This window comes from Suillus bovinus (genome assembly GCF_016758785.1).
Source record: "Suillus bovinus strain UH-Sbo-P2 chromosome Unknown EDB93scaffold_143, whole genome shotgun sequence".
In the NCBI taxonomy this organism is placed as follows: Eukaryota; Fungi; Basidiomycota; class Agaricomycetes; order Boletales; family Suillaceae; genus Suillus; species Suillus bovinus.
This window is the reverse complement of record NW_024542199.1, coordinates 1-63,845: the sequence shown is the minus strand read 5'-3', so window position 1 is coordinate 63,845 and position 63,845 is coordinate 1. Positions and strand designations below refer to the sequence as shown.

Here is a 63,845-nt window from a genome sequence, read left to right as displayed (position 1 = left end):
ACTTTTCCTATTTCGTGGTAGATAACGTGTGAGTTCTTGGGAGGCTCGCTAAACTAATCTTTTTATAAAGATCAACCTAGCCAGAGCTTTACTTTTCTTTATTGAAACTCAAATCTCTTGTCTAGGAATAAGCTTCTAGACACGTAATTCAGTTTCTGGAATGTATTTGCCTAGGAAATCTCCTTCTAGGCTCTGGACTTGGATACTGGAACTAGTGAGACGTGGTCTCAAATATACGAAATATGACCAAGATTGCTTTGTCTATGGACACCTGACTGTGAGACAATGGTCTTCAAATATACGATATATATTCAAGATCGCTTGAACAAAGGGGACTATAACTTGACCAAGATCACTTGGTCTATGGGACAACTAGTGAGACGTGGTCTCAACAATATGATAGATGACTAAGATCGCTTAGTCAAAGGGCACAGAGCAATGAGACAAAGGGGTCTCAAAGACAATATATGTGACCAAGAACGCTTGGTCTATGGCACTAATAAGTTTCTAAGGTAAGAAACTTATAATCTCAAGGGAATTCTTTTCCCTGCACTTGTCTCACTTCAAAGAGGACTAACTTTGCAAGTGAAATATCTGATAGGCAGATTGCTACAAATGGGAGATCATATTTTTTTGGGGGAGAATGGGCTCTCCTTATATACATTTTGTGTGGGAAAGTAACCTAGGTTCACAAACAATAAAAAATAAGGAGGACCAATCAAAATATTGGGTCAAACCCAATAAAAGAATAAAATACAAGTGAAAGATGGAGCTATGACATCATTGTGGAGCAGAACATTCTGGAATGTGGAGTAATGACATCATAATGACATCAAGAGTGACATCATTGTGCAGCAGAATATTCTAGAAGGAAATGACATCATGAATGATGTCATTGTAGAGTAGAATAATCTAGAGCTTGATGACATAATATCTTTCAACAGAATACCTGCAGGAGTATCTGTGGAGTCTTATGACATCATAATGACATCATACCCTATGGGTACAATTTTATGAAGTGTCAGGTGAGTCAAAGCATCCTAATGAAAAAGTAAAGTAAAGAAACACTAGAGAAAAGTAGGTAGCAAAAATAAGACAGTTGGCAGGAATTGAAACACAGTCAAAATAATGCAGTTGGCAGGAATTGAAACACGGTCTTTTTGGATAGGTTTTTTATTGGCTTTGTACTTTTCTCTATGGTTTTCTCTAGCCAAAGTGAATAAGCCAAAGGCAAGGCTATACCTTAACCTTCATTTCCCTTCTCACATCAACTAGGTCTAAATGTGATTCCATCTCACATTAGACTTTTTCCGTCAAAACGTATTCAGATCATGAAACTTGGGGAAAACTAGAAATATGGACCATGGTTTGAAACCAAGGTATGGGTTGACTAGTCTGAGGACTAAGCTAGCAGACTTTATCTTTTGAGGGTCACCTAGTATTCATGTCCATGCATGATTCCCACATCATGCAGAACAGCGCACTTTTGGTTGTATCTGGGTAGGTGCTCTTTTCGTATTCTGAAGAAAATGTGATCATCTACTCATTTGTCTAGGGGGCCTATCCCATGGTGCCTGAGTATCTTGGCGCCTGCATCTGCTACATGCCCATAGGCGCCTGCCAAAGGCGTGGCACTGAACACTGTGCAAGTGTCTACACAGAATTCAGTTTCCAAAATGTGTACTGCGGCAGTTGGCCATTGAGTGAAGTGGTATGGTTCGGTAAGCTTCAGTGATGTCATGTGTTGCGACTTCGGAGCCTGGTGGAAGTCTCACTATGAGCAGGTATATAACTGAGAATTTTCCCCATGTGGTGGGGAAATCATTGGCATTGATATATGAATTGATAGATGGGTTGGGGAAGTGGGGTTCTACGGAGAGGGAGAAAGAGAAATTCTGAATTAATCTGAACTTTCCTGGCTTGCCAGGCTTTGGTATAATAGAAAGGGGGGAGGTTTGAAATGGTCCAATAAGATTTGAAAGAGTGTCAGCATTAAAGGGCCCTATATATTGTGAATTTTGGAGTTCTTTAAGTATGCATGCATCGAATTGATCTTTGTACGTGATAATGGAATCTTTGTTAGAAGGGGATTGGGTATGTGTAATGAATGGAAAATTTAAGTGAAAACCGGAATGTATACCTTCAGGTACTTTGTTGAAACATGGTAGTAGGTTTGCTTCAGTGAGTTCTTTGGCCCATGCATCTGCTTTGTAGGGGGTGGCAGGATTAAGCCTTCTGAGCTCTAGGGCAATACTGGGCTCTATGAGTGACAGTGCCGCAGCCTGAACAGATGTGGCATGAGTCATGCTTTGTGCTGTTGCATCCTTCTCTTTGCCAAGCTGTACATAACTGCTTGCCTTCTTTAGTCCATAATGCCTTGTTGATGCGCTCAGTGATAGTGTCATGCTTTTTGTCCCAAGTGTGGGGGGTGGTGCACTCAGTGACTCGGTGTGAGCTGTACCTGAGGCAGACTGCACAGCATGAGTTGGGGGTATTGGGGTCTTGTAAGACTCTCAACTTCTTGATAGGTCTCAAGTTTGGAGCTGGAGAGGGTGAGCACTTTTGGGTGCTGGCCAAACGGCTGTGATGCTTTGAGTCTTTGTTTGGGGCTGTTGTGAGTGAAGCCCCAGACTGTGCAGCAAAGGTGTGATGCATGAGTTTGTTGGGTTATTTGGGAGAGTATGTGATAGCCCAGTTGGGGAGGGACAATTCAGGGGGGGGGGGGGGGCATATGATGGCCAAGAAGAGATTGGTTTGGAACTGTGATTGGCCCAGGAGAAGTAGCCATAGGTGTGGCATTTTCAGAATGTGATGTCTGGGTAGTTTGGATGTTATGCCAAACAATTTGTAGGGTAGGGGGTTGCGATGATTGCAAGATGTAAGAGTTAGGTAGAAGGGGAAATTCTATAAGCTTAAGTTCCTGAGATGTGTTGGGTGTGTACCTGGATTGATAACTGCTGGTATCTGAATTAATTGATGATTGTCTTATGGGCTTCGTTCAAGAGATCTTGATTGATACTAGCCAAACTCCAGCTAGCTGAACGACCGCTGGGTGCCATCACCTCCTTTGCTGTGCTTGGTAAAGCAGGATGGCTCTTTTTTTGTGGATGTCAAAATCATGACACCATTGATGGTTTTGTAGAGCCGACCAGAAGGTGATGTGCATGTTCATCCTGTCTTCTGGCCAGTCATTTTCTTTCATCAGGGTGATCATATGTGGGGCTGCCTCATTAAACTGCTCCCAGGTGAGGTTCTCGTCCTTTACTATCTGGACTTTAGGGTCTCTGGCTGCTCCTGCTGGAATCCATTTGTGGAGGCCATCAGCCATGGGGAGCATGACAAGGGCATCTTCGTCGGCTGTGAAAGCTATGTGAGAGGCCTCTTCCAATCTGCTATTAGTGAAGTAGAATAGTTTGCAGTACTCGCCAGATTTCATCTTGCGAGTGGCATATTGACAAGGGAGAATGATGGGGTCAGATGGAACATCGATGTCACGGATTGGAGCATACTTAGATTTATTCTTTTTGTGCTCTTCCATTACAGTGGCTTCTTGCTCATCTAGGCGAGTTCTTTCTTTTTGAGCTTCTGCTTCTTCTGCTTGTCTGTGTTCAGCTTCTGCAGCTCAAGCGTCTTCTTTTAGTCTGGTTGCCCAGCAATGTTTGTCTGCATCATTCTGAATGCGCCAGAGGTTGGCTAAGAGCTCAGCTGCTACATGGTTGTCAATTGTGTCATTGACAAGTTGGGCACAAGCTTCCTCAAATTATTCTGATTCAAAGTCTGGAAGGATTGCAAAGTTCAGATCTTCTGCCAGGAGGGGCATTGTGATGCACATTGGAAAGCAAGATAGAAAGAGATAGTGTAAAGAATAATAGGTATTGATAAATGACTGGAACATCGACTACTGATGTGGGTGAGGCAAAGGAGTGTTACGCCACATTGCTTACTCAAGCGTAGACTCAATTCTGCGCCACCTCGTGCCTTGGATCACTCAGAACACCAACTGCGGTTTGCCAGAACACCAGAACGGCAGTTGGCAAGATAGTCTTGAGCATGTTTAAACATCCGTGGTGCCCCATACGAACATACCAACGACTTTAGATCTCGGTGAATGTTGCCTGACCTGATCGCTAGCAGTAATCTTTTAGTCCTGAAAACACACTTGAGATAGATGACTGTGATGCCTCCATGGCCAAGATCCACCAGCAAGTCAAAAGAGGGTACCAGTGTTTGCACGCCGCTATAATATGTATATATTATTGTCGCTGAGCATCGTACACTATTAGGCAAAGGCAGCGCCCAAGAACTCCTCGATCTCTTTCTTGTGCTGAGCCTATTCGCGTGGGTTAGAGCGCTTATAAACAATCAAAGACCGAACTACTCACTTTGCTACCCGTAGCGACAGAGCCCGTCGGCTGCCTTCCTGCGTAGTACGGATATTTACCTTTATGGTACTGCGTCTCATTGGCGGCAGTCAGAATACGAGGTCCAACATAAGTCCACGCCCCATTATTCAATGGTTCCTCCTACATACAAGTTAGATGGAATACTGGCAGTTGACACAAAGGTCTACCTGACACCAAAGTATATCTGCATTGGGATACTTGTCAAGATGAGGAGTGATCTGCAAATGTCAGTAAAAACACTGTAGACGATCAAACGAAACTGACTCACGAGGTCGTAGGGGAAGGGCGAGATCTGCTCAATTCGGCTGATGACCACATCTTTGATGCCCTTGGCATCACGCTCCTGGATGAGGGTTTGGTATACTTGACCTAATCCTATGTTGAGTTCACTCGACAACTAAACAAACAGTACAGCATACCGGTGCAGAGGATGTGACGTCTCACTTCCTCAGCAGGCACTAAGTGTTCGGGATGGAAATCAGGAATGTAGCGTTCGAAATGAGTGTCGCCGATCATCTCCGAAAGATCCGAACGAGCATTTGTATGGCGCAAAAGTGATTTCGAAAAGAAGATAATGAGTGGTTTGCGGAAGTCGCGGTGGATTTGACGACGAAGAACATGGAACTACAAGAAACTCAGTGAGATACTCACGAAGCCGAAGGGCAGAACTTACATAATTAGCGGGGGTACTAAGGCGGCCTATCAAATCAGTTTCGTCATGAGGGTTAGAAAGATACGTACGTCGGATACACAACTTGCATATTGCAATCTTGGTGTTGTCTCTCAACTTTCTCCGGTGTAGGGAAAACGTTGGGGTGGTCATCGCAAAGTTGGAGGAAGCGCTCAATCCTTCCACTTGAATGTTCGGGACCTTGACCATCGTATCCGTGTGGCAAGCTCATAACAAGGCCGGAGCGCTGTAACCATTTCCGTTCGCCAGAGGCGATGAATTGATCAATGATGCACTGGGCGTTATTGGCGAAGTCGCCAAACTGCGCCTCCCACATAGTGAGAGAGCTTGGTGAAACTAACGAATAGCCTAATTCGAATCCAAGAGTGCCGTATTCGGATAACGACGAGTTGCATACAACAAAGCGAGCTTGATTTGAACCGAGATCATTCAGAGGGATATATTGCTGTTCATTTTTCTGATCGTGAATGACAGCGTGCCGTTGAGAGAATGTACCTCTCTCCACATCCTGACCGGAGACGCGCACGTGTATCTTTTCGAGTGCGAGAGAGCCAAATGCGAGAGCCTCAGCTGTAGACCAATCGATGTTTTGACCTTCTTCGACTGTCTTGCCACGCGCGCCCAGGATACGAGCAAGGTTGCGATGCGGGGTGAAACCAGGAGGATATGACGAAATGGCCTTTCCAATACGCTTGAGAGTTTCTTCATCAGAACCTGTCGCACGGGTTGGCAGCGTCTCTTCTGCCAATTGTCGAGGCGAGGGGAAACCCTGCCAAGATGCGGATAGCCATTCCTTACTGGTTGGAACGTAGTCCTTTGCCGCAGCGGCTGCCTTCTCCAGCATCCCCCAGACCCACTTCTTATGCTCCTCGATATCCTTCTCAGTAAAGGTACCACGGCCGACCAAGAACTTCGTGTATTGGGTAAGTGGTGTTGGTTGCTTTTCAATCGCCTGGTACATCCGGGGTTGAGTAAAATGGGGCTGATCCGTCTCATTATGGCCGTAACGACGGTAGCAAACAATGTCGATGACAACATCACGTTTATACTTTGCACGATAATCAGCCGCAAGTTGACAGACAAAGTTGACAGCTTCAACGTTGTCACCATTCACGTGGAAGATTGGGGCATCTATGGACTTGGCTATGTCGGAAGGGTAAGGAGTGGAACGCGCGAAACGAGGGTCGGTAGTGAAACCGATCTGGTTGTTCACAATGAGATGGATAGTCCCACCAGTACCATAGTTGGGTAAGTTGTGGAAGCCCATGGTTTCATAGACGATTCCTTGTCCAGCGAATGCGGCATCACCGTGCAGCAGTACACCCATTGCAGTGTTGTGAGTGGACTCATCACCCTCAACGTTCTGTATGGCATATGTCTTGCCCAGGACAACAGGATCCTCGGCTTCTAGATGCGAAGGGTTGGCAACAAGTGACAAAGAGACCTTCTTGCCAGATGGTGTTGGGCGAACATAGTTTGCACCCAAATGATATTTGACGTCGCCCGCTGGGTTATCGACATCAGTACCCATAAACTCGTTCAGAATGGCTTCAATGGGTTTGCGAATGACGTTGCCAAGAACATTAAGACGACCACGATGAGGCATGCCAATCGTGACATGCTTGACACCATGATCGACGGATCGGTCGATGAGCGCCTTCATGCCGGGAATCAACGCCTCACAGCCTTCCAGACCGAAACGTTTTTCGTTCGGGTACTTGCTTGCAATAAATTTCTCGAACGACTCTGACCAGATAAGACGATCAAGAATCATGCGTTTCTCCTCCACTGTATAGTTCCAAGGCTTTGGAATTTCGACACGCTCTCTGATCCAATCGCATTGCTCTTTGTCTGGGATGTGAACATACTGAATGCCCACAGCGCCACCTACAGAGAAAATGAGGATTTTGATCAGGTAAATATAAAAAGATGACTCACAGTATATCCGCTTGAGAAGTGCAATGATCTCCCTCAAACTCATTGATTTCCGGTCCTCTGTCGCAAAATGAGGGAGAATACCTGGTCCAAGAGCGATCTGCTTGTCCAAGTCACGCTCAGTGAATCCATACCGGCTTAGTTCAAGTTCGGGAGGGTTAACATCTGCGAGATCAGCATCTAGAATGCCGAGGGGGTCCAGTTCGGCGACATGGTGGCCACGAACTTGATAAGCCCGCACAAGTAGTTGAACCTACAAGGGATCAGCTATCTAGTACCACAAAAGAGAGCAGAAGCCACACCTTCAGATGGTCATCAAGCTCAGAGCCTCCGCCGGCATATAGGGCAGGGGCACCATCCGCAGGGGGTGTGATTAGGCCTGGAGGTGGCTGGAATGCTTTGGCGCTGGGGAGACCGTGCTCCATACCAGAGAAGTAAGCGTTCCAAGAAGAGTGGACAGACTTTGGATCTTGTTTCCAATGTCTGTACATTTCCTCCGCGTAGTAAGCATTTGTGCCGTTTGCGAAGGGGTCATTCGGAGAAGGTGGTGTTGCGGGAGTGGCTAAAGTCCGCTGCCCAATTGTTGGAGTGAAGCGAGCACCCCCAGTAGCGCTGAAGACACTTGGAAAACGCCGTATTGTAGTACGCGGAATCATTTTAAAGACGACAATGTCGACAGCAGTAGCAAGGGAGACGGGGAAAGACGTAAGCTTTGGTACTACCGCTACCATACCCTACCCGGAAATTGCCGATCATCACCAGAACCCGGCTCCCGACTCTGTCCGGCTTGACGTTTGACTCCCAGCTCAGGCGTGCTCAATTCTTACGATGTCAAGTTCAAGGTGTGTCAAGTCCCACCGTGCCTTGAGCCAAACAACATAGCCGACCGGCGAGACCCCATTTGGGTTGCCGAAACCACCAAAGCAAAGACGCCGTCACACCAATGGACTAAGTTTGAACATAGAAACTTCACTGTGGTCCACTGACCAGTGATGAGCTATCCAGCACGGGACATAGTATACAACCCTATTAATTCTTCGCAGGGCATATATATAATGCCTTACAAGACATCAATGGTGCTCGGCAGAGGACTTATAATAATGCTGCAGGTCATGTTCCACAACAATACAACATGCCATACATTGGTCACAACCACCAGCACATGGCCGCTGCACATGATGACTTGCGAATATTTGAAGCACTGTGCTTGTTCTTGTGAAAGATGCAGCAGTGTGATGACAGTGGTCACCATTGTCGTTATCAGGAAAAATGAAGTGCTCGAGTTCAAGACGATCGCGCTGCGAGATACCTAACATAGACGATGAGGCAGTTAAGAGGTCACGAAAATCTCGTTGTCGCTGCATAACTGTGTTGCACGATGGTTGTTGATAAGGCGGAGTAAGCTTGGCTTCGGCAACCCAAATGGGGTCTCGCCGGTCGGCTATGTTGTTTGGCTCAAGGCACGGTGGGACTTGACACACCTTGAACTTGACATCGTAAGAATTGAGCACGCCTCTCCTCGCAGTCTAGTGTCGGCAGCTTAGGACCGGGACCTGTCAATCACGTGATAATCACGTGTAAACGCGTTATGGTTGACATCCTTTTCTGTACCATTGGCAACAATTCTTTGCAATCAAAGTCCTCAAGTCCTCTTTAAATTGACCCACATCTTTGAAGCACATGTCTGGCACACACAAGATTAAGATCGCCGCGCGCCTGCGACCTCGCATAGAGCACGAGATTGACGACCAAGGAATACAGATAACCCACGACGAAGACGGAGAAGGACCGTCGTGGATTTGTGTGCCCAACCCACGGGATGTGACGCAAGTCTTTCGCTTTCCGTGCGTGCAGTGTTTTCAATTATAGCATGTTTTAGGTGTTATATACAGTGACTTACCATTTAACTAGATTTACCAGTTGTTACGACCAAGATTCTACACAAGAGGAGATCTTTGAGCAGGATGTGAGACCGCTCATTGACGTTGTATACAGTGGTGTCGTATGTCCTCGAATTTTTTATTCGAAATTCTTATTATATCAATGGTCATAGACCGTAACAATCTTTGCATACGGCGTAACGTCCTCTGGCAAGACACACACAATGCAAGGAACAAAAGCATGCCCTGGTGTGATTCCAAGAGTTGTCGAGGTGCGTATACTACACTGCATTTTCCACGTTAAATGATTGCCAATGCCACTGTGACAGGCCATGTTCGAACAGAAAGCAGCGTTACTAAGGTCTAACGTCGAACTCGCAGTATCGTATATGGAGATATATAAAGATGAATGTTATGACTTGTTAGTTGATCGGGAGACGGTATGCTTCAATTTTATTGATCATTCTCCCATGGTAAAGTTGCTGACCGATGTCCTGGGATGTGCAGGCTCCAAAACTTCCAGTACGAGAGAATGATGTAGGCCAAGTCTTTGTTGCAAACTTGAGTTCCGTACCAATAGCCTCAGTCGAGGAATTCACTGCAACTTATTCGTATGTGCTTTATTCTGGTCACTTGCGTCATCGCGGGTAGCACCCAAGCACGCATCTGCTTACATTTGAGTGCAGCCAAGCGTCAAAGCAACGTTCAGTGGGAGCAACGAATCTTAACCGTTCTTCGTCTCGTTCACATGCTATGTTAACACTGGAGGTAACTATGACTGATTCTTCTGCAGAGAGATGTAAGAACCAATCGTGACCTCACAACTTCCCTACGCAATTGATATACTATATCTTTCTAGCATTGACAGGAAAGATTAACCTTGTCGATCTGGCTGGTTCAGAAAACAACAAGTTAACTGGAAATGACCCCACACGGATGGCTGAGAGCGCGGCCATCAATAAGAGCCTGAGTGTCCTCGGGCAGGTTGTACATGCATTGAACCAGGGGGCTGTGCGTCTTTTGGTCAGTTTAGGGGCTTATAAGCTGACGACATGCGCAGTCTCGAATACCATATCGCAATTCCAAGCTCACGCGAATCCTCCAAGACGCCCTCGGCGGGAATTCTGTGGGATTGCTCATTTGTAATCTTGCTCCTGGAACGAAATTTAGGCAGGATACACTGAACACGTTGAAGTGAGTTGGCGTTCGTATGATTAGACCTTTGCCTCGCTCATAACTGCCTTCAGCTTCGCAGTGCGGACAAAGAACGTCGAGAACAGACCGGTGGTCAACGAGCGCGGTGGGTTGCTGGCCAAATCTCGCGTAATTTATGAGAACTTAACGCTATGTAGATATGCGACCCCAGCCCAAACCCCACTTTGCAGCAGTCCTACCACCACCTCCGAAACTTGCACCCGCCGTACTCCAGCCTTTGGAAGCTGTCGCAGGTCCATCACGTGGCCCACGTCACAGCATTGCCCGTGTCGCACCCAGACTAAGCCTCGCTGGTGCAGGTCAAGGCAGATCTCGTGTACCACGCGCTAGTGGTATTGGCATATTTGGTGTTCAGAAGGGACATCGTCCTTCGGGAGTGCCTGCAATTATTAGCGAGACAGCAGAGACAAGCGTTAGCTCAGGGATGATGCAGTTGACAGATAAGGAAATTGATGAGCGGGTGCGCAAATGCTCCTATTATAAATTATCCTATACGTTGCTAAATACCAATCGATAGATCGCAAGAGCCGTCGAAGTTGAAGTTGCACGCCGTCTCAAGGAACGCGAAGACCTTGAACGACAGGAGAAGGAAAATATTGCATTTCAGTTGAATCTTCAAAGAGAGAGGGAACAAGAAAAGTTGAAAGAAGAAGATCGAAAACTTCCGACTGGTGTGCTTACCCCGCTTATGGACCGGCATCGGGATCTGGATAATGAACTTCGTGCGAGGCTCGAAGAGTTGGAAGAAAAGTAGTACGTCTACTCTACCAGCGAGGTTATACCACAGCACTGGCACTGACTGACTTACAGCGAACGCGGGACTAAAGAACTTCAGCTAGCAGATGTGCTTTCACCTGCTTCGCGAAAGAAAACCGGACGTGCGTACGTGATGCTAGCCCGCGCTCATTCCGAAAAGTATGTGCCCGCATCCCGACATGCACTATGCGTCTGCCTAATGACGTTAACAGGGGCGATCTCCAAGTAGCGCTCGACCTATACCGCAAAGCTGAGTCATATGTCCCAGATAACGTCAAGTTGAAAGAGAGGTGGATACTTTTCGTTATTCATGTTTTCCTTTGTATGGCATCCGGGTCAAAACGATAATTCTGACGTATTTCTTTGCTTGCCTTTTCTTGTCTCTGCATGGCGGAATGCATACAACAGAGTCATCGAGATCGAGTGGGCAGTCAAGAATGGCACCACATTTGTCCCTTCTCCGAAGAAGCCCAGAAAGGCAAAGAAGACGAAGGCTGGAAAGCGCACTGCGGCGGGCAAGAAGGTCATGAGTGGAGACGAGGATGAAGAGGATATGCTGATGAACGGGATCCATCAGATGCTGGAAGGCGAGCCGAGTGCATCTGCAAACCCACTGAAGAGGTTCAAAGTCGAGGAGGATATTGTGCAGGCTATGGCTATGTCTGAGACCCCACAGAAGAGGGTGAAGTGTGAGATGAAAGCCGAGGGAGATGTGTGAGCTGTTGTTAGTTGTATAGTGTTGCAATGTCATATATGACCGTTCTGTTATAATTTATCTTCCCACCTGACCATTGGGTGACTACCCATAGTCCAGCTTCGACGGGCGAGAGTTAGCGACACGATCTAATGAGTTGGGCTGGGCCGAGCGTCAGCTCGGAAAGGGACGCAAGCAGATGGAGCCGCTGGGAGGGCGGGACACCTGATTACGAATTCGATCATGTCGTATGACTCTTCGAGATATGATAGAAAAGCAAACAGTAAAATTGTGACAATGTGCCTATGATTAAACTAACTGGTAGTTGTAAAACTACGGTGTTATCAAACGAAATAAAGGGAGTGGTGGGCGGGTATAAAGAATATTTATTCGAGCGAGTGAGGAGATTAATGAACAACGAACTCTAAGTCGTAGCAGTAAGGAGAAAAAAACGAGTGAAGGAACCGAGCAGCGCTACCGCTCAGCTGGCTGGACGTTGCATCAGAGAACCGGTGAACAGATGAGAAAGATATCCAAAGTAATATATAGTAGAGCATCGCAACAATCTTCGTATATCTGCTGACTACTTTCACATGGGAATATTTGGTTTTATCGAGGAAAGACGAATGTATAAACACACTAGTGTTGCGGAAGTCCGATTGGTCCGGTTCAGCAACAAATTTTGCGAACGCTGAACCGGACGCCATGAACGCATTCATGGCGTCCGGTTCACGTCCGGTTCAGCGTTCGAACATCGAACACATTGTAAATATACTCGATTGTACTATAGCTAGTAGTAAGGAGTACTGGTACACTACTGTGAAGCAGACTCGGAGGGGGTGATGCCGTCGATATCTGTCTCATGATCCATGTCAGTAGCTGCATCCGTAGTTACCCCGTTATCCTGGTCTCCTTCACAGTCACTTTCCTCCTCAGAGCCCTCACTCGTGACCACTGACCTGCTAGCCTTGCATTTGTGCAAGACAGCGTTGTTGGGGTCAACAAGCTTGGGTGCAGGGCATGGGATACAAGTCGAGCGACATGCCTGAGCAGGAAGCACAGGCAGTGGAGTATCGTCGTCGGGATCGTTGTACCATCGGATTTGACTGGCATCGAGGAGAGTTCCATCTGCACCCAGACCACACTGGTCAGCCATGTTGTGAGGGGGAAAGCTTGAAGAGAGTTGAGCTTACCTTGAATTTGATCCATTTTAACTTCCATCAAGTTCATGAGTGCCGAACAATTCATGTAGCTACCCTAGAAAAAAAACGATCCATTAACAAATACATTAGCACTAAACCAAATTAACCAAAGTCTCCATACCTTATCAGGTTCTTCCTTTGTAATGTTTGGGTTAGTGGTAGGCAAACAAACCTTCACGGACCTTGCCAGTGTGGCATGGTCCTTGTGAATCGGATTCCAAGTGAAAAAGTTGCGAGTAATCATGTCATGTTCAGTGTATTGCATGTGTGGGTGATGTCATCTCGTATGTGTGAGTAGCCTAAAATGGAAGCAGTTCAAAAAGGTTCGGACACGTTCGGATGCGTTCAATGCGTTCAAGGAATGCTGAACGCTGGACTGGACCATCGGTCCAGTTCAGCCTATACTCTGAACGTTGAACTGGACCGTGGACCAGTCCACGAAAGGTCCGGTTCGAACCGCGGTTCAGAACCGAACCTCCGCATCACTAAAACACACCAGCCTAACAACATTATTTGTTTCAGAACCTTTTAGGTTTGGATGGATGTAAGATAAAAAGAGCAGGTACAGGTTCATGAATTTCAGTACAGACCGGTACTGAGAGGGTCAAGGGGGGAGGTTGCAATGTGCTGAAGTGAAATAAACTTTAGCGACATCCCCAGGAAGGCTGGCAGGAACACAGACAGATATCATTCACCCTTCACTGAATATTTTTCACTTGCTTAGGGTGATGATGATGTGGATGTAGCCTGCTCGAGGGCAAGATATATGAGTCTGTGTTGCACCCAGACGGTAACTGCAGAATCGTATGTGTTGTACAATTCTTAGTTGACCCTCACTCAAAGAGGTATATTTTACACAGCACGAAAAGCATACAATTTTGATTAAGTTCAAAGAGTTCACGGTCACGACAATATTTATCAATGATTTGAAACTGGGTGTAGCACTGTAAGCATATGTAGTGTCAGTGCTAAATTGTAATCTTACGCAATTATTGTCATCCTCACAATTCGAACCATTCTACCCTTTCTAGCCCGAAATATATGAAGATCTTGTAGACTCCTCAAACACCTCACAGGTACCTCAAAGCAAGCGACCGCCAATATATAACTTGCTTCAAATCTTCTTACAGCCTTCTGTCATGTTCCACAACTTGATGATTGTATCTACTTGCAAAACACGCCAAAGAGGTCGGAGCATTGTGCAGATATGGTACCTCTATGACTCAGTACCTGGACTTGCAAGTTCACAACAGTGAGTCATGCTTTGCATCTGTGTTTATCTTACCTTTCAACAAACACCTCATGTATTTCGCCTGGTACCAGTTATATTGCTTCACTTGTGACAGACATCATGCCTCTATGACGCTGAAGATGAGGAATCTAAACTGTGGGGAAAGTTGGTGCTAAGCTAAGCAAACACAGATAGACCCGGGCACGAGTATAATCATTGACCCAAGGGCAGCTAACTGAGTAAAGGGAAACCTTCCTTTGTAAAAAGAGGGACACCAAACAACTAATAAAGTACTAAGGCTAAGTAACGCGCAAAGCGCAAGGCAGGAACGATGCGATATGCGAAAGGCGGATGCGCGAGTGCAAAAGGTGAAAGGCGAGGTGTGTGATGCAAAGATAACGTGCGCGAGCGACGGCGAAGTAGGAATGAGTGAGATAGGCAAAGGAAATATGAGGTGAGACGAGTGTTAACACCCCCAACTAAGGTTGGCTGATGCTAATGCGAAGGTGGAAAACCGATGCGCACGACTTTAGATAGTAACTTGCAAACAACAAGTAAAATTCCTTGTATCTAAAACACAGAGAAAGTGGGCGGAAAATCGACCAAGTACATAAGTAATAGAGGGGTGTAAGTAAAGTAGCTAAGCAGCACTAGGCGCGCAGGTCCGATGTGATGAGCTGAACAGGCTAAAAATAGTATGTGGTGTATGTAACAGGGTCTCGGTTATGCGCGAAGCGCAGAGCTGAGTATTAGCGATGGAAACTTAAATGAAAAGGGAATATGATGGGAAAATGCACCAATGAACATCTAAGGACATGGGATGGACAGACGGACAGGTGCGCGGACAATGCAAAGGTGGATGTGCGAAGTGCACGAGCCCGCACACGAAACCTGCAAAATAAAATATAAGTGTGCTAATGCGCAAAACGTATCCTATGGATTAGAGCTGGAGTTTGTAAGGAAAGTGGGAGAATTTGGAGGGAAGTGCCTGTGGAGATGTGAGGCTCTACAACGCAGTACCTGAGCTCGCAAGTTCACAACAGTGAGTCATGCTTTGCATTTGTGTTTCTCTTGTCTGTTGCAAAGTTTTTAGGTCTTATGTGGTCTTGTCCCCAAAATGACCAACAGTAACACTTCCCACACCGGTGCTTCATTGCTATGATAGAGACAAGGTCATTATCATGAATGAAGAACATCGGTGTGTCGAAATATGCTGTGGTGATGTCACTTCACACAATCATTGCTGTCTTCACAACCTAAATCCTTCTGGCCTTCCATCCCAAAATTTCTGTACTGTGGCTTCATTGTGTTACGACTTGGATGGTATCTGTTGGCGATGCTCAAACAGAGTGTGTGTCGTCAACGGTCGAGGACGTCCTTGGGCTAGCCCAAGGTTAGGGGTCTTACTTGGCGAGGCTTCGGCAAGTAAGATTTGACGCCTATGTCCAAATCGGGTAGCTTATGTCAAGCGGGTGCTAGACAATAAGCTATATCGGCCAAGGCTTACGACACCCGAAGGTTAATCGTAAGATCATCGTTAATTAGAAGGACAGAAGTCCGACTAGTTAACAGGGGCTTTGCTCATTGACGAAGTCGACGAGTAAAGATTGAGACTAAAGACTTATCCGCGAGGAGCAGATAAGAGGATAGAATATAGACTGCTGGCGAGGCAGAAGGGATCACTCTGGTGAGAGTAGGAGGTCAAGAACCAAGTAGATTCAAGTTAAGGAATATGGTACATGGTAGCGAGTTTATATAGAGGACAGGAAGCATATTAGTGGGTGATAACTCGTACTGCCAGAAGAAGGAACTGATACAGGGTAAGACCATAAAAGGAAGGCACATTCGAGGTGATACACGAGTGATCTTGAACGTGCAGATAAGAAAGTGAGTCAAAGATCGAAATAAGAAGTGAAACGCGCAGGGGCATGACCGTGCAACTGCAGAGCTAAATATAAGTGACATGTGCGACTGCGCAACAGGTCATAGATCTAGAAAGGGAACTGGGCATAGGGGACGCTGTCCTGCATGATGTGGGAATCATGCATGGACATGAATACTAGGTGACCCTCAAAAGATAAAGTCTGTTAGCTTAGTCCTCAGACTAGTCAACCCATACCTTGGTTTCAAACCATGGTCCATATTTCCAGTTTTCCCCAAGTTTCATGATCTGAATACGTTTTGACGGAAAAAGTCTAATGTGAGATGGGAATCACATTTAGACCTAGTTGATGTGAGAAGGGAAATGAAGGTTAAGGTATAGCCTTGCCTTTGGCTTATTCACTTTGGCTAGAGAAAACCATAGAGAAAAGTACAAAGCCAATAAAAAACCTATCCAAAAAGACCGTGTTTCAATTCCTGCCAACTGCATTATTTTGACTGTGTTTCAATTCCTGCCAACTGTCTTATTTTTGCTACCTACTTTTCTCTAGTGTTTCTTTACTTTACTTTTTCATTAGGATGCTTTGACTCACCTGACACTTCATAAAATTGTACCCATAGGGTATGATGTCATTATGATGTCATAAGACTCCACAGATACTCCTGCAGGTATTCTGTTGAAAGATATTATGTCATCAAGCTCTAGATTATTCTACTCTACAATGACATCATTCATGATGTCATTTCCTTCTAGAATATTCTGCTGCACAATGATGTCACTCTTGATGTCATTATGATGTCATTACTCCACATTCCAGAATGTTCTGCTCCACAATGATGTCATAGCTCCATCTTTCACTTGTATTTTATTCTTTTATTGGGTTTGACCCAATATTTTGATTGGTCCTCCTTATTTTTTATTGTTTGTGAACCTAGGTTACTTTCCCACACAAAATGTATATAAGGAGAGCCCATTCTCCCCCCCAAAAAAAATATGATCTCCCATTTGTAGCAATCTGCCTATCAGATATTTCACTTGCAAAGTTAGTCTCTTTGAAGTGAGACAAGTGCAGGGAAAAGAATTCCCTTGAGATTATAAGTTTCTTACCTTAGAAACTTATTAGTGCCATAGACCAAGCGTTCTTGGTCATATATATTGTCTTTGAGACCCCTTTGTCTCATTGCTCTGTGCCCTTTGACTAAGCGATCTTAGTCATCTATCATATTGTTGAGACCACGTCTCACTAGTTGTCCCATAGACCAAGTGATCTTGGTCAAGTTATAGTCCCCTTTGTTCAAGCGATCTTGAACATATATCGTATATTTAAGACCATTGTCTCACAGTCAGGTGTCCATAGACCAAGCAATCTTGGTCATATTTCGTATATTTGAGACCACGTCTCACTAGTTCCAGTATCCAAGTCCAGAGCCTAGAAGGAGATTTCCTAGGCAAATACATTCCAGAAACTGAATTACGTGTCTAGAAGCTTATTCCTAGACAAGAGATTTGAGTTTCAATAAAGAAAAGTAAAGCTCTGGCTAGGTTGATCTTTATAAAAAGATTAGTTTAGCGAGCCTCCCAAGAACTCACACGTTATCTACCACGAAATAGGAAAAGTTGTAGACCGTGTTAATCGAGGACTGGCAAGCAGTCTTATCCAAAGTGTAATTGTGGTGTCATTACATTTACACGACTTTATATAAGACCCTCGGTTATTAAGACAACGCGGCATGCGTCGTATCGTAGGTTACCATCCAGATGGTAAGGGGACTGTCCACAGGATCAGTCAGGAGGTGGAACGGAGCATGGGTATGCTTTGTCAGCAAAAATATCCGGCCAGATGTACTGGCTCTGCTGCAGCGACAGGTAGAGGGCGAAGGGAAATGCAAGGATGACCAGTATGACAAGAGTAAGGTCGGGGTAAGGGTGTGATGCGAGGGCTGATACGAGGAGGATCAGGAGAAAAATAGTAGGGGCCCAAGCATCAAGATGTTCTTGTAACACATTGCCACGATATAGACCAGGCCGGTATCATGAAGAGAGATGATAAATCTGTACCAGTCTCGGAAGACAACCAAGTGGCTGCCGCTTTCCATGATGAATCAATCGTTGAAATAAGAGATTTGTTGGAAGGTAACAATGATTCATTGAAAAAATTCCTTTTCATCACATCTTGGCAACAATTCACCAACTCTCGAGTAGCGTTGTATCCCAGGATGAACTTCATGCCTGAACTCTGGTTGGACAAGCTTTGGCTTGCTGTGGGGGTCATAGATGTGCTATCATTCTTGGTGGGCAGGGGTCATTTCACGGTGATACTATACTTGGCGTGGCGATGAGATGGGCAAGCTGCCACCTTGCTGGATTTCTGTTGGACTTGGGCATGTTTCTGGTGGCAGTGAACGAGTGAGTTGATATCGTCAAAAGGACAATCGGGCGCAAGGCTAGGGAGAGTCGGTCACCGTGACATAGGTATATTGAAGAAAGAAGTGGGGTTCACTGTTAGCACCTCCCCGGGCTGTGAACTCTGTACCGGAAAGTGTTGTTGCAGCATGATAGCATGAGTGCTACTTCCTGTGTGATGTGCAGGTTGATTGGAGGGGGGGGGGGGGTTGGAGACTGTGGCCAAGAGCCGAAAATGGCCAATGGAATGGCATGATAGGGTTTAGGATGTGTGAGTTTGGTCAGAGGCAGGTGGCCCTGAGGTGGGCAGTAATGAGCGGCTAACTGATGCTGATCAGTGTCATGATGGCTGTGATCACCCAGGCCATCATCATAATGAGCTGGCCCAGAAGTTGCTGCGTGATAGCCATGACTCAGATCCGAATGACCTTCAAACATGGTCATTGCTGCATGATGAGACTGATGGATACTACTAGTACTGGTTATGATATGATCATGTTGATCGTCATGATCACTGGGGTAGGGTATGCTGTAATTAACTTGAAAAGATTTAGTACATGAGCCTGGAGTAGTCTAGTATTGCTCAGCATTGCTGCTAGGTAGGGGTTCGAGTTCTTGATTGCCCCAACCTGTGATCATCATGGTAGAGTGCAAGGACTTATGGTGACTCGATGGGAAGAACCAAAAAGAAATTTACCTGCATTAAATATATAAGAAGTTGCCTAACACCTGCATTGTTAGCTGGAAGGCCGAACACATGAGGATTGAATAGATTAGAATTTCTGCCATGATGTAAAAGTGTTAAGGCTGTACTCTTGTATTAACAGATCTGATAGGGCTTTGGCCTCAGCTTGTATGCTGTGCCCCTTTCCCAAGTACTGCCCCTTATTTCAGAAAGGCAAGTATAATGCATCCGAAGGGTCGGACAAGTATCGTATCAATATCTGAAGGTCTTCTGGATATCAGAAACACGTGTAAGGCTAATCCGGATAGTTCTGGACTAGAAAACAACAAAGTATAGACTATCTGAAGATAGAGTCGGAGATGTAGACTATAGGATACAATCCTTAAGTCTCGGAGTATGGCAAGAGCTTAACTAGACTCAAGTCCGGAGGACAGGAAGAGGACAAACTAAGATGATATTTGAACTCAGGTACTGCAGGGCATATACAGGAGTTTATATACTAGAGGAACATCTGAGGCTATGCACAAAGTATAAGCAAAGTTTATCACAAGTCAAAATGCAAGTCGGAAATGAAACACAGGTTAATGGATCATAAAGCATAGCCAGAAGTAAGTATAACTGAGATACCGGTGTAGATATTTGCATAATTATAGGCCTGCAACACATAATACTTCAGTCCGTACCACCCAGGTTCGCAGCACCAACTTGCAGCATTATTCCCTGATCTTTCCCAAGCTATTTCATATCAGGTGATGCTTTCACGTGTCGTGCGACTTTCCTGCGCCTCGCAAAGCCCTCACATCGCTCGCTTTCCCATGCTTTCATTGCCCTATCATCCAGGAGCATCCATCCACTATCCAGCAAGTCTCACTGGTATGTATTTCTGCATTTTTATCAAAATGGCACCATATTAGAGCATGGACCCTAATTTACATACCTTATTACATACATTATCTCCTACTCAGCTCACTTAGCGAGATACTTATATAGGACCGCATTTTTCACCCTTTACTACACCACTCCTTACCTTAGTGGAGTTCCCCATCATGTCCATAGCTAGAGTTAGAATCTATTAGCAGTCCTTTCAGTTGTCACTCATTGAGCCCTCATTTATTGCTAGTCTTATTTCGCATTTTCGCACTTTTGCATTTTGTGTTCCCATGCTCTTGTGCTTCGTGCTTATGTTGCTCGCCTCACACAGCCACTGTGCAACTGTGGATTTGTCTTCCTTGCTTCCCCTTGGATTGAACGTGCTTGTCCCTGCAAGCATAGCAGACTACACATCACACTAGATCATTATATCAGCTTCTTGTGTCCCTCCCTTTGATTTATCATTTGACCACCAGCTGAGTTGATTCACCTTCACCGGGAACAAGGAATACTGAATAAAGGAATAGGCTGTATTAACATTACATGAACAGGAAATGAATAAAGAAGCTTATCGTATATTGGATCGGAAGCAGATCTGTACATTGGATCAGATCAGATCTAGGCTCCGAGATCTGGGTGAGAAGCATGGATATATGGGATATGACAAAAAGTACTATATGATGTATACATCGAGTATACAGAATTCTACCTAAATGGTACAATAATGTCATGTGAACATTTACCTAAATGATTTTCATTGGCTAAGTATGCTATTGAGGCCTTGCTGTGCTGTTACATAAATATCGATAAGGCAAACATTTTATTACCACACCTGAGTGACAGAAGTCCCGTGATCCCTATTCTTTCTGGTGTCTACTGTTACAAGAACATCTAGACGCTTGGGCCCCTACCATTTTTCTCCTTATCCTCCTCATCTCAGCCCTTGCATCACACCCTTACCCTGACCTTGCTCTCGTTATCCTCGTCATCCTTACATTTCCCTTTGCTCTCTACCTGTCACTTCAGCAGAGCCAGTACATCTGGCCGGACCCTTTCTCTGATGAAGCATATCCATGCTCTGTTTCACCCAATGACTGATCCTGTGGACAGTCCCCTTAGCTCTTACCGTCTGGACGGTAACCTATGATACAATGCATGCTGCATCCCCTCTGCCCATTTCCTTTCTTGATCTATGACTCAGTGCACAGTCACACATTGTACTTATGTTTAGCTCTGCAGTTGCACGATTGTGCCCCTGCCTGTTTCACTTCCTGTTTCTGTTCTGTGACTCATTTCTTATCTGCATGTTCTGGTTCACCTATGACTCACCTCAAATGTGCCTTCCTTTTCTAGTATCACCCTTTGACCAGTTCCTCTTCCAGTAGTATGAGTTATCATCCACTAATACGCCTCTTCTCCTCTATATAAACTCGCTACCATGTATCTAGTTCCTTAACTTGAGTCTACTTGGTTCTTAACCTCCTATTCTCACCAGAGTGATCCTTTCAGCCTAGCCAGCTGTCCATATTCTACTTTCTTATCTGCTCATCGTGTATAAGTCTTTAGTCTCAATCTTTACTCATCGACTTTGTCGTTGAGCAAAGCCCCTGTTATTAGTCAGACTTCTGTCCTTCTATTAATGCAGATCTTACAATTAACCTTCGGGTGTCGTAAGCCTTGGCAGATATGCTTATCGTCAAACCTCACTTGACATAAGCTACCCGATTTGGAAATGAGCGTTAAACCTTACTTGCCAAAGCTTCGCCAAGTAAGACTCCTAACCTTGGGCTAGCCCAAGGATGTCCTTGACCATTGACAACACATGCTCTGTTTGAGCATCGCCAACAGATACTATCCAAGTCCGTAACATCTACAATGTTACATTATTACATAACTTGTTTGATCGTAACTACCACAGTGATGGTATGAGTCCCTGCCCGACTCATATTTCCCAATCCCGACACACTTCAAGTTCCTGCACACAAGAGTATAGTGCATCAAGACATTTGACTTGGATGCAGAACTGTTCATCTGATGTAGAGGCAGTGATTGCCTACCTTGATGGTATGTACATGGCTAATGACATAGCTGGAATCCAGATCCTCAAAGAGGCATTCAGCCTGGGGGATGTTGTACATGTAGATGATTTCGCCAGTGCAAGTGAGTCACCCTTTGTTACAAGAACATCTAGACGCTTGGGCCCCTACTATTTTTCTCCTAATCCTCCTCGTATCAGCCCTCGCATCATACCCTTACCCCGAACTTACCCTTGTCATCCTTGTCATCCTCGCATTCCCTTTCGCCCTCTACCTGTCGCTTCAGCAAAGCCAGTACATTTGGCCGGATCCTTTCGCTGACGAAGCATACCCATGCTCCGTTTCACCACCTGACTGATCCTGCGGACAGTCCCCTTGCCCTTACCGTCTGGACGGTAACCTATGACATGATGCACGACGCATCCCCTTTGCCCTATTCCCTTTCTTGATCTCTGACTCGGTGCGCAGTCGCACATGCGACTTATACTTAGATCCGCAGCTGCACGATCGTGCCCCTGCGCGTTTCACTTCTTATTTCGATCTTTGACTCACTTTCTTATCTAGCACGTTCTACCTAGACCGAACGTGCCTTCCTGTTATGGTCTTACCCTTTACCGATTGCCTCTCCCGGTAGTACGAGTTATCATCCACTAATACGTCTCCTGTCCTCTATATAAACTCGCTACCATGTACCATATTCCCTAACTTGAATCTACTTGGTTCTTGACCTCCTACTCTCACCAGAGTGATCCTTTCTGCCTCGCCAGCAGTCTATATTCTATCTTCTTATCTGCTCATCGCGGATAAGCCTATAGTCTCGACCTTTACTCATCGACTTCGTCGACGAGCAAAGCCCCTGTTAACTAGTCGGACTTCTGTCCTTCTAATTAACGACGATCCTTACGATTAACCTTCGGGTGTCGTAAGCCTAGGCCGATATAGCTTATCGTCTCGCACCCGCGTGACATAAGCTACCCGATTTGGACATAGGCGTTAAATCGTACTTGCCGAAGACCCGCCAAGTACGACCCCTAACCTTGGGCTAGCCCAAGGACGTCCACAGACCGTTGACGACACAAGCTCTGTTTGAGCGTCGCCAACAGATACCATCCAAGTCGTAACAAAAGATTCAAGTTACCTTCTAGCCCTCGACACCTATCGAGGACAGAAACAGATACAAGACGACCACTCCCTGGACACGCAAGTTCTCTTGGGAGCGCGACCCGAATCAGGAAGATCCTGACGAAGAAGAGGTAGACGGACAGTTTAGCTCTCCCACCTCACCGACAGAGCAGTACCACTCAGACGAGGGACTGAACGACGAAGAAGATCTAGGAAACACTCCGACTTCTGAAGAGGACTTTCCAGACGAAGTACCTCCCCGAAACACTAGCGCCAATCCGAAGACAAGAATGTCTAACCCATCCTCCTCCACCGCCGTCGTAGTTCGTGCCCCTGAACTCAAAGCAGGGTCACCAACGGACTACGATGGGAACACCGACGACGCACAACGATGGCTCTACAGCTTAAAGACGTACTTCCTCATCAACCCCACCGTCTATTGCAGCGAGCAGATCATGGTCTCCGTCGCCCTGTCATTAATGACAAAGAACAGCGCTAAAGCATGGGCTGATAACTTCTATCGCGAAGCTTTCAGCACCAACCCTCCGAAATTCGGAACGTTCGCAGAATTCGAGAAAGGATTCAACCTTGCATTTCAACCCGTTGATAAGCAGGTGAATGCCCTCACCGAAATCGCCGAACTCAGAATGGGAAACAACGTTACGGACTACATCTCGAAGTTCAAAATGTTGGCTACCATCGCCAATATCAAGGAAGGCGTGACACTCTCACACTTCTTTGAGAAAGGCCTGAACCCAAGCCTTCGCGAAGCAATCTACAGGAAGGAGACACTTCCTGACACTATCGAAAAGTGGTACACTTCTGCGGTACAGCTCGACGCTAACTACCGCAGGAGCAAGGCCGTCTCTGCCAACTCCCGCAACCAACACACCCGATACGCCCCTCGCGGTTCCAAGTACTACCCCAAGCCTAATGTCTCATCGTCCAGAGACCCTAACGCTATGGACGTAGACCGCACCCTCTCTCAGGCAGAGAAAGACGAATGCTACAAGAAGGGCCTTTGCTTCTCATGCAAAGAGCATGGCCACAGAGCCAACGATCCCAGATTCCACCCGAAGATACGACGTGGAGAGAAGAAAGATACCAAAGGAAAGACTCCGGTAACGACTGGTAGAGACCAGCGTGATGACGAAACCTCCGAAGACGACATGGAGACCAACAGGCTCCAAGGAGAAGAGGATTTTTAGAGCGGAGGACCGCAAAAGCAACGTGCGTCCCCTCCTTAGATATCCTGTGTACTCATACTGTAGGAAAAGAAAATGAATTCCGTGTCCCTGGTGACACTTTTCTCTTCCACGAGTACGAAAACCGTTGCAACAACAGCCATCATCGACTCAGGGGCTGGGGGAACATTTATTTGTGACACCTTCGTAAAGAAGCACAATATCAGAACCCACCTCCTGAAGAAACCCTTCCGCATCACTACAGTAGATGGAAGCCAATCCACTGCTGGGAAGGTCACCCGATACTGCATACTCTTCGTCCGACTCGACGGACGAACTATGTGGGGAAAGTTTAACGTCACCTAGACTTTCCGAACGAGACGATATCTTGCTAGGGAAACCCTGGCTATCCGCCATGAAACCGGATATCGATTGGGGACGCAACTGAAATCACAATGCTCCCCACACCCAGATCCAGATACGTTGAGAATCTACTCAACAAGATTCGAAAAGGAACGGGGTAACCCCCTACCGATTCGAAGGTCTCCGACCAATGATCGAGGACGAGGAAGAGGCACCTTTCAAACCTCTCAAGTCACTCCCCCTGGGTACGGAACACGTACTCGAAGAAATTCGACGCAAGAAGAAGAAAAAGAAGACGAAGAAGGCAAAACCTGCCAAGGAGGTACCCGCCGAAGAAAAGCATTTCGAAATGCCTCAAGAAACTGACGTCATGGAAGACGTCTGGGTAGGGAAGATCGAACCCCTACCCGAAGTCAAGGAAGTCGCGACTTACCCCTTGACTGATGACGAGATTCTTATAGAATACTCGGCCGATGGTTCTTCGGTCAGATTGATCGAGAACCTTACCTTCGACACTCCCCTAACTAGGGATGGAACCTCCAAGACGGAGACCACGAAGACAAAGAAGACTCCCCTTCGCAACATTTGGATCCTTGCTACGGCAAAGGAGGAGTACACGAAAACCAGTAACAAGGCGCAGGAATTCGCCAAGGACAAAGCTCAAGAAACGAAGAAGAAACCATTCGAAGAGCTTGTCCCCGAATACCTTCACGACTTCGCAGATATATTCGCGAAGGATGGGCTTAACAAGCTCCCCCCATCGAGACCAGGTGTAGACCACCGGATCGAAACGAAGGAAGGTTTTATTCCAAAATCTTCCCGAGCTTACCCTCTCTCTCCAAAAGAGACTGAAGCGGTTAAAGCGTTTCTGGACTGAACATATCCAGAAAGATTTTATCCAACCATCGAAGTCGCCTCAAGCCTCTGGCTTCTTCTTTGTAGGAAAGAAGGACGGCTCCCTTCGCCCCTGTCAGGACTACCGATACATCAACGAATGGACTATCAAGAACGCATATCCACTTCCGCTCATTCCGCCTCTCATCGCCAAACTCAAAGACGCGAAATACTTCACCAAAGTGGATGTCCGTTCAGGATACAACAATATTTTGATCCACCCCGACGACAGATGGAAGGCAGCCTTCTCGACAACTTTTGGGCTCTTCGAGCCAAAAGTGATGTTCTTTGGGCTCTGTAACTCGCCAGCGACGTTCCAGGCCTACATGAACCAGACGTTCAGCAAGGAGATAGATGAAGGATGGCTCATCGTCTATATGGACGACATCCTAATATTCTCTTCTGACCTTGCAGAACACCAGATGCGCACCCGTAGGGTTTTAGAGAAGCTCCGTCAGGAGCAACTCTTCCTCAAACCCGAAAAGTGCACTTTCGACTCCCAAGAGGTAGAGTACCTTGGGATGATCATCCGACCCGGACAGGTTGCCATGGACCCGGCAAAACTCAAGGGGATCAGCGAATGGCAGACTCCATCGACGGTAAAAGAAGTCAGATCCTTCCTAGGATTCTGCAATTTCTACCGTCATTTCATCTCCCATTATTCCGACCTCGCTCGCCCCCTCCTCGACCTCACAAAGAAAGACACCGTGTTTTCTTGGTCCACAGATTGCGAAGCTTCATTCCTGAAGCTAAAGCAATGTTTTACCACCGAACCTGTACTCCGGAACCCCGACCCCTCTCGCCAGTTTGCACTGGCCACAGACGCATCGCTATTTGCGACAGGAGCAGTCCTCCTACAAACCGACGACAATGGGTCCTACCACCCATGTGGATATCTTTCGCAGTCCCTTAACGCTGCGGAACGGAATTATCAGATCTACGACCGAGAGCTTCTTGCGGTTATCCGTGCCCTGAAGGCATGGAGACACTTCCTTGAAGGCAATCCCCATCCGGTGATCGTCTTCACTGACCACAAGAACCTCCTGTATTTCCGATCCTCGCAGACGCTGACACGCCGGCAAGCCCGCTGGCAGCTCACTCTCTGCGAGTACGATCTTCAATTCCACCATGTCCCGGGCAGCAAGCTTGCTGCACCCGATGCTCTCTCCCGACGACCGGATCATGACAATTCGGATCGAGATAATGAGGACGTTGTCCTCCTCCCAGATTCACTCTTTGTTAAACTTATTGACACTGCCCTAGCGTCAAAGTTCAAAGCAGCGAACTGATAACCCTGCTGATCTCACTATAAAGACAGCAGCTGACGCCTTAAATGGCCTCTGCGCCCCCCCTATGAAGTCTGCCTTGTCAGACTGGCGCATGGACGAAGGCATCCTTTATTTCAAGGACCGAGCCTACGTTCCCCCTGACCTCCGGAAGCGTATTCTGGAGCTCCACCACGATCACCCGACTGCCGGGCACCCCGGACGTTCCAATACAGAATGGAACATCAAGAAAAGCTATTGGTGGCCCGGCATGGGCACCTTCATCCGACAATACGTTGATGGCTGCACTATGTGCCAGCAGATGAAATCCGACACTCATCCCACCACACCTCCCCTTATGCCCATTCCCTCCACCTGTACTCGACCGTTCTCCCAAGTTTCAGTCGATCTTATCACTGATCTTCCGGAGAGCGCCGGCTATGATTCCATTATGGTCGTGGTCGACCATGGGCTTACGAAGGGGGTAATTTTCTCGCCTTGCAAGAAAACCATCACTGCAGAAGGCGTTGCTGAATTATTTTACAAAAAGGTGTTTATGCGATTCGGACTATACGACAAGATCATCTCCGATCGAGGCCCACAATTCGCCTCGAAGCTAGCAAAAGAACTCGGACGGCTCCTGGACTACCAGGTAGCCCTCTCCACTGCCTATCATCCTCAGACGGATGGGCAGACAGAACGAATGAACCAGGAGCTGGAGACATACCTTCGGATCTATTGTAGGACGACTCCTAACGATTGGGCCAAACACCTTCCCATGGCCGAATTCGTCCACAATTCCAGACGACACTCCGCTCGGAACGCATCCCCGTTCTACCTCATGATGGGTTATGAACCCAAAGGCATACCTTACGCCTTCCCCGACTCCGCTCTGCCAGCAGCAGAGGATCGAGTCAAGAGAACTCGCGAAGATCCGTGAAGAAGCCCTTGCATGCCACAGCCTTGCGCAGCAACGCATGGCAGAACGCACGTTCGGGCGAAAGTACCAACCTTGGAAGGTTGGGGACAAGGTGTGGCTGTCTGCTGCGCATTTGATCACCCACTTCCCTTCAAAGAAACTCGCACCGAAACGATACGGACCCTTTACCGTTAAACAGGTCCTATCCCCTATCACGTTCACCCTCGAACTCCCTGCCACCTGGCGTGTTCATCCCCACGTTCCATGCATCAGAATTATCCTCCTATCAGAGAACGGACGTGCATGGCCCAAACTATACTGAACCGCCACCGGACCTGATCGACGGGGAAGAACATTACGAAATAGAAGCGATCCTCCAACACAGGGGTACCGGAACGAAACACCGATACCTGGTCTCCTGGGTTGGTTATCCACCCTCCGAACGAACGTGGATCCCAGAGAAGGACTTGAAGTCCGCAGCGGAGATGCTCAAGGACTATAAGAAGAGACTCAAGCTGACAACAAAGCTCCTCAGTTGTTAACCAGCTACCATCATCTCCATGTCTACCACTTCGTCCAATGCCTCCTCCATCTCTCTCGGTTCCACACCCTCCATCGTCGAACTCATCCACGAGTTCACCGTTCCTTTCACGCAGACCCCGGACTCTCAGAAGGCATTCTGGGAGGCCATTATTCTCGACGCGCAGTACGCGCTTAGACTCGACAGCTATATTGACCGTACCAAAGACACGGTTCTCCTGGAGCTTGTCAACGCGTTTCGGGCAGTTGACACTGTCGCTTTCACGAACCGGACCATATGGCATCCTTCCCCATAGTCCGATCACTCGATACTCCGTCACGAAGGCCAAGAGGGCCCTCTTGAACCTTCTCGCATCCAGGAATTTCGGCGACGTAGTCGTCAAAATAGAAGAAGAGATCGCATACAACCAACCGCCTGTACAGGCAACCGTTGTCGAGCGTACTGCCGAGTGCAGTGCTCCAACTCCTCCCCCTGAACGAACCAACCTTATCCCCACCAACCTCACATCCGAAGAAATCGACAAACTGTTCGCAGAACACGAAGAAGAGCAGTACAGGATGATGACTAGCGACGAGCTCGAGGAACTCCGAGCCGCCATCATCAATGACGAGGTCGTAGCCAACGACCCTGTTACCTGCTCCCTATAAAGGGAAGAAGAAGCACGAAGAAGAAAAGTCGAGTAAGGAAACTCGCACACCACCTTGGAGAAAGACGAACGAAGAAGACAAACCGAGCTTGGAAGCTCGTCTTACCACTCCCCCTCCAGGGTTCACCTCTACCGATGACATACCGATATTATCTATCGGGTCACCCTATCATCAGGGACGATACCCCTGTCCCTGTTCCTCCACCTACACGTAGACCCCGACGAAGTCGCCGACTGAATACCGAGCGCATCCTTGCACTCGGATTACCCACCACTCGACATGTACCGGGCCAGGATCCCACTAGGCAACAACTACTTAACGACACGCACACTAGAACGACCCCACAACCTTACCAGTGCAACTTTAAGTGCAGGGTCTGCCACCAGTACGGCCACAAACAAAAACAATGCGAGCGATATTTCTGCCGCATTTGTGGACTGTTCGCCCCCGGACATCTCACCCCCTTCTGCCCTCGCCTTCACGGCAAGAAGATCCTTCGTCGAGGAATATCTTCGGAAACGTTCTACACTGACATGCGTCAGTTAGAGGCAGCATATGATCATGATGCTGCGCGACTCGAACAAGATAGAGAAGAGAATGCTTTAGAGGCCATGGACATACTCCGTGACCTCGATTGCGACCCCTCCTGGTATGACAACATGGATAACTGAACTCGTTGATTTCAGTCCTAGAAACCGGGGTAATGTTACAAGAACATCTAGACGCTTGGGCCCCTACTATTTTTCTCCTAATCCTCCTCGTATCAGCCCTCGCATCATACCCTTACCCCGAACTTACCCTTGTCATCCTTGTCATCCTCGCATTCCCTTTCGCCCTCTACCTGTCGCTTCAGCAAAGCCAGTACATTTGGCCGGATCCTTTCGCTGACGAAGCATACCCATGCTCCGTTTCACCACCTGACTGATCCTGCGGACAGTCCTCTTTGCCCTTACCGTCTGGACGGTAACCTATGACATGATGCACGACGCATCCCCTTTGCCCCGTTTCCTTTCTTGATCTCTGACTCGGTGCGCAGTCGCACATGCGACTTATACTTAGATCCGCAGCTGCATGATCGTGCCCCTGCGCGTTTCACTTCTTAGTCCGATCTTTGACTCACTTTCTTATCTAGCACATTCTACCTAGACCGAACGTGCCTTCCTTTTATGGTCTTACCCTTTATCAATTGCCTCTCCCGGTAGTACGAGTATCATCCACTAATACGTCTCCTGTCCTCTATATAAACTCGCTACCATGTACTATATTCCCTAACTTGAATCTACTTGGTTCTTGACCTCCTACTCTTAACTGAGTGATCCTTTCTGCCTCGCCAGCAGTCTATATTCTATCTTCTTATCTGCTCATCGCGGATAAGCCTATAGTCTCGACCTTTACTCATCGACTTCGTCGACGAGCAAAGCCCCTGTTAACTAGTCGGACTTCTGTCCTTCTAATTAACGACGATCCTTACGATTAACCTTCGGGTGTCGTAAGCCTAGGCCGATATAGCTTATCGTCTCGCACCCGCATGACATAAGCTACCCGATTTGGACATAGGCGTTAAATCGTACTTGCCGAAGACCCGCCAAGTACGACCCCTAACCTTGGGCTAGCCCAAGGACGTCCACAGACCGTTGACGACACAAGCTCTGTTTGAGCGTCGCCAACAGATACCATCCAAGTCGTAACACCCTTATTCTTTGTTTGGTCTTAAATCATTGCATAGAGCGGACACAATGGTTCAAAGGGCTTCTGATCCACGCAACATCCGTAGTTGATATCGCCTTCATCAGTGTGTGCAGTTCTTCCTTTTCCATATGCTCACCTCAAATTTTCCTTTTCCAATATTCTTTTCTTATATTGTTCTCCTGCCTTCTTGACTGTAAACTTACAAGTCTTCTATCCCATAGCCAAATGCATCAAATAAGAACCACACTATTCAATACTGAAAGCACAGCAGCTGCTACCCCTGGGCCCGGCCTCGTTACTCTCTCTGTACTACTAGTGCCCTTGGTCCTAATAAGCCATCCCACCTTCCTATTTATTACAGGAGCACAAGACATGTTCTGGGTGATACATTCCCTTGTCCTTGTCCTGAAGCTGGGAGATGAAGCACAGCAATGATATCAGGATCCTCCGAGTCTGAATCAAGCGCCCACATGCCCATTTAGGTGGCCCATACATCTGCTGTATGTGCTGTGAGATTGGGAGCATGTGTACCCCAGATCAGTGTCTTGTTGGTTCCATCAAAGCAGAGATTCATGAGCTATGATGATATGTATGTGTAACTTGGACTTTGCACATTTGGGGTCTCTTGGTATGTAGCTATGCAGCCAGCACATAAATCAGTATCTTCACAGGTGTACCACACTGTAATTTGGTTAGAAATAAATGCCTTGCACACTTGGTTCATGTTACGGATTCAGACGGGCACCTTGAAAAGATAAACCCCTGCGATAAATAATTGTGTGCCTCTCCAAGGGCCCTTTCCTGTTGCTATGTTGTTATGTATTTTCTGCAGGAAACAATATCACAAAGTCATGCATCCAACTTTGGCATTACATTGTGTTCCAGTACAGTAGCAATATTACCCAGATTACATAGCCATCCCTTGCTAGGTAATGCACAACACAGCTGATGGAAAATGCAGATGCTTAAAAAACCAGACACAATCACCCACTATTCATTTTTAGGCTGTGGTTGTACGATGTCATAACATTGTCGCAGACTCCAATGTCAACATATATTTGATGACCACTGCTAGTACTTCTTTTTATGATAAAGTCATGAATAATTATGTTATTAAAAGATTAAATTACAGCAGATGAGCATGTTCAACAACTTGGACACAATTATACTCGCTCCCCCACAAAAACACTGGAACAACCCATGGGTCAAAGCTGCTTAGCTCAACTAGATGTAGAGGTGATGGTCAGATAGATGTGGCATTAGTGAGGTGCTGGGATGAAATCTGTTTGAAAGTGTGGATGTATGTTTCATATGCCAAGGACTTCCATTGGCCAGCGATTCAAACTATTTCAGGGTTGATTTTCTTCACTAAATAGAATGACACACCGCCTATGTGAAATGAGTGACCAAATGATGTGCCCCAACCCCATTCCATTAAAATTGAATTGATACATACCAAAGCATGCACTTTTGCCATTGGCTGTATCTCATGATTCTCACCCTTGGTGTTGTGCCACAAGAAGAGGGGGTTGTCTGCGAGGGCGGGAGACAACTGATGCAAGATTGTGGAGGACTGCTAGCGGGCACAAGTCCCCTTGTTCATTCAGGAACACAGATTGTGTTTCCCCAGCTCTTGCTGTCTTTGCAGATGGGAGATCCAGGTATGTATAAGGATTATTCTGCAAGTCATGGCCAAAGAATGCATGGACTCTAGTGAGGTGTTTGGATGGACTAAAGGCTGCACAGGAAGTGACAGAGACTTTGCCAAATTGCATCATACCAAAGAAGGTGCAGGATGCCATTGCCAAAATGCAGGCATCAAAGGGCTCTGATAAAACAAGGGTGGCTTTGATGGCAGTGAGCATGGTGATAGTGATGGGTGGCCAAAGGGGCTTTTGTTGGCTGGCTTGGAGGTTCTCAAGCCCTCATAATGACCAGTTGATTCAATTGTGATGAGAATCTGATAGCAGAGCGGGGGGAGGGGGGCATCCTTGAGCAATGTGCCATGTGTGCACAGCAGAAAGGTATTTGCAGGCAACACTGACAGAAACTGGCTTAAAGCAAGCTGAGGATCCTTCCATAGATAAAAGAGGGTTGCCAGATTCTGGGTCTGTGACTGCCCATAAGGCAAAGAAGTGTAGTAGCTCAAAAGATGCTGGGAGACAGCTGGATTCAGGGATTGAAAAGATGTTGCAGAAGAGGTGGAACTTCTGCAGCCCTGCACCATAGCTTGTGGTATTCTGAATGGGTGCATGATTTGCCACATTGGTAATGTGACAAATGATTGGATTATTGATGGTTGAATAGGGGGCCAAATTTATGCCATGCCAGAGAAAGAGTCTCTCAGAGACTTTGCAGTGCGGATAAAGGTAAGACAAGCTGGTGGATGTGGCAATAGGAGCAGGGGAGGTTTAGGTGACATAGGGTGATATATGAAACAGAGTCCTCACGACAACTGGATCAACTTGCCTGACAAATGGGAGAGTAAGGGTTGCAACACTACAGGGTGAGATGCACCAGAGAAACCAGCTAAAAAGACATTGACATTACTGCATGACAAAGCATCTGCAATCACATACTACAGTGACCTATTTCCGTATTATACAGGTCACCCAACCTACATAATATCCCATATAAGACAGGCCAGTGGACTATGGCCGATGTTATGTATATCCTCGATGTTGACAGATGGGCTGGGAGGGATATTATTTCCGATGGAGACAGGTGGGCCCATCTATGCCAATGTTATATATATCCTTGACAATGGTGGATGGACCAGGAGGAATATTATTAACAATGGAGATGGGTGGGCCCATCTGGTGAATATGTAGAGTAAGATGTACATGTATATTATAGACAGCTGGGCTAAAGAGAGATGTAAGGCAAATATCATTATGTAGATGGGTGGGCTGAGGTAGTCATATATTGTATAGATTGGTGGGCCAAGAGTGCAGTGAAATATTTATTATATAGATGGGTGGGCCAACATGGTAGTATATTACACAGACGGGTGGGCCAACGTGGGGTAATATTACATAGATGGGTGGACCGAGAGAGTGGTTTATTATATATTATATAGACAGGTGGACTGAGGTAGTGAGATATTGCAAATATGGGTGGGCCCAGATATGTATCATATAGATGTATGGGTCAAGGTAGTTGTTAGCATATACACAGGTGGGCACAGGTAAATGAGTGCAATAACATAAGTGGGCTTAGATAGTCTTGAACCCCAAACACCTGAACACCTGAACACCTGAACACCTGAAGCCTGAAGCTTGACAGTCCATTTGTCAAATCACCAAGTGCTGAGTGCTGATACTTGAGAGTCAAAAACCAGATCTCACAAAAATGTATATAACATGAATTTTTTTTATTTCCTTACAAATTTCACCAAGTGCTGAGTGCCGAGGGCTGAACCCCAAAGACATGTATGCAACATGTCCATTTTTGACTCATTGCACAAATCACCAAGTGTTGAGTGCCAAAACCCAGAACTCAAAACCCAGTGTGCAACATGCTCATTTTTCATTTACATTAAACAAATCATCAAGTGCCAAGTGCCAAGGGCCAAAACACAAAGCCCAAACCCAAAAGCATGTATGCAACAAGTTCATTTTTCACTCATTGAACAAATGACTGAGTGTCAAGTGCTGAAACCTGAAACTTGAAACCCAGTGTGCAACATGCTCATTTTTCATTTACACTAAACAAATCATTGAGTGCCGAGGGCCAAGGGCCGAAAACATGTATGCAATATGTCCATTTTTCACTCATTACAAAAATCACCGAGTGTCAAATACCGAAATACAAAACTTGACACCCAGTACACAAATCACCAAATGCTGAGGGCCAAAACCTGAAGTCTGAAGCCCGAAATCCGAAATTATGTATGCAACATGTCTACTTTTCACTCATTGCACAAATCACTGAGTGTCAATTGCCAAAACACGAAACTTGAAACCCAGTGTGCAACATGCCCATTTTTCATTTACATTAAACAAATCACCAAGTGCCAAGTGCCAAGGCCCAAAACCCGAAGCCTGGAACCCAAAAACATGTATACAACATATCCATTTTTCACTCATCACAAAAATCCCCAAGTATCAAGTGCCGAGACATGAAACTCAAAACCTGGTACACAAATCACGAAGTGCCGAGGGCTGAAACCCAATGTTCAAAGCCCCAAACCTGAAAACATGTATGCAACATGTTCATTTTTCACTCATTGAACAAATCACCGAGTGTCAAGTGCCAAAACCCGATGTCTGAAGCCCAAAATCCAAAACATGAAAACATGTATACAACATATCCATTTTTCCCTCATTGCACAAATCAGCGAGTGTTGAGTGCCAAAACCCGAAACTCAAAACCCAGTGTGCAACATGCCCATTTTTTATTTACGTTAAACAGATCATCAAGTGCCAAGTGCCAAGGCCCAAAACCTGAAGCCCAGAACCTAAAAACATGTATACAACATATCCATTTTTCACTCATTGCACAAATCACTGACTGTCAAGTGCCAAAACACAAAACTCGAGACCCAGTACACAACTCACCAAGTGCTAAGGGCCAAAACACAAAGCCTGAAGCCCAGAACACAAAACCCAAAACCCAAAAACATGTATACAACATGTCCATTTTTCACTCATTGAACAATTCACCAAGTGTCAAGTGCCAAAACCCAAAACTCAAAACTCAGTAGCTACAACTGGAAATGAGTTCTGTATTTGTATGTATTATCCATTGATGTAGTGTTCCAGTAATTTGGGAATTGTATTGACTACTGAGTGTCAGGACTAGGGACTTGCTAGTCAATATAGGAAAATGATAATACAAAAATGGAAGTTGTTATCATCCTTAACTTTCTTAACAGAGGTTGTAGTCCGAGTTTAGGTGAGTGTATTGGTAATCTTTTCTTGTCCATCAGTTATTGTTTGACCGAGATATAAGCTAAAGAAATCCAAAACATTGGCAATAATGAAAAATGAAAGTTGTAGTACAGGTCTATGTGAGTGTATTGGTGGTCCTACCAAGTGTTGGTACTCAGTGTAGTGATGGTTGCAGCACTGGGCTTGGAACCACTGATTTTCATACTCATGTCAACATCCGAAACATATCCACACACGTCCAGCACACTCTGAGCCACTCCACATCGGACCTTCAGACATTGTATCAGCTGATTGCACTTCATGTGCACTTGTCCATCCTGTGTCCTGTCCCTCTGAACTAGCCCCACTAGGTGTATAGCTACTTGCTTTCATGTTTTCTAACATTTGGACCACATTATTACATGTCCACAGCACCTCGTGTTTTATTACCTAGATTCTCAGATCTGAAATATTGAAACTATCTTCGCCTATAGTATTCTGGATTTTGACATACTTACTTAAATACTCTGTAGTGACTTGTAGTAGATCATCATTCAGTAGAGGGGAGTTGTTCTCCAAAACTGCAAATCTCTCAGAATATTCTCGTAGTTCTTAGTTGGCATTGTAAAATATTACCATTCATTCACCATCACACTTTGTCATTCATTATACTCACAATACCACTAGCAATCCAACACTTGTTTTGTAGTTTCCAACCTATTTTTGTGAAGTCCGAAAGTCCGAAATCTCAGACATTGTGCTTTGGCATTGGACATCAATAGAATACCTTTATACATCAGATAAGTACCCTCAGACATCATCGAATTACCATCAGACATCATTTAGTAGCTTCAGACAATCATTATTTGCATTACTGACACATCTATACTACTAACACCATATAGCAACCTCTTTAGGATCAAATGCACTTGCCTTGCAAGTATAGCAGCATAGGTCGTGCTGATGATCTACCTAAATATTGTTGTCTAGGTAGTAACATTTCTGCTGAGCCCAGCAGAGATTAGTTTCCTACATCAGGACTCAGGACTTAGTGTTGATGTTGTCAAATCACTGCCTCAGTGATAATGAAAAAATGAAAGTTGTAGTCCAAGTCTAGGTGAGTGTGTAGTCTTTTCTTGTCAATTGGGGATTATTTGAAGACTATGGTAGACATTAGCGAGTGTCAAGCACGATAATGAATTTATAGGCATATGTCAGTCTAAGAACAAATAGACTGAGGTAGGATGATGCAGGTATGAGGATTATATATCTGTCTGGCATGTTAGCAATTATGTAAAGATGAGGTGTGTATTTGTACATGTGTGCAGTAAGTGAGCATAAAGATAAAAGAATGAATATTAATAGTGAGACTTGTACATTATGTTGAGATATCCAACATGACAAGCCTGTGATGGGATTAGATACCTGGAATAACACCCATATATGTCCATTATAATAGCCCTAAAAGCTTAGAAAGATTCATGAAGGATTGATGTAATGACAGGCATATGTGTAAAATGTGACAATAGATATCTTTTTACAAAGTCACATTTATAGATGATTCAGGCCAAAGATTTCATTAAAAATATGTAGGATAGATTGTGAACTACCTAAGGAACCCATACTGCCTACTGCCTTGAGGGTAGGGGGTGGGTGGAAGGGATATATAGTGAAAATATGAGTTAACTCAGCATTCAAGTCCTATTATTGCTTAACTCAATGCTTTGAGTCTTTGAAGTTTCCCACACTCAATTTCTTATCTATTTCACTTCCTCAGTACTCAATTCTTGGTGGATTTGTCTGTGAATTTATATCTATGATACTTAATACATTTTAAATGTACTCCAGGTTTCCAATTATGAAAATTTAATATTTTGAAGGTATGGGCCCCTTACCAGGAGAAATGGCAAGTATGCACACTAGCTCACAAACTCCAGCCTGTTGTGAGCTAATCTTGGTCATAAGAGGCAAGAATATAAGCTATGCTCATTATATATTAAAAGGTTGGATCATTGATGCAAGGGCAAGATACTGAAAATCATGAAAAATATCAAAAGTGCAATGGTCTATGCTTTGTTCCTGGAGAAGGATCTTGTGGGTCCTGGGCTGGCTATATGATATATCTACTACAAATATGCTCAGGAATAGACTTCCTACAGTTCTCAAGGTCTGGTCCTACACAGAAAAAATACTCATAGGGTGAACCACCAGAAGAGAGGAATGTACACTATGCAATAAAGGATGACCCTATGGTCCTGAGCTCCTGATACATTGTCTCTATTGCTGAATAGATGATGGGAATATAATTTCAGTCTATTCACCTAAAAATAAACACATAGGAACATATTTTGTATTTTTATGTATATATGCTATCCATTTAAGTACCGAGTCTCAGCTACTAACTACCAAGTCCTGACACTCAATAGTTTGTAGTCAGTATTCAAGCTCTGAGTGCCAATATTGCCTACCAACATCTCAGTCAAATGATAACCAAATCAAAATCTGAGTTCCAAACTCAACTACTGAATACCAAGTATCAGTACTCAGGACTTAGGACTGTTGGCTGGAATACCTGACTATTGATTGCTGTGGTAGAGAGTACCCATCTATTGATTTCCAGGTACTGAGTATCAGAACTGAGTACCTGACTACTGATTCCCAGATATCTGAACCAAGTACCAAGATAACCAATTGACAAGAAAAGACTACCAATACACTCACCTGGACTCAGACTACAACTTTCACTTTCATTATTACTGATGTTTTGGATTTCTTTAGTTTATATCTCGGTCAAATGATAACCGATGAATAAGAAAAGACTACCAATACACTTACCTAAACTCGGACTACAACCTCTGTTAAGAAAGTTAAGGATGATAACAACTTTTATTTTTTTATTATTATTTGCCTATATTGACTAGTGAGTCCCGATTCCTGACACTTGGTAGTCAATACAATTCCCAAATGATTTGAACCCTATATCAATGGATAATACATACAAATACAGAATTCATGTCCATTTATAGTACTGGGTTTTGAGTTTCGGCACTCGACACTCAGTGATTTGTGCCATAAGTGAAAAATGGACATGTTACATACATGTTTTCGGGTTTGGGGCTTCAGGTTTCAGGCCTCACCAATCGGCACTCAATTATTTGTTTAATGTAAATGAAATATGGGCATGTTGCACACCTGGTTTTGAGTTTCATGTTTCAGCATTTGACACTCAGTGAATTGTGCAATGAGTGAAAAATGGATATGTTGTATATATGTTTTTGGGTTTTGGGCTCTGGGTTTTGGGTCTCAGGCCTCGGCACTTGGCACTTGATGATTTGTTTAATGTAAATGAAAAATGGGCATGTTGCACACCAGGTTTTGAGTTTTGGGTTTCAGCACTTGACACTTGGTGATTTGTGCAATGAGTGAAAAATGGATATGTTGCATACATGTTTTCAGTGAAGGGTTCAACAATTCTGCTGGGATGCAGAACAATTTGTTGGGTGAATGCTGCCTAGCTGCTATTTGACCCAAGGGCTTCTGGACTAAGCTCAGTGCTCAAGAGAGGCAGAGAGAGAGAGAGTATGTGTGTGTGTGTGAGAGAGAGAGAGAGAGAGAGAGAGAGTATATGAAAATGTCACTCCAGACAATGAGGACAAGACGGTGTATCAGAAGCTTTATAGTGAGCTATTGAGCTACTATGAAAACTAATAAGCTGCAAATCTGGGGAAGCTGCTGAATCCTAGAAAGGAGAGCTACCAGAAATATAACTGAAAGTCTAGCTAATGGTGGAGGAATAGGGCGAAGATTTGGTGATTATGTAAGTAATATAAATGCGAACATAAGGAAAGCAAAGTGAAGGTAAGTGAAACTATAAAAAAGCTGACAATGTAAGCCCATCTGAAAATGATTCCCTACATTGGGCTTTGGGTTTGGGGCTTCAGACTTTGGCACTCAGCACGTGGTGATTTGTACAATGAGTGGAAAATGAACATGTTGCATACATGTTTTCGGGTTTCAGGCTTCAGACTCCAGGTTCTGTCCCTCAGCCCTCAGCACTCAGCACTTGGTGATTTGTGTGCTGGGTTTCAAGTTTCAAGTTTCGGCACTTGACACTCAGTGATTTGTGCAATGAGTGAAAAATGGATATGTTGTATACATTTTTGGGGGGTTTGGGCCTCAGACTTTGGGTTTCAGGCCTCGGCACTTGGCACTCAATGATTTGTTTGATGTAAATTACAAATGCGCATGTTGTGCACTGGGTTTCAAATTTCATGTTTTGACACTTAACACTCGGTGATTTGTTCAATGAATGAAAAATGAACATGTTGCATACATGTTTTTAGGTTTGGGGCTTTGCTGCTATAACAACACAGTGCACATCCATTCCTTCACCTCTCTCATTCCTACTAGTACACTGACTATCCAGTCTGTGATAGCCTTCTCCCTCTGGTCTCGGAGTGTTGTGTGTTCAATGGTAGTACAGGTGTGTGCATCTGACTTTTTTTTTTAAAAAAATCTCATCTGAGTCAGGCTGTACAATTATGTGTGTGTGTCCTTTTTGTCACTGGCAAAATCCGTCTTCCTATCAACTGTCTCATTCAAATTGTTCTGAACTTTTTGACTTGATATTAACCTTACACTTCAGGTACCCTCAGTTTATTGGAGTGCGAATCTGCCTTGGTATTTCTGAGGCAGAGTTGTTCCCTGGTGTGGTTTATTAGTGAGGATAAGTCACAAACTTTTGTTGGATATCGCTAACGGATCTGCAGCCTTACTTTTTGAACAGTGGTCTGTAGGTTCATCTATGATCTCTTGCAAGCAGAACTCAAAATTGATGTGCATTTCACATGTTCAGATTTTCAATATAGTCAGTGCGCTGGTGGACATGATGGTGGTGGACAAACTAGGAGGAAGGAAGATTGCAATCATGGTTGGTCGCCTTTGTTCTGTCTTCAAATGCCACCTAATGTCGCATACAGAATATGGCTCTCTATTTGACCAACACTTTTAACTCACTCATCAATCCTATGGCACTAAACACCATAGGATGGAAATATGTACATTGTCAAATCTCATTCATGTGATCTATTGACCTTTTTTTTACAGTACCTCTTTTACTGTGGCAGGCTTATCTTGGAACTCCTATTCATGATGGTGTATATTATTGAGATGAGAGGTAATTGTTTATCTCTTCACTTTGTCAAGCTATTGTGACCTATTTTTTCTTCTTCAGTTCACACTCTTGAAGAAACTACTGCTTTATTTGACAGGCTTAAAGTCCATTGGGGTATCTTGGAGTGGACCAGTGAAGTTGCTATGAATTTGGCTACATACCCCAGACCTGAGGACAGTGCCGGAACAGTGCAGAGTTGCAGTTCTGCTTCACCATCACATTTTGGATCTCCATCTGATGAATCTGCTGTTGCATTTGCCAGATAAATTCATGATCACAGTTTATGATTATTGTATGTATGTATGTATGTATTAAGCGCTCAAATGCTGCAGAGTTGTGTGTATGTTTGGACTTGGCTAATTGGAGCAATCAGACAGAGAAAAGTGGTGGATTATTCTTATCAAGTTTTCAGGTCACTTGTGCAACTTGGAGATCATGAGTTTATTCCCTCTCTTTTGGTTTGGTTCAGGTTCAGACTACAAAAAAACCGAACTGGACCATTGAGAATGGTTCTTGACGGTCCAGTTCTGGGTTTGACAATTTTGCAGAACCGGACCATGGTTCAGTTCTTCGATTCTCACCTAGGACCCTCCAAACCGGATCAAACCAGACCATGGCAGCACTACATCTCATTGTATTTCACCTTTAGACTTTGTCTTTAGTTTCTCTCCACACACATCATTTGCCATGCCTTTCTAGTGCCTTTCACATGTTCAAAAAGGTTGCTTCCGCTGCGGTGAAAGGTGCAACGAGTCACATCTCCAGTCACGTGTAGCACGTGCTCGGGCGCGCCCCCATTAGTCAAGTGGTTTTTCCCAGGCGAAAATTAGAAAACGCGCCCCTGTTTACCTCAACTCGATCTACCACCATCCTTACCACTGAACAAAGCTAAATTTTCAGTACCACCACTATGGTCACCTCTAAAACCAAAAAGACGTCCAAGTATACGTATGCAGAACGTGAGCAAAATTTTCAACCTCTTTTAACGCGCGTTTTGGGGGATTGCAAAGGGCATCACTGATACTAACGACTCCCAATCTAGGGGTTCTCAGTGCATTTTCACAGGCACAGAAAGAGCACAGGAGGCACAGTGTACACCTTGGTACCCTTCGTGCACATGGTGAGTGTCCATACCTGCAAAGGGATTGTTGCTCATCACCTCTCTGTTACTAGTGAGAAAGACCGCGAAAGATAGGAAAGATAAACTAGGTCCTCAGTGGGCATCATGGGTAGGAAAGGCTGTGAAGAAGCTTGTACGCCTGAATGGTTTAAGTGTTTTAAAATTTATTGATTTTAAGAGAGCAGGAAGAGCAGGGAGTTTTGCAGCCTATCGACTCCAGTGGGTATGTGGGCATGACTCCGGAGGGGAAAAAAGTGTAAGCCCAGCTGCTAAAATCATTTTAACGCCGAACATAATTCTTTTTAGCCTCTCATACGCTCGCCGCAAGTTCCTTCCGACTGCCGCTGGGGATGCATCACCTGCGCAAGAGGATGCTGTGTGGAAAAATGTCACCGAACATTTCTCCCCGTCAGTGTATAAACGGCAGCGCGCGAGATCTGCATCTCATTTAAGGACAGTTTTTGGCGGGGAAGAAGTCGAGGAAGATAGTGCTTCCGCACGTGGAAGTCCTAGGGCGAAGAGACAGCGACGAGCACCGTCTCCCGTCAAACCCCACGAGCGGACCTTGACAAAAATGACAAAGGCAGAGGTTTGTTTGACGTTAACAAGGGTTTTAACTTAGACCTCACCATGACACGTAGCTTCAAACTAAGGTCCGAGAGCTCCAGCAGGCAAATCTTACGTATCAACAACTGAAGGCGCAACTTGCGGACCGCGATGAACAACTACATGACATCCAAGATGAACTCAACATGCTGAAAGTATCCGCTGAAAGGGCGCATGAGATCATGCGCGAAGAAGAATTGACAGAGTTGGATGAACAGGAATTTCAGGATGACGTGTATGGAGAAGTTCCAGCGCCAACATTGTAAGTGCTTTCATTGAACACCTGCTCCATCAGTTATCAATACACTTTGAAGTGATGTGCAGACCCCACACGCTGAAACGCCGCAAGGTGCAGGTGTGATGCGGACCCAATCAGGCTCTATCATTCACGACATCTCTATGCGGCCCACTCCTGCACCAAGCTCTCCTGGTGATGAACACGTTCGCAGGTATCGAGACGATGAAGACGTGTTTGCGGACCAGCAACACGAACATTTTCGCACCCCTGAATCTCTGCCAGACCGTAGGGCTTCGCAGACAACTGAACAACACTGGCCCGCTTTGGCGAGCACAGTAAGCTCACCATATGACCTTGTCTATCTACTTAATTGTATTGACGCTCCATACAGATTGATGCTATGGAGAAGGAAAACGCGAAACACGTGACAGAGATCCAGACTCTCAAAGACACAGTTACCCGCCTTCAGAGCGAGCTTGAAACCCTGACAGGCATCGCTGATGGCTACAAGTCACATGTAGCTGACCTTGAGGGCGAAACAAATGAACTTGAATCTGGCAAGCGCGACCTGCAACAATGCCTCGTTGATCGCGATCGCAATATCACGCAACTCCAAAATAAAATTCTCGAGCACGAGAGTGCTGTCTTCCAGCTCAATGAGATGCTCGCTCAGAAAGAAGCCTCATTAAAAGCATTCTCCTTGGAGACCGAGATGCTTTTGCGCAGCAAGAACGAGATTCTTGCTGGGCTGCAGGGAATGGAGAACGAAATGACTGCTGCGCGAAGCGAGAATAGGCGCTTGACGGATGAGCTCGCTAGTTCTCATAGAGAAGAAGAAACCCTTCAAGAGCGGATGCTGGAACTCATACGAACCACAGAGGAAAGACGAGGAGAACTCGCCCAAGCCTTGAGTGTTGCGCAGAGCGAAGCCATGCATGGAGCTGTGCTCACCCAGGAGCTGACTGAGGCTACCAAGGAGCTCGAGAAACAGCTCTCTGAAGCCAACAGCACCGCATTGACCCTCGATGCTGAATATGCGGAAGTCCTTAGATTCAACGGTCAGCTTCAGCTGGCTCTAGAGGAGTCCAGGAAGGAGATTGAAGAGTTGAAGAGCAGGATTACGTCTTCTGAGATGAGGGAGGCAGGATTGTCGTCAAAATTGCTCACCGCAGATGCGACGAGGCAGTCCATGGAGGATGCCGCTGCAGCCATGAAAAATGCTTCACGAGTTGAACGAGTGAAGACGCAGTCTACCATTCTTGGGCTCCTCAAGAAAATTGATGGGCTTCAAATTCTGCGCGATGACGAAGCGTTGGGTTTTGCCGACAAAATTGCAGCTCTGGAAGGTGAAATCGAAAATCTTAGATTGAACCTTCACAGTACGAGCGAGGCCATGCAGACTGCTCTCACTGCTTTGAAGAAATTCAATGACGATTTAGCGCACTCGGAGAATTTGCTCGTAGCAGAGCAGTCCACTTCTAATGGCCTTCGGGATAGTCTGACTCAAGCGCGAGACCAAATCTCTATGTTGAAGGCAGAAAAGACAGCCTGCGAGTCGACAATCGACAATCTTAAGGTTATTTATGATCAGGGGAAGAGGATGCAGAAAGACTGGATGTCTGGGATGGAGAGCACGGTATGTCGTCTCGTGATCTGTCTATCATGTGGGATCCTCAGAACGAACAGTTTGCTTCCGCTCAGCCAGCTTTATTCGCACACGATGCATCAGCCTAAGCTACTGCCAACACTAATGTAGACTCGACAAACAGTTTTCGATGTTGTGGGTGATGCAGGTTTCATGTCATCAGACAATTGTTTGAACTTGACATTTACTGTGGATATACATAACGCTAGCGATATTAATCTTGATCTCGAGAAAGTTCTAGTTCGTGTCGGTGCCACAATTGATCGAGTAAAGATGGCTTTGAAATTTGATGTTTTGATGGATTGAATCCTCATTGGAATTGATTATTTAAAATTCAAGCTCGTCGTCTAGGCATTTACTACTTGGAATTGATATATGATGTACAGAACCAATCGCTCTCGGGGTATGTCTTTTTGAAGATCGGACCGCCTTCTGAGCTGCGGTGGTACGGTTTATCTTACGGATCTTATGAACGATAAGAACATTAGCTACTCGTATAGAATAGCTTGCCCCATAAACGGGCTGGTCCGGCCTGGTCACCAGTCTAAGGCGCGTCGGGACGGAGGCCAAGCACTGGACGACATCCGTGACAACCTATCGGGGGTCGGGGATCCTGTGACGACAGAATGCAAAGATGATTATATGCTTGGGCGAAGGTGCCTAGCTGTGCCTGGTTTGATAGGGTTTATTGGTTGATGTCAGATGATGTGCCGGGCCCTGCAGTGCAACAAAGACATATGTTCTGGATCTCTTTTGCAGGTCATGTGCTGTACTGGCGATGAGATCATCGCCGGTCCGCATGAGCTCGTGAACCCGAATGCGGAATGAATATTGTTTCGGTGCATTTCGGTGTATGAGATGACAGGTGACGATTCAGATTCCACGGTGCTACCTCATAACAGCCAACCTGGCACTTCCTGGCAGCAGTTTCCAACGTACTTGCCCCGGAAAGTGAGTGACGGGAACAATAATGACCAAACATTGTAGCAACGCACGACAGTTTCTGACAGCCTAGTGCGGGGTTCCCTAGATCTTAAGTTCGGAGATAAGAGCTTGTACCGAATTCCAAACGTGGGCACCTTGCGTTCTAGGGCTGGTCCGAGGTAGTGCGGAACTTAAGTCGGAACAGATAACGCAGCATATGAGAGCATGTGAGCAGGCTGGAATTAGTTTGTTGAGGAATTCGGTTGGCTGGTGAAGTCATCGTGGGTTAGGCAAGGACCCCAAAATGACCCCCAGCTGTCGAAAATTTCGACACGTCGTGAGCAATTTCCATCTCTTAGTACATATATCAAAACGAACCTTCTGTCTCCCTTATTCTGGAACAGTATGGCTTTTTCACTCGTTCAGAGCGATGAAAGTTGAAGGAAGAATATCATCACGAGAAAGGAAGATCGCCACGGTTTGGACGTGGTGGTGGTCCACGTCACGCGATAGACGCGCACACAAAGATAATAGTAGGAGAGCTCACACGAGTTCACGCACTAAATCCACTAGTGCCCAACTGACGATGTAAAGCTGTACTTGTGAGTGGAGGACTATGACTAGATCTGAAATGAAATTCACGTGCAAACAATGCGGATGATTTAAAGACCGAGGAATGAATCATATCCATAATCCACAGTACATAATATATAAGTAGTCTGCTACAACAAACCCTTCAACTCACTTGAACACTTGTCGATGCCATGTCTGCTGCTTTTCGAATCTCTCCAGCCTTATGGGACAAGATTCACCACTTTGCAAGCTTTCCCCAGACGGGCGGTATGTCATCTGATATCCTCATAACCCAACCCATTGCCCCGGATCTCTAATTGTCATAATCTACAGTCTCGCTACAGCAGATGGTACTCTTTGGTCAACATCCAAGTCAGGGAACTCTCCTCAAGGCGAGTCAGTTCCTTGCAGGTAACTTAATCGTTATAAGGTTTCAACTCATTCTGACATCATCATGTCCACCCCTTCAGAAGAGCTGCCTGTCCGCCTTGCGCACCGTGTCAAGGAACTCGATGAGCTTCCCCATAACCTTAGTGACATGCCTTCCATACGAAAGGTCAAGAACTGGTATGCCCAGTCATTTGAGGTCCGCCGTAGTCCATCTTCGTTCATCTCCTCTTCTCCTCACCGGATCTTACACAGGAACTTATCAACTTTCCTCCAGTTCAACTCCCACAACACCTTCGCCAGCAGCTATCCTCGACGGGCCAGGATATCTTCTTGCCTGACAGCACCCCAAACCCAAGCCTTGCCGCCCCGCAGGACCACGATCACCCTCTCTTCAACTTATCCCGTCTCAAGGGCAATGCGAACGGCATCGGTAACGTCAAGCTCAGGGTCCCTTTGGAACGCAGGTATGTGCTCTCTTAATTTCCAATAATCCACGCATACCATGCTCACTTAGTACAAGATATTACGCAAAGTCATCATCCATCGACTGGCCACCCTCCGTCCTCGATTACAATGCTCGTTTCACCCGCATGCTTGAGGCCATCAAACGCAGGCACGACCCTACAGTCACAACGGTCGCACAGGGTGTCCTAGAATGGAAGCGCAGTCAGAACGCAAAGAACATTGGCCTTGATATACAGGCTTGGCTTGATAGATTCTACATGAGTCGTATTGGCATCCGCTTCTTGATCGGCCAACGTCAGTTGTTCCTAGCTCTCTTCGTTATCATTATCTCATCTCCTTTGTTTTTCCTTAGACGTCGCACTAAACACGCAACAGCCACACAAAGACTATGTAGGCATCATCTGCACTAAAGCTGTACGTTGCCGTTCTCTGTCTTTCCCCATCCACTAACACCCCTCCTTCGCCATAGAATGTACATGATATCGTACAGGAAGCTATCGAAAATGCCCGCTTCGTCTGCGAGGAACATTACGCCATGTTCAAAGGCCCTCCTGTTCAACTCATATGCCCTCCCAACCTCATCTTCCCTTATGTCCCAGGCCATCTCTCCCATATCTGTTTTGAACTCCTCAAAAATTCCCTCCGTGCTGTCGTCGACCGCTTCGGCCACGATGCACGAGATGATAAACCATACCCGCCTATCAAAGTCATCGTTGTTGAGGGCAAGGAGGACATCACTATCAAAATCTCCGACGAGGGCGGGGGAATCCCGCGCAGCGCCATTCCCCTAATTTGGACATACATGTATACGACTATGACGGGACAGAGCATTGATCAAGATTTTCAGGCTAGCGATTTTCAGGCGCCGATGGCAGGGTTTGGGTATGGACTGCCACTATCGAGACTGGTGAGTGACGTGCGCGTTTATCGGGGGCTTGCGCTTATGTGTATCTTTGACAGTATGCGAGGTATTTTGGAGGTGATTTGAGATTGATATCTATGGAGGGGTACGGGACGGATGTGTACATTCACCTCAATAGGCTTTCGAGTAGCCGAGAGCCTCTTCCGTGATCTGCTTGTGCCTGGTCGATCTTTTCTGCGGCAGAAGAGCATTGTATACAATATGGGGAGGGACCTACTTAGTAGATCCACTCGATAAGTACTGAATATAGTTTACGGTATGGTATGGCACACTCAGGACCAGACAGACGACAAGCTTTACGACAATCAATATTTAATAGTAATGTCCATATGTAGCATAGCAGAAATATAAACAAAAACTGAACTTGAGTATTCCTGAGTGTGCCGCCTGGCTACGTAATTAAGGTCCATACACATCACAAGCCCCTCTTCGTCAAGCAATACTAGTACTGCTTGTAGCCTTGAAGACACTCAAAGAGCAGGCACGAATCGACAGGAGTTCAACACAGATGAGCTCGCAATTTGGAGACGCCGCTGATGTCAAACCGCATTAATATTGGAACTTGTGACATTCTAGCTAAGAGGACGAAGTCCCTAGTTCTCGATCCGTGATCATCAGCACAGTCAACATTGATATTTACCGGTTCCAATAATCAAATGTTGTTCTACGCCGTCCATGTTGAAAGCCGAAAGGTCCGAAAGGACGAAGAAAAGGTACGAGGAGTGCAAGCGGGATGAGCAGCTTCGACCCCGAAACTACAAAGTATCAATGTTTCATTCCAATATTCTCTTAGCGTCGCCGAGACTTTACCTGTTAGTTCTATCCCCGCTCGAACCTCTGATCTAGCCAGATGCCGTTCAACTTGATCAGAACATTGTAAGTTGATCATGTTGCGCACCTCATCGAAACCTCGGATACATCAAACATATCCACTTTGCCGGTCAACCCGAGTTCTGAACCAGGCCCTCGGACCGACGTAAGTTGTTCCTTCGGATCCCGGATCCGCCCGAGGCTGTTCAGTTCCGGTAAGTTTAAATCCACAGCCGGAAAACGCCGATTTATGCAACTAAACATGTCCGGTAGTAAGTATATCATAGACTCATGAGTAGTCATTCTAAACGGAACGAGAAGTACAAGCAGTAGGGGTTGCGGCAGCCCCCTGACAAGAGCTTTCGTAAGCTCGAAGCTGCTAGTTTTCACTCTGCTCTACTAGCCTCCTTCTGGCCCAGCTAACAGGCCCTTATCTTAAGAGGCGGGCGGCTGCAGCAGGCGCTAAGGAGATGGTCAGGCTCGATGGCGCTCTGCTGAACGCGTCTGACATGGACTTTGCATCCTTGTCAGTTCACTAATGAGGCCTGACAAAAACCAAACGCGAACAAGAGGTCAATCTGTCAACTCGTTCTATTATGTAGAAACGAAAAGAACATACCATGAGCGAAAATGTGATTACAGGGTCTCGCTGGTAGGATCATTCTGAAAGATTTATCTTCGAGATAGACAATCCGTTTCACGCACTTGAGACTGAGGACTGAATCACGCATGTCCGCTGGCGGCGTCATCCCGTATTGATGCCATAATTAGGTATTTTCCAAGTTGATAGATAATACATGCCAATGACATAGTTGGGCGTTGAACTGACTGTCCCGGAGGATCAGTCCTAAGTGAACGCAGGATCTAGCAAACTGAACCTGGAAAATCTTTTTATCATAGGGTCTTTTTGCGCGGTGAAAAAAACAAATTCAAGATACTGATAGAACAGTTGTGTACGTCGTAGGCCGCACCTCTCGCGCATCTGTTTCTAACTTCCGAGCAAAAACCTCCGTGCCATCGTCGAAAGGCAAGAGAGATATCCCCATTAAATTCACCGACGATGGCGGGGAAATCCCGCATAGCACCATTCCCTTCATTTGGGCTTACTTATATGTACAGCGTGCTGCATAGAAATCTGCAGGGGGTTGTCGACATTTATCCCCGTACCTTGAGCGGAACTTTTGCATCCTAATTGGGTCAAGTGAATAACAGCGTACTATAATGTACGCTACCATGACGGGGCAGAGCCTAGCAGAACATCGTGATCAGCTAGTGATTTTCAGGCTCCGATGATTTAGATACACAGGTTGCCGTTGTCGAGATTGGCGAGGGTGCGTGTTTGTCGGGGCCGTGCACTGATCGGTGTATGACAGTATACCAGGTATGATTCTGACTGTAATTGACTGGCTCATTCTCAGGACCAGAGCCCAGACCTTATGACACTGTATTATTAGTGCAATGTACATGGTACCATAGCCAGATCGAACTGCAAAAGAAAAGAAAAAGGCCACGAAGAAAGTACTCATATACAAGGACAGCATCACGCAGAGTTTGTCGGACAACGTACAGATGTTTACATGTTGCATGCGTGTATAGCGATGTTGGGGTGTGGCGATAGCGTGTGCGATGCGAGAAACAGGACTAGAAGAGAGTCCAGCAGGGGGGTATTGACAGTGTCCGTGTGAGAATAAAGAGAAAACTAATAAAATCTGTGTCACCCAGGCCCGTCCTCAGAGTGCCATGTACGCTTGAGCGATGTCGAAGTGGGTAAGCGGATTGCAGGATTCATGTGCGCCAATGATGATGACAGTGCAGAGGTCGTGTGGCTATCCATGAGCGTCGACCAGTCGGCACTATCATGTGGGTGGACCAACGTCGGATGTTGGTGTTGGTGTTGATGGTGTTGGTGTTGTTCCTGGTGGTATTCCGGCCCACGCACCTCCAACGCATCAACTTCCTCACACAACCTCTGATTCGCAAACCGCAACTGCTGCAGCTCATACTGCCAACTACTTCCCCGAGTGGTATCTAGTTCATCGAATACATCATTATTCTCGGCGTGAACCAGCGCATCAGAACCGCTTGAATTGCTGAGCACCGTGATTTGTATGACGAGCGGTAAAGCGAGTGATGGGGATGGCGCTTGGGAGGGCATCGAGTTTAGGGTTGAGACGGGTGGACGGTAGATTACGAGCCGCACGTGTACTGTGCTACGATCTTTACGCAGCATTGTGCATAACATTGCAGACGACTCGCCTTCCGCATGTCCACGTACCCGCGCCTCATCTCCATTGGCACACTGAATTGCCGCCTCCACATGGCCTCGATCCCCACCAATGACCATCGCACCCAAAGACTTGCCGATAACCTCACCAACGCTCCATCCAAGCATATCGCGCACACTGGCACTGGTGACAAGTACAGTCCCATTTGCGCTCACCATACCCCATACCTCCTGTTTGCTAAGCCCGCCAGCATGGGCGATCGAGCGCCAGCTGAGCGAGGGCATCCATTTACTACGGCCGGAGAGGATGATGGCTTTGCGGCCTTTGCCAGGTTCAACGTGAAGGCGCCCTCGACATTCGATCCAAACAAATTCAGAGGATTTAGCACGAGCGCGGAACAGGAGGTCGACTGTTTTGGGTTGACTGGCTGGATTTGGGGAGTTAGGTGGTATGGGTGAGGTGGAATCAGGTGATGGGGTGTTAGGAGTGATAGAGGACTCTTTGAGCTCGCGCATGAGTGGTACAAGGTCTGCAGGGTGGCAGTAGTCAGATATGCTCTTTCCAACGAGCTCCTCAGGTTCGTATCCCAGGACGAGACGCACGCTCGGGGCGACGTAAAGAAAGGCGCCTTTCAGGCTGAGAACGATGATGAAGTCGGGAGATTTTTCAAGGAGAAGCATGTGCAGGAGCTGGTTGCCATCATGAGTGTCGGGCTTATCAGGGGTAGCTGAAGATGGAGGGATATTAACGCTCGTGGAAAGGGGGACTGAGGAGGTGAATTTTGCGTCTGCGATCAGACCACGCAAATCTTTGCTTAGTACGCTGTTAGATGGCAATACAAGTCGACCTCTCGATGGGGGCCCGAGCGGGGATAGCACCGGTGCGCCTGCGCCCACGGTGTGATTGACCATGTAACTCCCATCGCGCAGTTTCTGCAAAATCGTATTGGGTTGTTCTGTGAGATCGACCTGGAAGCCAACATGATAGACGACCTTGTCCGCTTCTTCTGGAAGGTTTGATATGCCGCCCCTGAGGGGGATCACGGTGACGAGATTGACAAAAGCCTGTCCGCCTTTACGGTAGTTAATGATCTTGGTTCGGCACTCCTTGTCCGCGGAGAGGGATTTTTTCAAATGTGCCACAGCATCTGGTGCGACAAAGCGACGCTCCTCACCCTTTTGTACATTCCCATCGGGAGACTGCAAGAAACGACAATTGCGACCGAGAACCTCGTGTTCAGCGTACCCTGTGAGGTTATAGAAGCTGGGGGAGGCGTAGATGATGGGACAGTCATGGCGACGAACATCGACGACAGTAAAGGAGCAAGAACTGTCGACGGGACCGAGGAAGATGGCCGGGTGGGGACGGGAGACTACGCGAGAGAGGAGGGAGAGGAGGTCGAAACCAGAGGTGGAATAAACAGGAAGACCCAGAGGGGATGGTGCAGATAATATGGTTGCTGTATTGAGTTTGAGGATGTCTGCGGCTGTGAAGGAGGAATTCGAGGTAGTTTGTATTGAAGGTGGTGGTGGTGGTGGTGGTGGGTGAGAATAGTCAACCTGAGGATACAGTATAGAATGAGGTATATTCGGATAGGTATCATAGCAATTGCTCGATTGTGCATTGCTAGCACCAGATGCTGCCTCCACGCTCGCTTGGTTCCTCGACTGAGAAGAATGAAAACTGTACCAAAAAAGAGTATTAGAAAATATCACAGGTATTATTTTGTACTCACGGGACAAAACCATTGTTCGCAAACCAGGATGAAGCGAACGAACCTGGGCTATCAAGAAGACCAGCTGGTAGAACCTCTGCACCACCACCTGGGGCCAATATTGGAGGTCCATTGTACATGAACTGAGGTATCTGAAACTGAAGCCCATTAGAGTGAGCATTACCATCATCAACATTGTAACGACTATCGTTGTAATCGCCGTAGTGATTGGAGTATTGCCCACTGCGCTGCGGCTCGTCGTGTGCTAAATATCGTTCAAAGGGCATGGTGGGCGGTCTTGAACAAGATCATCCAAGAGGAGCAGAACTTAAAAGTAGATTTGGGAAATTAGAGGAAGCGTTAACGAAGTATCCACCTTTGGAGTGGGTGCTAGTAATACTTAACGTTATACAGCCGGCTGGCCGCCGTCGCGTGATTAACGGTCTGCTTTTTACCTACTGCAAACATTAAGTTTACCTCACCAACACTTCGTGTAATCCACGTTTATGTAACTCCACATTTCATATTACAAATTGCACGGTATGTACAATGGGCCTGTTCCTAGTTCCTACAACGCAGTACAACAACAAACTATCTTCCAGTTTGTGTCACATACTATGCCTCACAGCTGAGTTGTCACCCCCACAAGTCGTCATGACCTAAATATCTTACTCTATCCTTACTTGTTTATATCATACACCTTTCTTTGTGAGGTTGGATGACCAATTTCTATTAAGAATGGGGAAATCTGTCAAATTCATGCTGGTGGCAGCCAATGGATTCTTAAACCAATACTACCACTGACTGTGATGACTTGTCAGTGCAAGAGGTGTATGTTCACAAAATCCTGAACACAGAGCTTGACTTTAGATAAGCAAAAAAACCTTAAATACATAGCCACATGAAGTTACAAGTGACACATTTTGAGTTCCTTGTCAGCAGCCTCAAATCATTGTAAAATTGTTTGGCGAGGATCATAAAGGGGGTGTTTTTACTACTGTAGAATAGATCTAAATAATAATTTTAATGAAACACGAGCATGTAAAGATGGTACCCGCTAAATGTGAGATCTTGGATGTGATTTTTGAGAACACATGACTAGTCAACATATCCTTCATGCCCTGAGCAATACACCAGAGGAGGTCACATTGAAAGAACTGGTACATTTTTTCTAATTACATTCATATTTTACACTCATGACTGTCTACAAGATTGGTGACACACTTCCATGCAGCTTTTGTGGGCATTCTGGACAACCAGAGTGCACCATCAGTATCACTGTCCCTGCAAAAGCTGCAACAACCTGGGACACCAAATGTGCATACCAGCACCAATTCTGATATGCATCCGCCAATGTTGGTTTGAAAAACTAACCATGTTGCAACATGCCACTGAAGTGTGAGCTCTGTCACCCTACTCTCCTTCCAGTCCCCAGCAGGATAATGAGAAAGACTCCTGGCATCCTGGTCAGCTGTTTGGCACTACAACATGCATGAGTATGTCCTCCAGGAGCATGAGGAATATGCAGTACCAGGACAGAGAGATATCAGTGTACTGCTGCCCACAAGCATTTGTAAGGAGATGAGGCTCATGGACCTGGAGCAGACTGCTTTGTGCATCCTGAAGACTCATTGGCAGTCTTACTACACTCCTCCAGGCGAGATCAGCAAGGAGAATGTGCCTCTGTTAGTTTCTTATGGTTCCAAATGTGCTGGAGTACAAGCAGGCTCATTCCGTTCATCAAAGAAGGCTTAAACAATCATTCTGACTGCTCTGACTGCTCTTGCTGTGCTTAGTCCTTGATTACTTACTTCATGCACCTATTCCAGTTGCATATGTACTCGTTTTCATGCTGCAGCTGTCTATTTTGCTTTGCGATAGCTGAATTGATTCATTTTGATTTAACATTGTACAACAAATGACTACCTGATATGGCTAAATTCCATGATTGGTAACACTGTCATTACACTGTCACAGTAGGTGTAGGGGGTACCCAAGTTACGACAGGTTAGTGTTTTGAACTACTCAATCCTACACCTCTTCTGTCAGTGAGCTAATAAGACATGGCTCCACAAAATACATGGTTACATCTAGTGATGTTCTGGCTAGTGTTGTTGTGGTTTGGTTTGGTTTTTTTGTTGTCTGAACCTGAACCAAACCAGAATTTCCATGCACCACCACACTTCTTCCATCTTGTGCATGTGTCACTTGGCTTAGAGCACAGCTGCCTTGTGTTGATTGTGGTGAAGAAGAGGAATCTAAACTGTGAGGAAATACAGTGCTAGACCAAGGATACACAGAGAGTCCCGGGTGTGAGTAAAAATATCAACCCAAGGGCAGCTGTCTGAGTCAAGGGAAACCTCTCTTAATAAAAAGAAGGACACCAAACTACTAATAGGGTAATAGGACTACTATGGCGAGATGCGATGGATAATATGCAGGCGTGCTGAAGATGAATCAACTCAGCTCTAGGTGAAATGATAAATCAAGGGGAGGGACACAAGAAGCTGATATAATGATCTAGTGCGATGCTAGTCTGCTATGCTTGCAAGGACAAGCACATTCAATCCAAGGGAAAGCAAGGAAAACAAATCCACAGTCATGCAGCGGCTGTGCGAGGCGAGCGACGTAAGTGCAAAGCGCAGGAACGTAAAATGTGAAAGTGCGAAAATGTGAAATGAAACTAGCAATAGACAATGGCTCAATGAGTGACAATAAAAAGGACTGCTAATAGATTCTAACTCTAGCTATGGACATGATGAGGGAACTCCACTAAGGTAAGGTGTGGTGTAGTAAAGGGTGAAAAATGTGGACCTATATATGTGTCTCATAGTGAGACTTACTGGACAGTGGATGAATGCTCCTGGATGATAGGGCAATGAAAGCACAGGAAAGCAAGCGATGCGAGGGCATCACAAGGTGCAGGAAAGCATCGCCTGATATGGAAATAGCTGGGGAAAGGTTAGGGAATGATGCTGCAAGTTGGTGCTGTGAACCTGGGTGGTATGAACTGAAGTCTAATGCATTGCAAGCCTGCAATAGTGCAAATCTCTACAGCACGAGTGCAATGTGAAAGTGGTGTGTGCAGGCGAAGGCGAAGATGCAAATGAGAGAGAGACTAAAGAGAGACAAGACAAGACAACTACTATCACCCCAACTAAGGTTGGCTGATGATAAAACGAAGGACAGACAATGAGAGTGCAAGACTTAGATCTCAACTGCAACAACAAGTAAAATTCTCTTAGTAGCTAAGTACACAGAGAAAGTGGGCAGAAAATCAACCCAGAACATAAGTATTAGAGGGGGTATAAGTAAAATAGCTAAGTGCTGCTAGGTGCAGAGGTCCAATGTAATGATCCAAACAAGCTAAAAATAGTACACAAAATAGGTAATAGGGTCTCAGCTGTATGCAAAGCTGACCATTAGTGAGGGAAAATAATTAAACAAAATGGGAATATTATGGGAAAACACATCAATAAACCTCTAAGGACATGAGAAGGATGGGACAGATGGGTGTGCAGATGATGTGAAGGCAGATGTGTGATGCATATGAATGCAAATGGCTGCATGCAAAACCTGTGGAAATAAAATATGTGCGCCAATGTGCAAGATGTTTCCTAAGGATTAGAGCTGGAGTGTGTAAGGAAAGTGGGAGAAGTTGGAGGGAAGTGTCTGTGGAGACGCGAGTCTCTACAAGAGCAGGAGACTTTAAAATCTGACTGTCCCCAGTCAGCGAGTGCACATGAATGGACTTAGTGAAATTTTGATGAAAGATGTCACATGATAGCATGTGGTCCATGGTCTGAGAATGGAATGCCAGCGGTCGACCATGTGATGTGAAACTTCAGGAATTAGTGCCAATGTGCTGACATAATTGTGGTTTTGCACTTATAAGGCACTACGTGGCAACATGTTGTTCTTCCATCTTTCACCTTAACCTACGATCATCTATCTTAAAATATCAAACTTTGACCTTTCTCTTGTCGACCCTCCTCACTCGCCATTGCCTGAGGTATGTGCTGAAGAGATGCTGATGCTCAAGGAGCCAGCTTAGGAGATTCCTGAGCCTGAACTCATGTGTAAATCCGAAGGCAATTGTGTCCTGTGCATCTGGAATGTGCTACTTCCTTTGCTGGGTGTGCTGTCAGGCTCGCATCCTGAGCTTCTACAAGAGTGACTGGAGGACATCAAGACATGGCTCTGTGAGTGGGCACATTTTGAGGTAAGTGCTACATGTTTTTTGCATTCTTTTTGTTTGTTTACTTAACTCACTTGACTTAGGCTAATATTTGTGTGTGCACATGAGATGCAAAAGAAGCTGGGATGCCGCTTCCTGTGAATGACAATGAGATGGGGCTCTTTTGAGAGCTCAACAGGTGGGTTGGAGTGGTGAGGAAGACAGTGAGCAGATGGAAGGAGGTAGAAGAAAAGTGATGGTGGAGGCATGCATGACTTGGATAGCCAAGGAAAAGGGGAAAGGGAAGGAAGAGAACTCAGACATGGGCAAGCTGGTAAGTGTTCCTTTTCCTCTTTCTTTTGTGTACGTCTGATATAATCTTGTTTATGGTAGAAGGCTGGTGGGTGGATGTCTGTTGCTTCAAAGGTGCTAGAGCCTCCCTGCAAGTGCTGTGTCCAGTGTGGAGTTATGTGCATGCAAGAGAAGAATGCGCGCTGCGGTCCTTGTGAACAGTCACATGGGGCATGTACCTTTGGTGAGTTGTCTTTCAATTTTTCTTAGTTTTGAAGGTCTGATGATTAATATAGCTATGAAACATAAGGTGCCTGATGCGGCAGGAACATCTCGCAAGGTCGCTCAGGTGATCAAAGGATGCACTCTGATCATCAAGCCAATGACAGCTGATGATGCAGTCATTCTTGAGCAGGATATAATGGAGACACTCTAATTCCTTATATTCAGGATGAAATTCGCCCCAGGTTGCAATGCAATGTGCTTTGTCAAATATCACACCAATAATCTGCTGTGCAAAAAGTGGTCTGTGCAACAGTCTCTTAAATTCCCCTTCAGGCTTCATAAGCTGCTCTGGACTAACAATGACAGCCAAATACTTCATATCTTTGATGTTCTGTATGAAAAACCAGGTTATGATAGTAAGTCATCCTGCCATAGCATAACTGTTAGATCCTCACACAAAAATTGCACCAGCTAGCTGTCTCTGAGCTTATCGATATACTTAGCAAGCCTGCTTTTACCAACAACAAAACATTCTGTCTCCCAAACTGGTTCAATGGTGTCACAATAATTTGAAGACCAGGTTTGAATAGTAAAGGCATCCAAAATGTCATAGTCTTTCCCATTGATGTGCCAGCAATGCACACAATATTAATATCATGGTTAGCTTCAATAAATGCTTTGTGTGATTTTGATATGCCAAAGGCATGGCCATTTTCCAAAGTGCTGATGTATGATGAGTCTTGAATTACACCCACACTACTAGGGGCTTCTGACATGTAACAACTAAGTGCTCAAATGGAATATTCTATATTTTAATTAATGTACATATACCTACTCGATTTTCAGTTTTTTCAAGTGCCGCAGGTTTTTGCCACTGTGGCTGAAACTGTTTACAAATGTTTTCTGCTGGAGAGGTTGAGGAATAAGGTTGGGCTGGGTTCAAATTGTCTGTACTTTGAGAATGCTGATGTAACATAACATTTTAAGCAATCTATCCTCAAACTTTCCGGCTGCAGATGGGTAGGAGCCTGGTCCAAAGAGTCCTGTTGGGCCTGGAAAGAAGTGGATAAATTATAAGTGAGTGTAATCATAGACTAAGTTTGGGTGATAAGATTTAAGACATAAGCATCATATACAGCTTGAATAGCTTGTTCCCATGGTGTACTGTGAGGCATGGTAAAGCACCTGTCCCTGTGGTATTAATGTATCACTGCCTATAATTATAGCAAAACCCTGACACATTAATTACTATGAGTCATAGGGTGGTCTGATACATTATTGTACTATAGATTATGGTCCCTACCTTTGCCTACCCTTCTGTACTGTCCTATACATGTTCTCCCTTAGACTATATGTTCAAATTTTGTTCCTGTATCTCAGATCAGATCTGACTTCTTAAGCTAATTATAAAGAACTTGATCTGAATTAATATCATTTGGTGCTTGGACAAAAGGAGGCTCTATAAGCAAGCTACTGACTACAGTGAGTGATAACTATGAAGATGCTATGATTGTGGAACAGGACAAAGTGCGCCACAATGAATCAGCCCAGAGGCTCATCATACAAGTCAGGAGGGTGGTCGATTGAAGGTGTGTGGATAGTATCATTGAGCTTGAAGACCTCTGGTTCAAGAGTAGAAGCCACAAGTTGAGGTACACCGCTCCACAATACTTGGAATGAGCGACACATCACAGAACACAGTGCAACTTGACAATATGCATAAGCCTGAAGCCCCTCTTGATTGGAAGGCTTCTCCATTATGCGTAGATTTGCATGCTCATCCCACCAACGGACCTGCCACTGCAGAAAGACCAGCACACATCACATTTCTTCAACAAGTAGCTCCACTTCCTCAGACCATCGTGCAGCATGTGTGCGAGCCTTACACCACTCGATGCAAAGACCTATAACTGGACTCAGTTACTTGTCATTCTCAGTGAGCTAGAGACATACAATCTTGAACCTGGTCGTTTTCAGAGCGACTGGTGCCGACATCTGTAGCAAGCCAGATCCATGAGATCGTTCCAGTTCCCTGAGTACATCCATCTATGAAATCACCCATCGGTCTCATATCCTTGTTCCTAAGAGGCCACAAAGTCTCTCCCTAGCCCACCTTATCCAAGCGACTGTTCAGTGACTCCAATGCTCGATGTGCACGCCTGTATTTATCAACTCCTGCTTCTTTCTTTGCTTCAACATGTGTGATTAAATTCTGAGCACGAGTGGACGCTGCTTGACCATGTAGATTCTTGTCCTTGAATTTATATATATGCAAGGGCAGACGGAGGTGAGAACAAATTTCATTAAGAGCATCATGAGCCTGCGCATGCCGCAGTTCCCATTCATGCTCCAGTAAGTGTTGGTCACAATGTACAGGTGCATCAAGGGCAGATGGAAGATATAGAGGAAGGTGCTGGGGTTTGAGAACAGCATCAGTAGTGGTGGCATTGTAGTTGGCTGATGAACATAGTGCTAAAACAACAGGCATATAGAGCTCTTGAGTGCATATCCATGAGTCAATTCGTCTCTGTAGTACATTTGTCCTATTTGTAATCGTCTCACGTTGTTTGTCTGTAGGATGAAGGGAGATGTTGGTGATGTCATGTTTCAGCCTCTGTCTGTTGTATGTTACGCATGTAACATACGTGGCGTAATATTGACCTTAGTAGTTCTTCTCTCTATCTCCAATAAAGGAGAGATCAAGTAGAGAGCGTGTTCTGCAGTCTAGTACAAGACTGGCTCCCACAGTCAACTGGCAGAGCCCCCTCCTGTTGAGGAAGTAGGTTGGCAGTCAACCGTTTAGGAGACGGATCGTGCTCACAGCTAGAGGAAAAGGATGTTCCTCTCAGAAGTAAAGCAATGTTCTAATGGTCTCACACTAGAGAAGGTTACTAGTATGAACCAAGTGGATTCTAGGGTATCTCTAAGGAGATCAAGATGGGGTATCTACTACAAAGTACAGAGGTTTATATAGATACTGATCTGTGGCTGCACTATGTCTATAGTGAGTCAGAGATAGGGAAATGGTACAACCTATCAAGATAGCAAGTATAGGTGAAACATAGAAGACTGTTCATGCTGCACATGTTGATAGTAGTGAAGCAACAATCAAGATAATCAAGAAAGAAGAGAAGTGCAGACAGCCCGCTTGATAAGAGAATCTAGCCAGGTCTAGAAGAGTCTAGAGATGGCAGCAAGATAACCGTTCTAGATGTGTTCTAGAAGAGCAGTTATGGTTCCAAGAAAGAGAAATAAAGTAGGGTTATAAATGTTGTTGTAACATTGTAGCATTAAAACTAAGAAATGATAAGAGAAAATTTAATGTACTGCTGATCTTCTAATTCAATGCCACTACTTATGAGTATGCTGGGTGAGACATCCACGTGAAGAGATGAACTAACCCCGGCTCGCAATTCTTATGCTTTCAGTTCCACAAGCCGAGCCCACACTGCAGTCTGTGTAATAGCTAAGAGTGATCAGCCAAAGCAGCAGAAGGGATGAGCAATAACTCACGAGTAACTCTGCTTTTGAAAGGGTTTGGTTTGCCATTGTCCTCCCATGCCTTGATTTCCAGTCTCCATTCATCCAGTAACACAGACTGAATGGTTTCTTCCAGCTCATGCAAGGCATCACTGTGTTCCCTCTTCCACTTCACTGCATCCTCTATCTTGTGTTTCAAGGTCCGACCTTTAAAATATCAGTAAGAGGCTTCAAGAATATCAGAATCAAAGCGACTCACCAAACATTGTCACCTTCTTCCAATTCCAGTCACCAAAATGGTCATCCAGTGTATCGTGTCAACTTCCTGGTCCCATTTCTTTGGTGCTTGATGCCACGCGATTAATATTTTCCCACCCCCGTTCTGGTGCCTCTCCATCTGTCCTGCCCACAGACTTAGCTAAATTCCATGAGAAAGTGGTCTGGCAGGCAGCAATGTGAGCCCCGATGTGAAACTTGGGAACAAAATATTGTAATATTAGCATTGTATTGTGTGCTATATGCAGGTGGGCTGGCATAGAATCCATCCTAGTCCATAGTTTCTTTTACCACTGACATGCAATATCATATGAAATGTGATTGCGAACCTGACCAGGGCTGAGAACACAAAGTAGTCCATGTTGAGGTACCTTGAACACGTCACCAATTTATTTGTAACTAAAAATGAACACAAACATACTTTTCACCCTTTTGAAGGTCTCCTACCCCAGTTGGTAGCTTGAATTCGTGGCGTGCACAGTCAACAGTACCTACACCAGTTGCTGCAAGGCCATGTGATAACTTTGTATCTGCCATATTGACTGCGTTGTGGCTAACACATGTGCTTTGCTGAAAAATGATTGAGTCAGACAACATTGAACAGATACAAATGTCCATGTACCTCTTGTCTCTCGCCTGCCTGTAAGGATAGATATTCATTGTATTTAGTTTCTTCCACAAAGTATGCCCACCCAGCATTTAACCCTGGATCCATGTCATCCAAAGAGACTGCTTTCTGTTTCAGATGAAAATTTGTGTCAATTGCAATAAAAAGTGCATATAGCCATCTGCTATGAAAGATCAGTGCATCGCCTTACCAAAGACTGAATAAAATACTTGCTGTATCAATGGAGGTGCAGTTTCCCATCCATCAAGTAGGTTCTTCCCTGGGTGCAGGCATGCTGGACAGAGCACAGCAAGTTCCCCGCTCTTAGTCCCATTGGCACCAGTGGGATGATGACCTCTGCCACTGTGCCTGAGCATCGTAGGTGTCACCATTCATGAACCATGCACATGAAAGCAGAATAGTGATCCTACATACAATCAGTGAGGACTCTGAGTCTCCTACAAACAGTCAAACTTACTCTGATAGGAGAAAGTCAAGTGTTGTTGGTGCGTCTTGCTAAGCTGTAATAGAACTCATAGGCTGAAACCTTGGATTAAAAGGAAAGGAGGTGATAGTGCTTGAGGACAGCAAATGAAGCTGCAGTCTGTGGGTCAGTTGTAGTTGCAGGGTACCAACGTGCTCATAGCAGCTGTTTGAAACGAATCTGTGCAGTCTCACAACCACAAAAGTCCAATGCAATTTCATGAATACTGTGGACATCGATCATGACAAAGGTGTCGCCAGACGAGGGACGTGGATTGTGGCATCAATGACCAGGATTATGGCCCAGCTGTATCCGCATACCCAGGGACTTGAGGGTTGTACAGTCAAAAAAGGTGCTGGTCCATTTCTACATTCAGATTAGATGAAGCGTGCTTCACCAGCATGAAAAAGCCTACCTCAATTCTATGTAATGGCAGGCATTGGTGGTGTTGGACAATACAAGCCTGACAGAACATTTCTGGCCCAAAACAATCCTTGCATCAATATATTTTATCTGAATTGCCACAGCAACAGAGTGAACATGAAGCTTCAGGCCCATGACCTTCCAAAAAAATAGTTTCATCAAGAAAAGACTGGTGTTTGGGTAACCAAGCAAGGAGAGGGTTGTCCTATGCAATTGATAATGAGATCAAATTTTGAATTTTGAAAATAACTACTTACCGCTGCATGCCATCTATGCTTCACAGGCTGAAAGTCACAGACATTTGAGTCTGCAGTAACTTCGTCGAAGAAATCATAAGCGAGGCTTTGAGGCAGTAGCAGTGGTGAAGAAGGTAACTCATTTGTCACCTCTGGAGAAACCTCAGGTAGTGGTATGTAAGCTGTTTGTAGTGTAGTGCGCCCACCACTTGTGAGCGCATATTCTCGCACACGTTGTTGGGAAGGTATGCGTGAGGGTTGCTGCCCTTGGACGAAAGGCTCCACATGTGCCCATTGCCTTTTGCTAGGTTGCACCATGTCATGTTCACAAGAAGGCTTGCTGTGAGAATGATTGCAATGAGGATCCCTCTGATTATCCATACATAAGGCATCTGAATGCTAGCTATTGATTAACAAACACACTTGTATCTACAATATTCATCTCACCCACACCATGTGTACAAGCTTTTTTCACCACTAATATTGTTGCTAACTCGATGTGCTGCATCCAGATGGAAGAGGCTAAGGCCAATTTGATGGCAGAATGCCAAGCTAAGGCCGAATTCCTGCGTAAAAAAATTCCAGAATACAGGAAGCATAAGCCAGGATTTGTGGAAACAGACCTTTTCATCAATAAGATATGGCTGTTGTGGGAGTTCCTCTGGCCCGATTTTGATGTTGAAAAGTATGTACCTATTACATTTGAGAAGGGCACAAAACTACGTGAAGCACTCACCAGATGTCGTGTAGTGGGTCCTCTATCCTCTAATGCTAACTTGTTGCAGATATTTGACACTAGCAAATTGAATGTTTCTTGTTATGGGAGACACAATAGTTGGTGAAGCGGGAGTTCAACCAGACTGGTGTAAGGCCCGCTGACTATTGGACCTATTGGGGGGTGGGACGTGCATCAGATTGGACTTACTGGAGGGTGTAATACTGAGACCAGGTACTTACAAATTGGAACAATGTCAGGCATTAGGCATGTGCACGAAGGCAACAGTGTTGGCAAATCAGTGTGAGAAGGTAAGCTTGTTTATGTTTGTTGGGTGAGTACCAGTGGTGATTGCGCCTGTGACGTGGCACTTTAACAAATTCTAGGCCTATACAGATCCACCCTTCCAATTTCGGACCCAAGCTGCGCTCTTTGATATTGAGTGTGTCATACCCGTCAAGTACCTGCATACTTGGGTGTCCTTTCACACCTGCATGTTTACCCTACAGTTCATCTGCTTCTACAAACTGTTACAAGAACATCTAGACGCTTGGGCCCCTACCATTTTTCTCCTCATCCTCCTCATATCAGCTCTCACATCATACCCTTACCCCGACCTCACCCTTGTTATCCTTGGCATCCTCGCATTCCCCTTTGCCCTCTATCTGTCGCTTCAGCAGAGCCAGTACATCTGGCCGGATCCTTTCGCTGACGAAGCATACCCATGCTCCGTTCCACCACCTGACTG

General features: G+C 45.7%; 10 protein-coding genes across 10 annotated transcripts; 5 read left to right on the top strand and 5 right to left on the bottom strand.

Annotated features, from left to right (window-relative positions):
• Window positions 1-3,058: 3,058 nt before the first annotated feature.
• EDB93DRAFT_1269939 (uncharacterized protein) lies at window positions 3,059-3,642 on the bottom strand (the record flags this gene model as incomplete). Its single annotated transcript, XM_041454309.1, has 1 exon — window positions 3,059-3,642. Exon 1 carries the CDS (start codon window positions 3,536-3,538, stop codon window positions 3,059-3,061), a length of 480 nt encoding a protein of 159 aa, XP_041301143.1. The 5' UTR covers window positions 3,539-3,642.
• Window positions 3,643-3,810: 168 nt separating this feature from the next.
• EDB93DRAFT_1269935 (thiamine diphosphate-binding protein) lies at window positions 3,811-7,760 on the bottom strand (the record flags this gene model as incomplete). Its single annotated transcript, XM_041454308.1, has 9 exons — window positions 3,811-4,330; window positions 4,383-4,523; window positions 4,571-4,621; window positions 4,672-4,772; window positions 4,823-5,027; window positions 5,077-5,092; window positions 5,145-6,981; window positions 7,033-7,282; window positions 7,332-7,760. 9 exons carry the CDS (start codon window positions 7,758-7,760, stop codon window positions 4,280-4,282), a joined length of 3,081 nt encoding a protein of 1,026 aa, XP_041301142.1. The 3' UTR covers window positions 3,811-4,279.
• A 758-nt stretch (window positions 7,761-8,518) lies between these two features.
• On the top strand, window positions 8,519-11,698 carry EDB93DRAFT_1186221 (P-loop containing nucleoside triphosphate hydrolase protein). The gene is made up of 14 exons (XM_041450810.1): window positions 8,519-8,873; window positions 8,941-9,031; window positions 9,083-9,181; window positions 9,239-9,349; window positions 9,417-9,520; window positions 9,596-9,708; window positions 9,769-9,920; window positions 9,970-10,103; window positions 10,157-10,209; window positions 10,262-10,584; window positions 10,642-10,877; window positions 10,935-11,039; window positions 11,093-11,170; window positions 11,289-11,698. Exons 1-14 carry the CDS (start codon window positions 8,710-8,712, stop codon window positions 11,596-11,598), a joined length of 2,073 nt encoding a protein of 690 aa, XP_041301141.1. The 5' UTR covers window positions 8,519-8,709; the 3' UTR covers window positions 11,599-11,698.
• A 690-nt stretch (window positions 11,699-12,388) lies between these two features.
• On the bottom strand, window positions 12,389-13,020 carry EDB93DRAFT_1256904 (uncharacterized protein; the record flags this gene model as incomplete). The annotated part of the gene is made up of 3 exons (XM_041454018.1): window positions 12,389-12,702; window positions 12,768-12,831; window positions 12,898-13,020. 3 exons carry the CDS (start codon window positions 13,018-13,020, stop codon window positions 12,389-12,391), a joined length of 501 nt encoding a protein of 166 aa, XP_041301140.1.
• Window positions 13,021-39,849: 26,829 nt separating this feature from the next.
• On the top strand, window positions 39,850-40,817 carry EDB93DRAFT_1109178 (uncharacterized protein; the record flags this gene model as incomplete). The annotated part of the gene is made up of 7 exons (XM_041447927.1): window positions 39,850-39,861; window positions 39,909-39,925; window positions 40,024-40,085; window positions 40,247-40,308; window positions 40,358-40,435; window positions 40,485-40,554; window positions 40,612-40,817. 7 exons carry the CDS (start codon window positions 39,850-39,852, stop codon window positions 40,815-40,817), a joined length of 507 nt encoding a protein of 168 aa, XP_041301139.1.
• Window positions 40,818-41,407: 590 nt separating this feature from the next.
• Window positions 41,408-44,458, top strand: EDB93DRAFT_1332626 (uncharacterized protein). Its single transcript, XM_041455253.1, has 9 exons — window positions 41,408-41,510; window positions 41,594-41,671; window positions 41,725-41,804; window positions 41,857-41,927; window positions 41,978-42,260; window positions 42,313-42,539; window positions 42,592-42,850; window positions 42,907-44,151; window positions 44,202-44,458. The coding sequence occupies exons 1-9, from the start codon at window positions 41,462-41,464 to the stop codon at window positions 44,247-44,249; spliced, it is 2,340 nt and encodes a 779-aa protein (XP_041301138.1). The 5' UTR covers window positions 41,408-41,461; the 3' UTR covers window positions 44,250-44,458.
• Window positions 44,459-45,787: 1,329 nt separating this feature from the next.
• EDB93DRAFT_1186208 (mitochondrial branched-chain alpha-ketoacid dehydrogenase kinase-domain-containing protein) lies at window positions 45,788-47,808 on the top strand. Its single transcript, XM_041450809.1, has 8 exons — window positions 45,788-45,924; window positions 45,991-46,068; window positions 46,128-46,243; window positions 46,300-46,511; window positions 46,568-46,806; window positions 46,865-46,926; window positions 46,982-47,419; window positions 47,473-47,808. Exons 1-8 carry the CDS (start codon window positions 45,849-45,851, stop codon window positions 47,581-47,583), a joined length of 1,332 nt encoding a protein of 443 aa, XP_041301137.1. The 5' UTR covers window positions 45,788-45,848; the 3' UTR covers window positions 47,584-47,808.
• Window positions 47,809-49,958: 2,150 nt separating this feature from the next.
• Window positions 49,959-52,323, bottom strand: EDB93DRAFT_1096369 (uncharacterized protein; the record flags this gene model as incomplete). The annotated part of the gene is made up of 2 exons (XM_041446775.1): window positions 49,959-52,152; window positions 52,205-52,323. The coding sequence occupies 2 exons, from the start codon at window positions 52,321-52,323 to the stop codon at window positions 49,959-49,961; spliced, it is 2,313 nt and encodes a 770-aa protein (XP_041301136.1).
• Window positions 52,324-56,298: 3,975 nt separating this feature from the next.
• On the top strand, window positions 56,299-56,935 carry EDB93DRAFT_1109174 (uncharacterized protein; the record flags this gene model as incomplete). The annotated part of the gene is made up of 4 exons (XM_041447926.1): window positions 56,299-56,385; window positions 56,560-56,694; window positions 56,754-56,895; window positions 56,922-56,935. 4 exons carry the CDS (start codon window positions 56,299-56,301, stop codon window positions 56,933-56,935), a joined length of 378 nt encoding a protein of 125 aa, XP_041301135.1.
• Window positions 56,936-58,418: 1,483 nt separating this feature from the next.
• On the bottom strand, window positions 58,419-62,198 carry EDB93DRAFT_1243656 (uncharacterized protein; the record flags this gene model as incomplete). The annotated part of the gene is made up of 13 exons (XM_041452173.1): window positions 58,419-58,676; window positions 58,713-58,786; window positions 58,860-58,950; window positions 58,990-59,447; window positions 60,390-60,563; window positions 60,679-60,916; window positions 61,050-61,202; window positions 61,255-61,368; window positions 61,470-61,608; window positions 61,773-61,786; window positions 61,826-61,878; window positions 62,014-62,089; window positions 62,139-62,198. The coding sequence occupies 13 exons, from the start codon at window positions 62,196-62,198 to the stop codon at window positions 58,419-58,421; spliced, it is 1,902 nt and encodes a 633-aa protein (XP_041301134.1).
• Between the last annotated feature and the right edge of the window lie 1,647 nt (window positions 62,199-63,845).

Excerpts from the sequence above, each read along its gene's own strand:
- EDB93DRAFT_1186208 (XM_041450809.1), top strand. The coding sequence starts at position 45,849 with ATGTCTGCTGCTTTTCGAATCTCTCCAGCCTTATGGGACAAGATTCAC. Across the intron at positions 46,069-46,127 it reads GGCGAGTCAGTTCCTTGCAG|AAGAGCTGCCTGTCCGCCTT; the intron begins GTAACTTAATCG and ends CCACCCCTTCAG. Across the intron at positions 46,512-46,567 it reads AGGGTCCCTTTGGAACGCAG|ATATTACGCAAAGTCATCAT; the intron begins GTATGTGCTCTC and ends ACTTAGTACAAG.
- EDB93DRAFT_1332626 (XM_041455253.1), top strand. The coding sequence starts at position 41,462 with ATGGTCACCTCTAAAACCAAAAAGACGTCCAAGTATACGTATGCAGAA. Across the intron at positions 41,672-41,724 it reads TGGTACCCTTCGTGCACATG|TGAGAAAGACCGCGAAAGAT; the intron begins GTGAGTGTCCAT and ends CTCTGTTACTAG. Across the intron at positions 44,152-44,201 it reads TGTCTGGGATGGAGAGCACG|TTTGCTTCCGCTCAGCCAGC; the intron begins GTATGTCGTCTC and ends CAGAACGAACAG.
- EDB93DRAFT_1186221 (XM_041450810.1), top strand. The coding sequence starts at position 8,710 with ATGTCTGGCACACACAAGATTAAGATCGCCGCGCGCCTGCGACCTCGC. Across the intron at positions 8,874-8,940 it reads ACGCAAGTCTTTCGCTTTCC|ATTTACCAGTTGTTACGACC; the intron begins GTGCGTGCAGTG and ends CCATTTAACTAG. Across the intron at positions 10,585-10,641 it reads ATAAGGAAATTGATGAGCGG|ATCGCAAGAGCCGTCGAAGT; the intron begins GTGCGCAAATGC and ends ACCAATCGATAG.